Here is a 71,590-nt window from a genome sequence, read left to right as displayed (position 1 = left end):
AAATCTTTTACACTTGAAATATTGGTAAAATATTTTACATTTGCACTCTTAATCCTCCCAATACACACATCTGCCTCTTTCTCCCTCTCATGCTCTCTCAATTTTGCACCCACAAACCTAGTCCACCATTAATCCTTCTCTCCCACCCACCACTGGCTCCACCTTCTTCAACATTACTTATCACCGGCTCAACCCTTCGTTGGTGCCGCCCATCACCGACTCCACTTGAGTTTCTGTTTTTTGTTTTTGTTATTCTTAATTGTTGTTATCAGCTCCACCGATTCTTGGCCACCTATACCGTCGTTGGCTCATCCATAGGTTCTTAGTTTTGGGGGTTCTTTTTCCTTTTTATTGTCGTGTGGTTTACAGATTTGAGTTTTTGGATGGTTTATGGGTCATGGGTGGCTGGGTTTGTGAGTGGTGGTGGATGGCTGGGATGGTTTGTGGGTTATCGTGGTGGCTAGGTTGAGGGTTGCGATGGGTAGCTGAAATAGTTTATGGGTTATGGTGGATAGCTGAAATGGTTTATGGGTTGTGGTGGTGGCTATATTGTGGTGGCTATGTTGTGGGTTGTGGTGGTGGTTATGTTGTGGTTGTAGTTGAGTTGTGGTGGTGGTTGTGTTGTGGGTTTGAGTGGTTAGTGGATGTGGGTTTAAGTGGTCAATGGAGAGTTGTGGTGATGGCTGTGTTGTGGGTTTAAGTGGTCAGTGGAGTAGTGGTGGTTGAGATTGTGCCAATATGGTGGTGGTTGCCTGGATTTGATTGATCGCGAGATTATGATTTTTTTTTTTTTTTTTTTTTTTTTTTTTTACCATGAAATAAATACATGCAACTAATTTCTTGCCATTTATATAGACAACCAAACACAGTAAAATGAAAATATTTTCAATAACATTTGAAAATATTTTACATCAAAACAAACGGAGCGTTAATTCAATTGATTTCATATATTTTCACGTAAATCAAATTATGAGAGAGAGAGAGAGAGAGATTGTATTTATAATCAAACCTCAGATTTGTAGTTGTCCCCTTTAAGATAGATGATAGATTCCCTTCTCTTTTAACACTTCCTTAATTAGACCTATTACTACTTGTTACTCTCAAGGTCCGATTTGGCCATTTTTGAAACCTTAAAAACTCATAATTACTATATTACACAAAATGTTGGAGAGAGAGAAACTATATTTATAATCAAACCTCAGACTTGTAGTTGTCCCCCTTAAGATAGATGATAGATCCCCTTCTCTTTTAACACTTCCTTAGACTTTTACTACTTGTTACTCTTGATGCCTGATTTTGGCCATTTTTGAAACCTTAAAAACCCATATTAAGTAGGTTGTTTTGATATTACACAAAATGTTGGAGGTAAAGATTCTTTTAAACATTATATAGGGATTGTGATAAAAAAAAAAAAAAAAAAAAAAAGTGCGCACAATGTGTTTTAAACACTGTAAGATTACGTTGAAAATAAAAACTTTTGAAGTTATTTTTAACGGAGAAAATGGGCATTTGCCCCTAATTTACAAATTATGCAACAAAATACCCATGTTTTGAAATTATTTAGTAAAATGCCTTTATTTTTTAAACTCGATTTTAACAAAATTAAGTTACAGGTGAAACTTGACATTAGCAATGTTGAGTTCTATGCATATTTTGCTCAACATTGCTAATATCAAATTCCACTTAAAAATATACATATAACTCGATTTTAAAGATATTAAGTTTTACACATAACTCAATTTTGTTAAAATCAAATTTAAAAAACATGGGTATTTTGTTAAATAGTTTCAAAATATAAGCATTTTATTACATAATTTATAAATTAAAGGCAAATGCCAATATTTCCCGTATTTTTAGTGTATTTGGGAATTGCCTGTAATAAACTATCTCCTGTGCTCACTCCAATCCACTTTTCAACTTTAATAAACAATGTGTTTTACTGTTTTTTAACAAAATTTTTAATTTTAGAGGACACAACCCACTTTCAAATCAAAATTTTTTCTCTTTCGTTACCAAAACGTTGCGTTCAAGAAGAAGGAAGTTAAACAACGGAACGGAGCGCCATGTAACGAAAAACAAAAACATCGAAACTGGTTTTTGAATAATAATAATATTTGGGTGATGGAGATAGAGTCGCCGGAGTGCCCGGTGTGCCTCCAGAACTACGACGGCGACACCGTAATCCCCCGCGTACTCGCTTGTGGTCACACCGCCTGCGAAGCCTGCCTCCTAAACCTTCCCCAACGGTATTCTCACACCATTCGCTGCCCAGAATGTAACCAACTTGTCAACTACCCTTCACAAGGCCCCACCGCTCTCCCCAAAAACATCGACCTCCTCCGCCTCACCGGAAATTCCCATAAACCCGATAAAACTCCTCCGAATTACGACCCTTGCCATTCCCAAGCCCACCATTTCTTGCCTCAGTTCTGGTCTCACGAGTTCTTCTCTCTCTGGAAACGATGGGTTCTACCCAACGATGCTGTTTTGATTGAAGGAGAAGGAGAGGAAGCTGAGATGATTCGTGTTGGCTTGTATGAGAACCAAAGGGTGAGTGTTTTACGCCTTGTTTCTTTACATGATGATGATGATGATGATGATTCTGTGTTTCGTTATAGCTATGTTGTGAAGGTTATGAATTGTTTGAGTGGGATGAGAGAGGAGGAGAGAGAGGAACTGGGTTTGATTCTGAGAGCTCAGAAGAAGTTTGTGTGTGAAGTTTTTGGCTTGTGGGGTGATTTGGAAGGTGGGTTTTTGAGTTTAGTGTGTGAGAGGCAGAATGGGAGTTTGTTGGAGAAATTTGGTGATTTGGGAGATAGGTTTTTTGGTGAAGATGAAGAGGGTTTGAGTAAAGATGGGATTTCTGGTTTTGCGATGATCGGTGCGGGAATTTGTGAGGCTGTGATTGCTTTGCATTTTGAAGGATTGGTTATTGGGTGTTTCGATCTTTCGTGCTTTAGTTTTGATGATTTTGGTCGTGTTTGTGTTGATTTGAGTGCGGTATTGGTGGCTGGAAGGAAGCTTCGAAAGCATGTTGTGGAAGCTGTTTCTGGTAAGTTAAGCATTGATGACAATGAGATGGGAGTGATTTTCAGTGGTTTATTGAAAAATGAGGCTCTTTTGAGCCCTCAGCTTTTGCTTGAGTTGTTGCAGAAAGAGGGGATTGCTGTGGAATGTGGAAGTTCAAGATGTTCGGTTGATTGTAGCTCGGATGTTTGGTCATTAGCTTGTGTGCTAATGAGGCTTCTTATTGGAAAAACATTCACTGAGGAGACTTTGGAAATATGTGAAGAAAAAGGTTCTGATTATTCTACTTTGTATACGGGTTGGGCGGAGAAAGTTCGTTCTTTGTTGGAAACTAACTTGGGTTCAGAATATGCTTCATTGAGTCAGATTCTCTGCAAATGTTTGAATTTTGATCAGGGAAGTCGCCCGCTTGCAACTGATGTGTGGAGATGCATAAGGGAGTTGTTAATCAAACCTAAGTTTGATATCACAGGTGGTTTTGAGCGGGAAATTAAGGAGAATAACACATATCATTGCTTGATTTTTGGGAAGCTGTGTCAGTTGCCCACCGAAAGTGCAGAAATACAGGAAGAAGATGGTGGAGCAGATTTTGATCAAGTTGATAAGAGGGTTGACAAAAGCTTTGTTGAAGGCCTCTCTGAGGGAGTGATCAAATGTAAAGATCTTCAGGGCCATCTTGATTGTATTACAGAATTAGCAGTTGGAGGTATGATTCCAAATATGGTGTGATGTCAATAATTGTTTACTATACTAAATAATAATCCATGCATGGCCATTTGGTTATTCGGGTGTAAGACTGTCAAAATGCTGAAACTTGAAGATTAAGATGTCTACTAATGAGAATTGTTTAAACCTTACCATGATCCAGCTCTCTTTGATTGGGCACAAATGAACAGCTTGTAACTTGTAAGTTGGCCAATGAGCTATAGCTCAACTGGCACTTCCTCCTCCCATCATAATTGCATGGAGGTTAGGTTGTGGGTTCAAGACCCACTGAGTGGGTGTAGAATTTATCAATAATATAATTGAAAAACAAAACAAAACTGAGGCTTGTAAGTTGGAGATTATGCTCTGTTCTTTATTAATTATTATGTATTCAGAGCTTTGAAACTTCTATGGTATTCACTGTCACATGGCTTCGTATGCAAGCTGTGAGATTGGTTTTTGAGCATAATCAGAATATTCTTCTTTTAACCCATATAAATATTCCTATTAAAGTGTAGAAATTCTGATTTGCAGTTTGCAAAACTTTTATGCTCCCCAAGATGAAGGAACATGATTAAAATAAAATGTTGTTACCCCACAGTCCATGGGGTAACAATCGACCGGGGACCACACATTAGAAATGGAGGTCACTAGTTCAAGTCTCCTCTTGTTCCTCCCCTTATATAAAAAATATAATAAGTTTTTGGGGAGCTTTGGTTCTTTTAGCTTATGAGTATGTTGCTTTCAAATGCCAATTAGCTCTAGGTCAAATGGCACTTCCTCTTCCAATAAGAATGGTTGGAGGGTAACGTCATGAGTTGAAAACCCATTGGCTGAGTGCGTAACTTTTCTTATTAGGAAGATACACTAGGATCCTTTCTTGGGGGATTTCACCTGCAAATGCAGAGCTTATGGTTGACTGATATTGCTCATCATTGTTTAGTTATTGCAATGGGTTTTGAACCCATGATCTCACCCTCCACCTTAATCTTATAAGGGAAGGAAGTGGCAATTAAACTAGAACTCATTGGCTATTGGGTGTGTGTAACTTACATTTTTTTAAATTTTTTTAAAAGGCATATTGCTTTCAAATGACAGCGTTTCTTTTTTCTTGTAGGGGGTTTCCTGTTTAGCTCCTCATTTGATAAAACTGTTCAAGTTTGGTCATTGCAGGTACACACTCTAAAGTCACAATTTATTGGAGTCATTTGTTTTACAACTAGTTCAATTAGTAAGGAGTTAAGTAATTTAATGCCTACAAAATATGAAGAGGAATATGTTAAGCAATTCAATTTTTCACAAGTCTTTTGCTTCCATCATTGCTGATGATAATTTCAAACTGATGAAGTGCACCAATCTGAGTAGTTTCAACTTACATCTTCTATTGAGCAAATTTTTTGAAATGCCTTAGACATGCACAATTTCACATCCCGCTGTGTAGTTGATTCAGTTAGTATAACTCTATAAAAGAAAAGTTTTAAGAAAATGATGTATAAAAGTTATGCATGAAGCATGCACACCTTAATTGTTATGTTTGTATACTTGCATGCTGTGATATATTCATGCACACACAAGTGTATTGATAGGCATATTGCCTCTCCAGAATGTAAGAGGGAGTTGCTATCTGGGATATCAGAACAGAACAGTGTAGCTTTTAGAACCAGCCAATGGCGTTTAGGCCAAATGGCACTTCACTTCCAACCCCTCTCCCTCCCCATAGGTACGGGATGGTGGATGAGGGTATGGGAGTGAATTCCCTTGGATGAGTGAGTATTTACCTAGCAAAAAATGTGACTTTTATAACCATTCTTTCCTGGATAGTTTTTTGTAGTACCAGAATGGGCCTGAACCTGGCCAAAAGCCTTAATACATCAGTGTTGATTGCTTTTTTATCTATAATTTGAAAGATTGCTTGAACATTTCAGTGAGATCCTTTTGCAGTGAGTTGCAATTGTTGTCATTAGCTTTTTGGAAACCTTGTATAATAGCAGGATTACATGTAGTAAAGATTGATAAAGATTGCTTGTAGTAATGATAATTTATTCTGTATTGTTCTGCATTCTTAACAATCATCCCTGAAATGTATTAGTAAGCCTTGTTGTGTGTACCTGTTTGCTGTCATCTATAGTATGCATATTGTTCCACTACAGCATTTGTAATTTTGCATTAGCATGATTAGAACACTGAAGATAGATAGAAACTGATTGTATGATGTCATAAAGTTTCCTTGAAGATAATCTGAAGGTCTAGCGATTTACTCTCATTTTATTTATTTAGTTTGCTTATTTTTGGGATCATGTGGTTTCTCTGATAATCCTTTCCAATTAGTTTCTTTGGTGCTTATATCATGCAGGACTTCTCTCACGCACACACTTTTAGAGGTCATGAGCATAGAGTCACGGCTCTAGTTTATGTGGATGAAGAACAGCTGTGCATAAGTGGTGATAATAGTGGTGGCATATTTGTTTGGGCCATTAGGGTCCCTTTTGGGCAAGATCCTATAAAGAAATGGTATGAAGAGAAAGATTGGCGCTATAGTGGTATCCATGCCCTGACTATTTCAGGAAATGGCTATCTCTATACGGGCAGTGGAGACAAATCAATAAAAGCATGGTCATTGAAGGTAATTGCTATTATTATCACAGTGATGTTATTTTTTCTCACATATTTTCCAATTTTATGGATGATACATAGACTAGATTTTTTTCCCAGGATGGGGCACTTTATTGCACAATGAATGGACATAAATCAGTAGTTTCCACTCTAGCAGTATGTGATGGGGTTCTTTACAGCGGCAGCTGGGATGGAACTATTCGATTATGGAGTCTTAATGACCATAGTGCATTGGCGGTTTTGGGGGAGGACATGCCTGGAAATGTGACATCTGTCTTGTCCCTTACTGCTGATGGGGATATGCTCATTGCATCTTTTGAAAATGGATGTATCAAGGTATTATATTCTTTTATCTTGCTTGAGCTTGGTTCAATTAGTCAAGGGGTTTTGACACCACTTAGATATGAAATGATAAGATACTCTCAAGTTAGTGATATTAATAGCCTGCCAAACTATATTTTTTTTTAAAAAGGCCAAAAATAATTTTGTCATGTTAGGTTGAGCATTTACCATAATGTGAATGCAAGAGCAGAATTCCTTCCATTTATCAACATCCTGAGCCTTATTATTTATACTATATATATATTGAAACTGCTTTGCACACATTCAAAAGAAGGCAGCCTCATTTAAATGCTATAAGGTGTTCAAAATCATAGCTGAACAGCGAGACAAAGTAGAAGCTTTCTTCTTTGAACTGCCCAAACAGAAATGAACAGACAGCAACTTCCTAGAACCTAAAATATAAGAAGCGTTTTGTTCATTTGGTCATGCTTAACATTCCATGCACGTTTAAGTTTCAAAGCCAATTAGGATTGCCCGTTTGTTATTGTTTTTTATGATGGACTTCATTTTAAGTAACCATATACTTTTCCCACTTCTTTCAGGTCTGGAGGAATGACGTGTTAATGAAATCCATGAAATTGCATCAAGGTGCCATTTTTACTACTGGTATGGAGGGTAAATGGCTATTTACTGGAGGTTGGGACAAAATTCTCAAAGTACAGGTACACATGCAAAATATGGTATTTGTTTGTGTGTGAACAATGAGAATTAGGAAATTTTCATGTTAGCCCATTTGAAAGTTCATGCTGTATTGCTTAGTGGCTTCTGGAATGTCTTTTCAGCTCTGAGACTAATTTAAACTTCGATGAATGGATGACCCATTGTTCAGTTGATGTTTTTTCCCCTCAATTTGAGTTGTTTCCCACTTTTTATTGACTCGTTAACTGAGCTTTTGACTTGTAGGAGTTGATAGATGACGAGTTCCAAATAGATGTCACACCAACTGGATCAATCCCTTGTGGTTCTGTCGTAACAGCATTGTTGTGTTGGCAAGGAAAGCTTATAGTTGGCTATGCTGATAGGTCTATCAAGGTATGATTCTCAGTATGCTATATAAATTGATGAGAGATTCACATCATAGGCTTCCTTTCAATCTTGGTGTGGGTGATGCTATGACGTTTGTGTGAAAATGAACCCTAATCTTCTGTTGTCATTAAGCACTTCTTGTTATGGTTGAAATCACTTCCACTTGAAACTCTTTCCTCGTTTGATAAAGATACATCATATATCTGAAACTGATTTTATATACCTTCCTATTTATATTTATTCATTTCATTTGCATGCATGCTTGTTTGCCCTATTTATATTTCTGGCAGCTCGGATCCCTACACACAAGGTATTGCTTACATAATCAATCTGAACCATCCATTTTATGGGTCCCATCTAGAAGATCTTGAATTGGGGAAGTTGGGTTGCTTTTATATGTGTATTTTTTCCTAGATGACTATACATACTAGGAATGAGTTTTTTAGAAAATGGTTAATATGTTACATTATCTGATCAAGCTCATGACATGACTGACCGGTTGAAGTTTGAACTCAACTATATACACTTTGAAGTTTTCTTATTCTTTTTTATTGCTTATGTCTGGTTTTTATTCTGCTAAAGTACAGTGGCTTTGATACAGCAGAAACAGAATCTTTCCATTTTGATTAATTATATGTTCAAAATGAAGTCTTTAGAAACTTCAACCTTCCGAAGAAAACAGGAGGGAGGGGGGATGAAGGTTTTACTAGATATGATAATAGAGATGAAAATGGCATACCTTGAGCATGTATTCTTAGTTCATAGCTTCATGGTAGGAAGCTGATTCATTCCACATCTAAGTTCTGATAGTTTAAGGGGAAAATAAATTAAAAAGAAAAATGTTTAAAGCTTTTTCATTCCAAGAACTTTTAGTTGATTGGTAAACATTCCAACAGCCATTCTATTGTCTTTTTACTTTTGTTTTTACTAGTATATATTAGATGCTGACTAATAATGACTTGATTGCACCAGGTGTATTTTTATGGAAAGTGATCCTTGTGTCTCTTGGTGTGCTGCTGTTTCATTTCTTTTTATGTGGATCAAGTGCTTTGGAAGCTCCAGGCCTTAACTGCTTGTTGAATTGTGCGATGTCAAAGTAATGCTAAATTTGTGAATCCTTTCATATCACTTCAAACTTGGAAGAAGTTGCTGAAAGCTGACCGAGAGAACTGGTGTTTTTTTGGCATAATACCCTATGTTGAAATGCCACAAGCGAAATACATATTAAAAAAAAAAAAAAAAAAAAAAAACCTCATTTTGCAGATAGGATGTATAACATAAAAATAATTGTTCATACAACACAAAATTTATGTTGAATATAACACTATAGTGTAAATACTGATGTATGCTTAAAGACTGATACCAAACTAAATTGCAAATAAGATGATTGGATATCTTTGTACATTGAGGGTTTGTTTGGTTGGAGGGGTGAAAAAGTGAGAGGATAAAAAATGAGGAATAGACAGAAAAGTGAGAGAATAAAAAATATTTAGTGTAAATACTAATGTATGCTTAAAGGCTGATACCAAACTAAATTGCAAATAAGATGATTGGACATCTTTGTATATTGAGGGTCTGTTTGGTTGGAGGGGAGGAAAAGTGGAAAAATAGAAAATATTTTTGGTTTTCTCTTGTATGTTTTTGGTTGGGAGAATGGAAAAGTGGAGAGATGAAAAACTTATTTATTTGGCTGTGAAGAAAAATGATAGGATGAAAAATAAAGCTGGTATAAATTTACTTATATGCCCCTACTATATAATATAACAAAAATAAATTTTTTTTTTTTTGTAATCATTAAATTATTAAAAAAAAAAACCCACTGTTTTATTTGACAACACGTTGACAGAAACCAAAAAAAAAAAAAAAAAAGTTTTCTGTTGATTCAACAAACAAACAAAAGAAATAGAAAAAGGAAAAAAAAAAAAAACAATAGTAACAAAAACAAACAAACTGAAACAAATGACCTTGAAAAAGACAAAAAATGAAATAGCAAAAGAATTTTTTGTCCTTATCTTTTTATCTGGTTTCCTCTTTAGTTTTCTTCCCAATTTAGGAAGAAAAAATTTTGGTGGGTCCGAAGAGAAAACATCTGAACCCTACCAGTTTTCCACCCATAAATATTAAATACTCTCAACCAAACATGCTAAGAAATTTTTTTTCCTCCCTTGTTTTCTCTCTTTTTTTTTTTTTTTTTTCATCCTCCCTAAAATCAGGGGTGGCTTTAGGATTTTTGTCCAGGAGATCAATAGGATTAAATCAACGCATAAGTCCAATTTTTGTTTGAGGAAAATCATGTTCATGAAGTTGAAAAGTTTTTTTTTTTTTTTTTGTAAATAATATCTTCTTATTTCATCTCAATCATTAGGATGATAAAATGAAATCCTTTTTCGTTTCCCAGGGTCTAAAGGAAGATTGTTCACATTAACACAACCATGCTTAGAAGATAAATATTGAGTAGGAGATGAATTTTGAGTAAAAGATGAATCTTGGGTAGTAGATTAATCTTGTGGCTTACGGGGTTTCCTTATTACAAATTTGTCCATAGTACTAGCAAAAGAATAAAAAATAAACTATAAATTCATTTGACATATTTTTGCAATTCTTTAATTTGTTTACAATTCTTTAATTTATAAGTTTACAATTCTTTAAATGTTTTATATTTTTATTGTCCTTTAGTATTAATGTGCTGACCCACTCACATAGCCAATAACCACTCCCACTCACAAGTCACAAATTCGATCAAATAGTCAAAGTGCAAAAGACAAACTCAAAATATCAAAACAATACAAACACTATTATAGTAACAGTAAATAGTAAAGACACAGGAAAAAAGAAAAAAAAAGGTCAATTTGTCAAAGACTTAAAACTCAAAAAAAGAAAAAAAAAAAAAAAAAAAAAAAGAAAAAAGAAGAAGGTAAATTCCACAAACCTACCCTGAGGTTTGGCATAATACCAATCAAGTCCAAAGGATTTAAAAACTGACCAGTTCAGTCCTTAAACCCAAATGGCTTATAACGTCGTTACCTATTTTTAATTCTATTCCAAAACTCTCATCTTTCTCTCATCTGTCTCCTTCAGTCTCTTTCCTCTTTTTCTCCAACTCTTAGAGCTTTCCCAGTAAACAAACAACAACAAGCAGAAGAAATTGTAGAACACGTTCCCAGTAAAAAAATAATAATAATAATAAAAAATAAAAATAAAACCTTGAATGGAACCAACAATCAAAACAAATTTTCATTTAATGAGAGTGAAACACAACAAATCAGTTCATTTTGAATATTTAAATCCAAATCAACGAACCTGCCGTCAAGAACCATACCAAAAATCAACGTCAACAAAAAATCAAAAACCAATCTCAGCTTCAAATCCAAAACCAAACCCAACAAATCAAAACCCCCAAAAAAAAATCTTCGCAAATTCACAAAAATGTCAAACCCCAGCACAAGCAACTCACTCTTTTGATTCATGATCTCATCCACTTGCATGCAATTGCAACTCTCTAGCCTCTGCTTTCAGTGAGTGACCCGTCAAGTGTGAAGGTTGGAAATGTCTAGATCATGACTTGGTTGAGACCATGGCGGTGCGTGTGTTTGACTGTAACTGTGGAGGATGAATCAACATGAGAAATTCTAGAGGCGACAGCCACACGCCTCCGCAGATCCAAACCAAAAAACCCGCAAAATATTCAAACTAAAATGCACAAAATTCCAAAGCCAATCCACAAAAAAAAACCCAAATCTTCCAACACAGATCTAACCAAAACTCACAAACCACCGCAACTCCACCACTGCAGCGCACCACAAAGACAAAGAGAGGTTAGAGAAAGGGACGAGGAAGCCATATGAAGAGAAGAGAAAGAAGAGCTCTGGGACAAAGAGAGATTTAGAGAGGTCTGACATAGAGAGAGTAAAACAAGCCCTTCCTCCCTTTTACATTGATCATAAAAACCCTTCCTCCCTATTACTGGGATCGAGTTCTTCAATTTCTTCTTCTAATATGAGTTAGAGAAAAAGAGAAGAAAGACTAAAGGAGACAGGTGAGAGAAAGAGGAGAGTTTTGGAATAGAATTAAAAATAGGTAACGGCGTTATAAGCCGTTTGGGTTTAAGGACTGAAGTGGTCAGTTTTTAAATCCTTTGGACTTGATTGGTATTATGCCAAACCTCAGGGAATTTACCCAAAAAAAAAAAAAAAAATCAAATCAAATCACTATAACACCCCCCCCCCTCCCACACACACAGATTGTCAGAGACTCAAAACTCAACAAAAAAATCAAAACACTATAACCACACCCCCCCCCCCCCCCCACACACACACACACAGAGTCAAAGACTCAAAAATCAACAAAAATTTCAAAAGACTATAACCCCACATGCACACACGGTGATTCAATGAAAGAGTATATCAAAAAACTATAAACACACATTCTCACAGTGAAAGAAAGAGAGAAAGAGAGAGCTGAAAAACCAAATCAAGCAGTAGCAGATCAAGTGGCAGTAGATTAAGTGATGGCAACAGAAAATTAGGGACAGTCCAGGCAACGGCAGATCTTGCGGCCACCCAGTGGCAGATTGTTTGTGTGTGAAGCAGAGCTGGCCTTTTTCCTTTGGGTTTGGAGAGTGAAGAAGGATGGTGGGAGATTCTGGAGGCTACACAGCAGCAGATTCTTAGGTTTTATTTGGCCATTTTTTATATGGGTCGTGTTAACGAATGTTCTTAGGGTAATGATTAACAATTTATTTTAGAAAATTTTTGACACCACTTTTATGAAAAATAGAAAAAGTTGTCAAAATATCAATTGCTTCTTTTTTTCTTTTCCCATAAAAACTTTCTTTAAATGAATTATTAATCATTGCCCTTATGGCATCCATTAGCATTTCCCTTTTTGTATTTATGATTTTTCAAAATTTGATTTATGGGCTTTTTATTTTGAGATTAAAGACCAAAAATTTTATGTTGAACTTCTTTTTTTTTTTCAAAGTTTAAGCTAGGCTTTAAAAAAAAGGGGTCAGGTTCAAGATGAGGGTGTGCAAATTTGTGTTGCCGGGTTCAAAATAAATTTTTTTTAAAAATATTATATATAAAAGAAATTTCAGGTCAGGGGTTCATTTGAACCCCCTGACTACAACGTAGCGCCTCTGCCTAAAATCTACCTAACCAAACACACCCTGAATGTAGTTTTCTAACCTTCGGAAAATGCCAGGCTTAGAAATACTCAAAAGTCACAAAGGTTCCAGCTCCTCATTAATATTTAATACATTGAAGATAAAAGTCGATCATGGTTGATTTTGCTGTACAATAAAGTTTAGAGACACAAAAAATTTGACATTGTTGATGTGGAGATTGTTAGTAATAGGTAAAAAAGTGATGTCAGTGATGAGTGAGAACCAGTCAAAGCTTGCCAACTTAACAAATAAACAAGTGTGAAAAAAAATTGTCAAATTTTTTGTGTATGTAGTATTACTATTTTTTGTACGCTTACCCAACAAAATAGGTCAGCAATTCAAAGTCCTATTTTTGATAGGAGTAGGACCATCAAATACTTCACTAAGGGTAAGGATTGGGTCCAATGTTCATTGCACTGGACTCATTTAGATGATAACACATAAATCAACCATCCAGATGATGACACGTGTTTTATGTGTCATCATTTAGATGTATCTGGTGCAACAAACGCTGGATGCAATCCAAGTCCCTTGAAGGGTAAGGATTGAAAGCAAGACATACCTAATTGGAACTTGGAAGTTGCATTTTTGTTAAAAGTCTTTTCTTAATACTTTCAAGTGGTCACTAAGCTCCAGTTCCAATTTCCCATTTCCTTCATTCGTCAAAAAAAAAGTTTGGTAGTTGATCCACCTGTAAGCCATGGAGAAGTATGCTTGAGCTTGGTTCCATTAGCCAAGGGTTTTTGACACCACTTAGATATGAAATGATAAGATACTCTCAAGTTAGTAATATTAATACTCTCAGGACACTCACTAAACTGTGCAATCAATACACTCTCTTAAGGGAGGGTGGGGCAAGTTATATTACATACAACACACGTAGATGTAATTTCTTTAAAAAAAAAAAAACACACACACACACACACAGATGTAGGAGCTCCTAATTCATTCCTCTACGCCATAGCCCGCCATACAAGAGAGAGAGAGAGAGAGAGAGAGAGAGTTGAATAAGAGGAGAAAGAAAGATAGCAAAATGTATTTTTGACATATATTTGCCAAGTGTAATAAAAATGGGAAAGAATGAGAGAGTTTTAAATAGGAGAACAACCTTCAGAGCACTCATATCAAAGAAGCTAAATATTTTAGCTTTTAGCTCCTCAAAAATCTACTTTATTTATTTTAACACCTTACTTTACAAAACAGGCACTATCAATAGTTTTATTTTAGCATTCATCACATTAAAATAATATAATCATCACAATAAAATATAATATCTGTTGAGGGTCATTTGTGAGAATCCAAGTAGGAAGAAGGAAGCCCAACGACAAGGGCAGCAAAGAATTGGCAAACAGATGGCAAAACCATTAGGCCCAAGCGGCAGGGATAATGGATCACAGGCCCATGAAATAAATAGATGAGCCTTGAAGAGGCAAGTGGGCTTAAAGAAGCCTGGAAAGAGAGAAATAGCATAACTATGGACAGTATATGATGTAGAAAAGTAAGAAAGGGCCACCCCAGGCCCAAAGTAATGTAAACAAAGAAAGTAAGGGGTTAATGGCAAGCTCATGAACCCCAAGGATGAGAATAAGGTAATTGGGCCAGGGAAGCCCAATGAAGTTAGTAAAAGCTAATGGGAATGCAGAGTTAGTAAAAGGGCCAAGGAAGCCCAAAGAAAGCAAGTGGGCCAAGGATGCCCAAAGGGACACAGGAGCCCATAAGTATGAAAACCATTGACCATACCAAGCCACTGGGGGAAAGAGTAAACGGCTGGCCTAGAGAGGCCCAGCAGGATTGAGTCATTACAGCAGGAGTGATAGAGTAATATGGCAAGAAATGAGGGTAATCAAGAAATGGGCCGAAAGAAATGTAAAGCCTAGCATCAAATAAAGCCCAGCTCCTCAGGGGAGCGGGAAATCAAAAAGCAGCTCACATAAAAGGTCAAAAGGAACGGGCGGCAGACTATGCAGGCAAGCCTCCAGCCTACGGCAGGCAAATGACCAGCAGGCCGATTTTGGACACACATGGAAGGGAGGCACGCGCAAGGCCCAGGCACCACCAGCCTGTACCCAACCAATACACGACATGTTGAGGTCGTGGGTCAGAGATTCAGAGGGCATGGTTTGGTGGTAGGGAGAGGGGAAAAATCTATTTTTGAGGTTCCGGCTCAGGTTCTTTCGGGGAAGTGTCCTGCTGGGATGACATACTACCCAAAAGAAGCAAGCTGAGTTGGAACCACTAGGTGCATACCATGAGGGATAGGGAGAGAGAAAGAACCCAGACCGTAGCAGGAAAGGGTGCCACGGTAGACAAACAAACAAAATACCCTTCTTTGTCTAGTGATGAGGGGGTGACACACAGACGGACCAGTGGTGGTCGGCCAGTACACCCAGACCAGATAAAGGAGGTTAAGGGTAAAACAGTAAAATCCGGTCACGGCAGGCACTATAAAAAGAGAACCTTGTCGTGAACAAAAAACGGAGCAACAACGAGAACCATAACTAAGAAATAGGAATTCGAAAAGAGAGACCAGAAAATTGAAAAGAAACGAGTGGGAGGGAAAGAAAGAAAACAACCAGAAAGAAAATAAAGTGAGAATTAGAACGGCAGGCATGCACCGGTAGATTGATTCCCTCTCTCCTTCACGAAATCCTGCTCTCTATTAAGACCAAAAGGGGCCTCTGTGCATCAACCATTCAGGTCTGTTTCCCTCAGGTTAGTTAATCTCCATAGTAGGACTTTTCCTAAGAGATTAATTGCATTGAGAAGGAACGTTCTTTCCTCTCTGGTTTTGCTCCTTCGGACCGGATTTAAGTCGATTTCTTCATCTTCTGATTAACCCATACATATTACTATTTGCTTCCTTTTATTCTGTTCTTTTCTTTCTGTAAAAATAATAATTATTACTGTGATTGTGTTTGGGGATCATTTGGTCATTTCCCACTAAGTAGCCAGATATATATATATATATATATATATATTTATTATTATTTCTGTCTGCCACAACTTGTCTGAAACAGTTCTGCCTACCGCAAGCATGTTCCTGGCAAACCAAGCATAGTTTGCGCACAAACCGGACCAAATTGAGTTGCAGTTGGACCAGTCCCAACTCCCTTATCCAGAAAACTTGGGCCTAGTGCAGCAGGAAGCAACCCAACACTACTAGCACAGCCCACCACTTTACAATATCCAACACAATAAACATCAACCACATCCACCACAACCCCATCCACAACCACAGCCACCACCACCTTCAACCATAACACCTAACCATCACAATCCCTCCAAATTGCAACCCACCAAACCCCAAAAAAAAAAAAAAAACCACCCAAAACCACCATCACCACCACCCACATGGGCACAACCCCTAGAAATCAAAACCCCAACCACCCAAAATCAAATTTCAAACCCACCAAAACCTACTATGAGACCCACGAGATGAGCCACTTATGAACCACGAAGTCGACCCACAACATTGACCCATGACTACAACTTGTGCCACCACCATCACAAAGATGCTAGAGTGAAAAAGAAAGGCAAGATAAGAGGATGAGAAGAAGAGGGAGATGAGAGTAAAAAAAAAATAAAGAAGAAGAGAAGAAAGGGTGAGAGATAGTAACAGAGACGGTGAAGAGAAAAAGAAAGAAAGAGGAGTGACAGAAATGGTGAAAGAAAGAGAAAAAATATTTTAAAGGAAATATAAGATGTGGGGGCCAGTTAGTCAGGAGGTACTATTAAGGCTATACGAATTGGGCCTATGGCCCAATCCGAGGACATTAACTAATCCGAGAATGGCCAAATGAGGTTATAATGGGAATGGTATAAAGAGAAAAATAACGATAGGACGAGATAAGTCCAACGAACGTCCGAGGAGAAAAGCCATCTCGAGAACGAGGATCCGAGATCAGTAAGAGTGCCATATCACCCTAGACTTTTTTCAAAATTACATCACAATTAGGAGTTGGACGTTGGACAAGGGGTAAGAAAAGGGAGGCAACAAATATCTTCAAAAAGCTGTTACCTCCACATTAAATGCCTCCCAACTAACTCTCTGGCCGCATTAATGTGGAGGTGATACCTAAACAGTGACCAAGCAACCTTACAACTACTATTTGATGGTTCTGAGAGGTGTTGGATGAGACAAGAAGGAACTCCTAGAATCCAACCTACACGTGTATGGTAGGGATAACACCAAGACTGTAATATATAGCACGGGAAGGTAACCTAAAAGGGCGATTGAGAAAAAATCATAAAATCTAGGCAATAACATCGTGGGTTCTTTTATGGTCCATCTTTTAGAATAGAACTAGTTCTTTCACCCACGTTCTATAAATTCATTATTTGGGCTTGTTGGGCTTAAACCCAATCCCATACTGGGTCTAATTCAAATACTGTCCTTACATAAGAGAAAATGATATAAAATATTATTATTTTTTATAAGTTTGGAGCTACAATAAAGTGTCATATTCGACACTTTATTGTAGCTTGGTTGCTTAAAATTATAGCAATAGCATCATTTATGTAGCCTTATTTTGTGGCGTGGGTTGTCAAAAAATAACAATTTGGTAATAAAAGAGCTTTTTTTTTTTTTTTGTTGGAAAAAAGCAATGTAAGAGCTTTGATGTGTGAATGCTCTAACAAAAAATAATTCTTTATATAACACAATATATGTTGAAGGATTGGGATCTGGAATGCAATTGCACCGTGCAATTCACCTAATCCCTCCACAATTTTTTTTAATACTTTCTTTACTTATTTTTTATATTAAATGGTTGAGATTTAAAGTTACTTTTTGTAATTTTAATTCTCATTAATTTTTCTCAACCATCCATATCAATCGCATTTAGTGCAATACTTTTTTTTTTTTTTTCTAAATTGTAGTTCTTTTTAATTTTTACAATTGATTGTCCCTTTCAGAAATACTCAAAAGCCAAAAGGGTCCAGCTCCTAATTATCAACGCATTGAAGATGTAAGTCAGCTAGCGTTGATTTTGGCGCACACCAACCTATAAAACAAGATGGGTCCGTGAATCAAAGTCAAATAATTGCCCAAAGTAAGCCACGCCCTTTTTTTGGGGAGCAAGCAAGTAAGCCATACCTAACCAATGTAAACACTATGTTGAAAGTAGTATTTTCCTTGCACGTCTTTACCTTCTAGGTGGCCAGTGACCACAGATATCCAGTTCCAATTCCCATTTCCTTCGTTCATCCCAAAAAAAAAAAGTTTCCTTTCCCGTTGAATGTCTCTGCTTCACATATTGACTCTGCCCTGAATTTCACTCCTCTCGACCCAAAAAAAAAAAAAAACAAAAAGGTTTCATTTAGAGTGGAGATTTGCTGCTGCGCCTCTTTGTTGTCTCCTTGGCACCTCTTTTTACCAATATCATTGAACAGACACCTTGTAGTCATTCGTCAAGCCAGGTATACACTACTGTACTGACTCTTCCCTTATCTCACTTGGTTTCCAAAATTCCAATAGTTTGTCTCTCTTTTTGTTTTTGGGTTTCTTTTTTGGGAGGGGTAGTTTGTCTTCTAAAACTTATGGTACTAAGATTTGATTGTGTGTATAAAGTGTTAGGGACTTTTGTGTTTGGGTGAAGAATTTGGAAAATTCACAGAAATTCACAAATGATAGGGATTTACTTTACATCCCTTTTATTTAAAATCCTATCATTTATCATTTCTTGGTTTGGATATAAAATATATGCACAAAGAAATTCCGACCATCCCCTCTATTTTGGTCCTACTTCCACCTATCCCTTACTGATAGAAACCAAATTTTAGTACTTTTTTTTTTTTTTTCCTGCAAAAAAGAACCAAAGATATTAAGCTCTTTCAGGCTTTTAGCCAAATAAAATTGCTCATAAGATTGCAGCCACAAACAAGATCACCATCTTGAGGTCTTCAATAGAAAGACTACTGCAGTAATTTCTTTAGTTAACTCCCGTAGCCATCTTTTTAATTGAAATCTAGGTATAAATAACTTTTTAGGTAATCCTGGAACATGAAGAACGATGCTTCATCTTCTCACATTTATAGTGAGGTCTAATCATTAAATTCATGATGGAATTCACCATCAATGTGAGAAAGGGGAACACCATTTCTCCGTCCTCCGAGACAATCTAGGAATTTTTCGTAAATAATACTAGTAAGACTTTTGTTAATGAATGAGTTAAGGGCATTGGTTAAAGGGTATTTAATTCTTTATTAAATAATATTCTTTAACCATCCTTAAAGTTTTCCATTATTATACTCACTTCGCTTTTAGTTTGGAATTAGACATTTACTTACCATAAAATGAAAAATATTTACATTGATCTTCTCTTGATGAATGAAAAAAGACTTTAAAAGATAAAGGATTTGGATTTGACCAAATCTATCAAGAATATTAAATCTTTAAAATCCTTGGATTTGAAATGAAAAAAGACTTTAAAAGATAAAGGATTTGGATTTGACCAAATCTATCAAGAATATTAAATCTTTAAAATCCTTGGATTTGAAATGAAAAAAGACTTTAAAAGATAAAGGATTTTGATTTGACCAAATCTATCAAGAATATTAAATCTTTAAAATCCTTGGATTTGAAATGATATCTAAAATCAAGATATTTAAACCTACTGATTTAAAATCCAACTTCAAGTTTCCAAACACAATTTGAGATTTCCCAAAGAATTTACCCAAACAAAGCATTTGATAAATTCCCCCTCTCAAATTCAGATGCTTCCCCCAATCTTGACTCCAAATTCTTTATCCAAACACACGATTAGATTTTATTGAAATAACATTTCTTTAAATGTCCTTAGTAGGGGTGTATAGGGAACTCGTCAACTTGCCAAAACCGACCCGATTCAACCCAAGGTTAGTTTTTAAGGGTTGGTGGGTTGGTTTATGATTTTTTTATTTTTTATTTATTTTTTTACAGTGGGTCGGGTTGGTTTCGAGTCATAAGATTCACAAATCTCCCTAACTTGACCTGACCTACCTATATTTAATATATATTCAAAATAAAAAAATATTATATAATTTTGTTATTTACTTTTTTGCCCCTCTTCCTAAATAAAACTTAAACCGTAAGTTCTCCTCCCATAGTTTGTATTTGTTTGGTGTTATGATCATGATTATTTGGTTATAAATTTGTTCTTATTTGTGGTGGTGTTGTTCTGATGCTTAATTTAATAATAATAATAATGATAATAATAATAATAATTAAAAAAAATGTCCAACCCATGAGTCCAACCCAACCCAACCTAATCCACGCGGATTGGGTTGGGTTGGGTTGGGTTAGACCGCTGTGAAGTGTTGGGATTGGGTTGGGTTGGGTTGGGTTGGGTTTGACTGCTGTGAAGTGTTGGGTTGAGTTGGATTTTTTTTTTAACCCACCATGGTAGGTTGGGTTGAAAAAACTCCTTAACCTGACCCAAGCACACCCCTAGTCCTTAGCAAGTGGGTGGCCATAGCCCCAAAAACATAAAAATTAATGTGATTACCTAACTCATATATATGGTTAGTAATCCTATTCAAATACAAAATAAAAAAAAAAATATATATATATATATAATTTTTACCGAAAAAAAAAATCTCTTATAAGTAGGGCTGTCCAGTCAACCGCTGGACCCAACCCACCTATCCCTGTCGACCAAACCCGACCCGCCACCGATTTAACCGACTTCTACGACAGTCGGCGATGGATTGCTTCCTCCAAAACCCGACTTAGACGGGTCGGACGTCAGTTCTCCTACTTCAAAATCCGAGAAACAAGAACCGATCGACCCACAAATACTTTGGTGTTATTTGATAAATTCGGCAAGTTTTGAGATGTTTTTGACTAGATCTTGGCTAGATTCGGTGAGATCTCGCTAGATCTAGCCGAGATCTTGGCTAGATCTAGTCGAGATCTTGGCTAGTTCCGGTGAAATCTCACTGGATCTAGCCGAGATCTTAGCTAAATCCGGCTAGATATCACCAGATCTAGTCAAGATCTTGCTGAAAATGGCCTAGATCTCGCCAGATCCGGCGGGATCTTAAAGGATTTTGGCTGATTTTCATTGTTTTCTCCCCGGAGTTTCTCTAGTTTCCAGATCTCGACTCCGACCGATCTGACTGCCATTCGTTGATGTTCCAACCCGTCCAAACTGATCATCCTCTCAGCTTGCAGCGGGTTGAGAGTTTGTCCACCAGATTTGGTCGGGTCGGATGTGAGTTGAGCCCAAACTCGATCCGACCTGACCCATGGACATGCCTACTTATCAAGGGCGGCTCAAGGCCTAGGGCCTCCAATTTTTAGAAGATTTCACCCTAAATGGCCCCGATTTGTTATAGAAGGGCCAAAATTGTAGAATAATGTTAGACACAATATATATGAGTTAGGAAATGGAAGTTAATGGAAGGACTAATAATATTCATTTTTTAAACTTGAAGGATGAATTGTGCGCTTTCAAAACTTAAAGGACTAAAAACGCTCGGTAGATAAACTTCAAGGACCAACAATATAGTTTCGCTTAAAACTAACAAATTGATGTGACAGTGTGTGTAATTGGCGGAATTCAATTATCTAATAAATGAATGCTTGAAATGTGTTTCAGTGATTGGTGACATATCTATTTGTAAGGTCTTTTTTTTTTTTTTTCTTTTTTTGGGAGAAACATCAATTTGTAAGTTATATGTAGTAAAAGTTGTTATATATCTACTCTCTAGTAAAAATTGTACTACCTCTAGTATCATTCTTACTCACATACGAAGAAACATTAAATCTAGGAAAAAAAAATGTTTCATTCTAGTCCAAACTTTAGGAAAATCCGTAGTAATTGAAATTATGTGCACTAAATTTCGATATATAGGCCAAATCAGAGGGGTAATGTTTCTTTCATTCTACCCCTCTCCCTTTTGCATTCTAGATTTTATTTTTTCAAGGAAAAAGAAATCATATATCAATACTACTTGTTTGACTCTGTGCCCCATCAGCACTTAACGTACATATTTTTGAGTTCACTAAAAAAACCGTACATTTAGAAAATCAGAATTTGGAGGATATTATATTGACAGCAAATTCAAATATGGGGACTAAAATGCATTCTTCTGTCATAATTTATTTTTATTTTGTACATGGACAAAATATTTGATGTCCCTATCGGTATATATCATGCAGGGACTTGACAATGGAAATGTTAGGCTCAATTCTTGAACTTGGAAAAATGATAACGGTTCCTATTAGGGAATTTTACAATCATAATAGAGAATTTGATGAAAATCTGAAGAATCTCAAGAGGAAACGGAAAGAATTAGAATGTGGGAGGTTGGACATAGAATCAAGATTGGGGGCAGAACTTTTTCCAGGAAAGAGACCAAAGCAAGTTGTTCAACTTTGGCTCCAAAATGTAGAAACAATTGATGAGGAAATGGAAGCAATTGAACAAGAAGCTAGCACAAGGAAGTATTTTCGTGTGCACATAGGAAAACTTGCTTGCAAGAAGATACAAGAAGTGGAGGAATTGATTGATCAAAGAGGCAGGTTTGTTGATAGTTTGGTAGTTGATCCACCTGTAAGCCGTGGAGCTGTATTGCCAACTACAACATTAGTGGGAGAGAGTACAGCCAAAAGAACAATGGAAAAGATTTGGGAACACTTATTAGGTGAAGATATTAGAAAGATCGGTGTTTATGGTATGGGAGGAATTGGTAAAACGACTGTCATGAAACAAATCAATAATTTTCTGTTAAAAGAAACGGACAAGTTCAATTACATCATTTGGGTTACCGTGTCAAAGGCATTCAATGTTATCAACCTACAAAATGAAATTGCATGCAAGTTGAATTTAGATCTTTCAAAGTTCGAGGATGAAACAACAAGGGCAGGAGAGTTAAAATTAGAATTGGAAAATAGGGATAGGTATGTCTTAATCCTAGATGATATGTGGGAAGCATTTCGTCTTGAAGATGTAGGGATCCCAGAACCTACTTCAGCAAATGGATGCAAATTAGTGTTGACAACTCGAGATGTTGAAGTTTGTAACAAAATGAGTTGTGAGAAAATTAAAATGGAGCTTCTTTCAAAAGAAGAGTCATGGAATTTGTTTTTGGATACAGTGGGTCGTGATATTTTAAATACTCCCAATTTTGAAGCAATTGTGAAAGAGGTTGTTAAAGAATGTAACGATTTGCCTCTTGCAATCATTACGATAGCAGGAAGTTTAAAAAATGTTGTTCATGCTTCAGAGTGGAGGAATGCATTGGAAGAGTTGAGGACATCAATAAAGGGGCCTAATAATATAGATAGTGCAATATTTGAGAGGCTTCGATTTAGTTATAAACGCTTAAAAGATGAGAAACTTCAACATTGTCTTTTGTATTGTGCACTATACCCAGAAGACTACAAGATTGATAGATACGAGTTGATACAACATTTGATTGATGAGGGAGTAATACCAAGAATGAAGAGCAGGCAAGTAGAGATTGATAAGGGTCATACCATGTTGAATAAACTTATAAATGCTTGCCTGTTAGAAGGTGGGTCCTACAATATCTTTTCTAATAATGTGTATTTTGTGAAGATGCATGATCTAATAAGAGACATGGCCCTCCAGATTGCTGGTCCTAAGTTCATTGTCGAAGCTCGGAAGGGATTACAAGATTTTCCAGATGAAGAAAAATGGGGAAAAGATCTTGTAAAGGTTTCTTTGATGGACAACTATATATCAAAAGTTCCTTATATATCACAAAGGTGTCCTAAACTTTCAACCTTGCTGCTACAAAATAATTTCTTTTTGAGAAGTATCCCAGATTCTTTTTTTGTGCATTTTCATGAACTTAATGTTCTTGATTTATCTGAAACTAGCATTGTGTCTTTGCCGAATTCAGTTTCTGATTTGGAGAATCTTGCTGCATTAAGGCTTAAGTGGTGTAAAAATTTAAAGCACGTGCCTTCATTAGCAAAACTTACAGCATTAAGGAGGTTGGATCTTACAGGATCAGGAATTGAAGAAATACCTCATGGTTTGGAAATGTTGGTCAATTTGAGATTTCTTTGTCTTGATGATGCACGCTATCTAAAGAAGTTTCCACCAGGGATTTTACCCAAAATGTCTCAACTCCAGTACCTCAAATTTGATTGGTTCTCAAAAACTTTAAAAGTGAATGGAGAGGAGGTTGTAAGCTTGAAGAAATTAGAGCATTTTGAAGGCCAATTTTATGGCGTAAATGACTTCAATACATATGTAAGATCCTTGGAGGGGGGAGGACCAAGCCATTATGCATTGTTCGTGGGAGAAGTAAGGACAGGTGACCTTTTTGGAAAATGGATGGTCGAGGGAAAAACTGTAATCTTAAACGATTGCAATATAAGTCTGCTCCCGACAGACATTCAAACTCTAAGAATTAATAAATGTCACAATTTAAGAAGTTCATGCAATGCTCCATCTTTGAAATACGCAAGAGAACTGAAGTCTATTTATATTTGGGAATGTGAAGAAATAAATGACATTCTTTCTTATTCTTACATCTTTCCTCTTCAGAGCCTCGAGGTTGTAGAACTTCAACATTTGAATAACTTACAAGTACTGTTTAAGGAAGAGAGAGTTGTATCAATACCGGCTGTCCAACCCGGGACCTTTTCCCGTCTCAAAATATTTACATTATCTGAATGTCCAAATATAAAGAAGCTCTTCACGTCTGCGCTGCTGCTAAACCTTGGCAACTTGGAAGAGATTAGTGTTGCATGCTGTGAGCAGTTAGAGGAAATAGTTGCTGCAGCATCTGATGGAGTTGAAGAAAAAGCAAAAGAAATAGAGGAAGGAGTGGACATATCCATATTCCCCCGATTGAGGAAATTGTTATTATGGTTTCTACCAGAACTGAAGACCATCTGCAGTAGCAATAATGTAATAGCTGGTGATTATCTGGAAGAAATTTCGATAAAAAAGTGTCCGAAGCTTAAGAGATTACCTCTTTCAATGCGCCTTATTAATGGACAGCTATCTCCTCTCCCTTCTTTAAGATACATTGAAACAGAGGAAGAATGGTGGGAATTGCTGGAATGGGACCATCGTGATATGAAGAATGTCCTTAAACCCTTCTGTCAACCGTCAGTTATGTTAAAGAATATCCAAATGGGTATGAATCTTTCTTCACCTTTTTCTTTTTAGCTTCCTTGAATTATTCTTCCTATAAAATTGATTTTACAATAGGTTTGTTTTCGATGTTTTGGTTTGATAAGCCAAAGCTGCCTCATGAAATGATTTTGTGGCTGATCCCTTGTTCCTTTGGTTTAATTGCTTATTATTTGACTTTGTGTTGTGTTATCAACTTGTGTTCCTTCTTAACTTGGGATGCTCTTTATTTTCAGAGATTAGTTCTGAAAGCTGCTGTCGATTTTTGCCAGAAATTTGAGGTGGATGTGGCAGAAGCACTTGGAATACATTGCACTGTTACCACTGCAGTATAGGAAGGTTTCGAGCCTCTCAGGAATTCAAACTCTTTAGCCTTAATGGGAGATAGCAACTACTCTGCAGGATATTTCGGTTTTGATGATGTAATTTTTGATTGGGTGCCTAGGAATGCTAATGAATCAGAGCCCATGTTCTAGTTCAGTGGGTGACAAAGAACTCCTTTGTCTTTGTGGATGTTACATCTATCTGAGTGTTTTCCGTTCTGAGCCGTGGCAACCTTTTAAGCATTGGAGTTTCGGAAACTACAGAAGAAAAAGAAAAAGAAAAAACATTTTAAATACAATTCACTTTGGGCTGAGTTTTTTTTTTTTTTTTTTTTTTGTATATATATATATATATTTTTTTTTTTTCACTTCTTATTATTTATCAGTACAACAAAAAAACTCAATAAAAAGTAACATTTCATACCCAAATCTAAAAAAATGGAGAAAAAAGTACCGGCGCTAGTTCTGACAATCTGATGGTGGCAGATTTTTCTTTCTCTATGTTCTTGCAGTTTCGATGGTCTAAATTTGGCCAGGAACGGACTGTGGTCTACCTCTGTATAGCAATTTGTTTTTCTTCTTCTTTATCTCTGTATTGCGAGTGTTTTTTTTTTTTTTTTTGGGAGTATTGCAAGCCTTTTAATTATATTTTAACCGGTTTGTTTTCTTTTTATATTGAGAAACTATTAAATGGTGTTTTAACTTTGTGAAATGTATAATTTATTACTTTTTAATGGTAAACATGGCTGAAAGTTAGATAAGCATTTTTTTCCTATGTGGCAACATGACTTTTAACAGTAGGAAAATACTTTTGCTATTATATATAGATATTAGATTAGCCTATTACAACATTTAAGAGTAACTAATCAATAAGATGGTATCTTATGAGACAATTTTGAGAGACAAACTTCTCATAACATTTGAAATCCACACATTTTGGGAGAGGCAGATCTAAAAAGATACTATTTTAGTTCAAAAAATGAGTGTGTAATGTATGTATAACATGATGTGTAGCAAACTATCATTTTCTTAATTAAAGAGTTTTATAACTTAATTGATACTTGCATCCAAATGAATGTCCTCGCAATGTAAATATCCAATTATTAAAAATAGGTAATTATAGGTATACATTACACTATTAATGTAAATCATACATTGTAGACTATATATATATATATATAATATTATGGCTAAGTTATTCTTAAGGCCTCATAATATCCACGAGATTATGGGTTCAAAATTTTTGCCGTCTACCTCAAGGAAATTCTCCTTGTAATAACCTGGGTATGATTAAAATCTTACCTTACAAATACAAATGTAAACTATAAGAATTTTCCTTAAAAAAAAAGAAAAAAAAAAAAGAGTAACTGCCTTCTCCGTTAGCTTTCTCTATGAATCACACGCGACGTGAGTTGTACTCTGTATAGTAATGCAGTCTGTAGTCCATGGTGAACTGATGCTATTATTACAGGTGTTTTTGGATATCACTTATTTTATTGAAACTTAAAATTTATTATTGAAAATACGGTAGATAAAGGTAAAAGTTAGTTGAAATAGTATAGTAGGACTTATAAATAATACCAAAAAGTGTAACGAAGCCCATAAATAATAGCAAAATTAAACTAAATAGTAAAATAATTTTAATTTTTAATTGCTACCCAAACGCAACCTACGTTAGCTTTTTACCAAATATTCTTAAACCCTTCCCAAAGAAAAGAGAAAAAACACACATGCTTTCAACAAAAAGTACTACTACTACTACTACTCAAATACACTCCCAATACCAAACCCACATATACAAAAACTCGTACATGCAAAAAGCAAAGCACCCATAGATGAACACTGGCTTTTAAGCTTATTAGCCCCATCGAAGCACACCCACAAGGAAGAACAACATTCCACACCACATCCACATGGCCACTGTGCCTGCTTTCCTAAACCCATCTTTCCTCTCTCCAAAACCAAAACCTCCCCAACCAACCACCACTTTTTCTCTTACCAAACCCTTTCTCACTCTACCTCCTCCACCTTCTTCTTCTTCATTTCGGCTGCAACGATGTCGTATGGCACCCAAACCGACCTCTGCAGTATTAAAGGTTGCATTTTTTTTAATGCCCACCATCTGTTTGACAAAATGTTTACGTGTGCAATTACATTACTTTTTGTTTTTTTAGGATCATTTGGGTCGTGTTACTAAGACTTGGAGTGATTTTACGAGCTTAAATCACTGGGTTGTGCTTGACTATTACCGTCTAGTGAACTCTGTGAATGCTCTTGAGCCGAAGATTCAGAGTCTCTCTGATGAACAGGTTTCTGGGTTCGAGTTCTTTTTCTCTTTGCTGCAGTTTTAATTTTGGGAGAGTGCATTTTTTGTATAAGTGTTTTTGTTTGTGTTTGCTTTTATAGCTGACTGCGAAAACTGTGGAGTTTCGTCGCCGGTTAAGTGAAGGGGAGACGCTTGCCGATATTCAAGCTGGTTGAACTTGAACTATCCGTTTTTCTGTTTCAATTTCAAATGTTTAGAACCTTGGATAATGCTTTTGATAATTTTGTAATGTTAACGTTTGTTTGATTGTGATCTTTGCAGAGGCATTTGCTGTTGTTCGTGAAGCGGCGAGGAGGAAACTTGGAATGCGCCATTTTGATGTCCAGGTATCGCTCTTGTTAGTCTTGTTTACACATATGCATACACAAATTTTACTGCTGCTTATTCACTTATACAAAATTGAGCTCATTACATGTTGCGAATGTCGATAATAGATTATTGGTGGAGCAGTGCTTCATGATGGGTCTATTGCTGAGATGAAAACGGGGGAGGGAAAGACATTGGTGTCCACACTAGCAGCGTATCTTAATGCCCTGACTGGTGAGGGTGTTCATGGTATGTGGTCTCTCATAACTGGTTCACTACATGGTTTTAGTTTCTGTGACAAATGAGAAAATTTTATGGGAAATTACTACATTGGTCAATAGAGCATAGTTTTAGAATTAGTTGATACTAGGCTCCTGAACAGCTATCATATGTAATTTGTAAGAAAATTTTGGGAGAGGAGAATCTATGAGAAATACTTGAAGGCCCAAATATATAGATCATTGTTAAGGTTGAGAAAGCCAAGAACATGTATGAGGGAGTTCATGATTTTCTGAAAAATGTAAGAGCATACTAATTAGAATAATATCATATGAAAGGATACGACCTCCTATGACATAAGAGGTGCTTTGTGTCATTTTCTATAGGTACTAAACTTCTTCGTAGTTTGTTTAAATTCTATTTGTTAAAGTCTTGTATAAAATGATTTATTTTGCACATTGAGCTCTATCGAAAATAACACCTCCTACCCCTGTAAGAGCAAGGTGGAGGGCATGATTGTGGGTTCAAAACTCACTGGGCACATAACTTACCAATTAAAAAAACACAATACTGTGGGTACTTCAAGGCTTTAGTAGGATTGGAGGTGCATTGGGTCCTTTTTTTACTTAATTTTGATGAATTTGTTTGTTGTCTATATGCCGTATTAATCCTGTTGTTCTTTCTCCCTGTCTCTACAGTGGTAACTGTTAATGATTATTTAGCTCAACGTGATGCTGAATGGATGGGTCGTGTTCATCGTTTCTTAGGTCTTTCTGTGGGTCTAATTCAGGTAATTGCCTGTGAATCCAGCCAAAAAAAAAAAAAAAATAGAAGAAAGAAAGAAAAGATAATTGCCTGAGTAACTGTAAATTTTCAAGTACAGGGCTAAGCTTGGCTAGTAGCCTAGTACCTGGGTCCTTCTGATGTAATGTTGGGGACATAAGGGCTGGGCCTCCTGACTTCCAGTAAATTTATTTTGTATACAATGAAGATAGGTGTAAATCACCACTCAACACACACATCTATCCTGCAGCTTAACAGAGATTTGATCTTTGGTTGCTTGTGTATATAGAGGGGTATGACAGCCGAAGAGCGAAGATCCAACTATCGATGTGATATAACATACACCAACAATTCGGTAAGTAGTTTCCTCTTTTGTGTAGTACAGTACATTGATGCTTGTACTTATCTAAAAAAAAGTAGTACATTGATGCTTGATGCTGGTATTTTTTGCCTTTTTGCAGTTATTTAAAATTGTCTTCATGCATTTGAATAATGACTTTTATGTGCTTTATTTATTTATTTATATTTTGTTACTGCTTTTTTTGTTGTTCTAAATGTCATCAGGAACTTGGTTTTGACTATCTGCGCGATAATCTTGCTGGAAATAGTGGACAACTTGTGATGAGATGGTATTTTTCATAAAATTAATTGAAGTTCATCTTTATTCATGTTATTGGACTCTTAGCAATATTTTTCTTTGGAACAGGCCAAAGCCATTTCATTTTGCGATAGTTGATGAAGTTGACTCAGTCCTTATAGATGAAGGAAGAAATCCTTTGTTAATCAGTGGGGAGGTGATGTCCTATATTTTTAGTGTTGGTTATTTAAAAATAAGAAATGACAGTAGTCAAATTTGTAGCATTATCTTGTTAACAGAATATCCTTCCTTTTCTGTATTTCAGGCTAGTAAAGATGCCGCACGATATCCAGTTGCTGCTAAAATAGCTGAGCTGCTTGTGCAGGGCCTTGTGAGTCCAGTCTTTTGCTTTCTTGTTTGGTTAAGTGACAAATTAGAGCAGTTCAGAAGACTCTTGTAATTTGGATTCATCATGTTTTAAGTAAAATAAACCGCTCTCTAAAACAATTCTGTTGACAGCATTACAATGTGGAGCTTAAAGATAATTCAGTGGAGTTAACTGAGGAAGGGATTGCACTTGCTGAGACCGCTCTTGAAACAAATGACTTATGGGATGAAAATGATCCTTGGGCTAGGTCAGTATCTCTTGCTTATGTTGTCAATGTGATTATTACTGGTTGTGACAAAGTTTGTGTAGACCATCAACATTAACTCCTGTTTATGTTCTCTTGTATCTTTCGCTATTATTCGCTTTTTAGCTTGTTCTTTCAAGTAACTACAAACCAACCTTTTTCTTTCCCTGGGAAGTTTCAACAACTCTTATTTTCTTTGGTTCACAATCCTCCGGTGATTGAAGTGAATATTGAGTTGTTTGAACTTACTGGTTATTTTGTTCAATTTAAAATCAGCAATATTGAGTTGTTTTGATTCAACTTACAACTTACTAGTTAGTACTGAATCATCACAGGTTTGTGATGAATGCTTTGAAAGCTAAAGAGTTCTATCGGCGAGATGTTCAATACATTGTTAGAGATGGGAAGGCTCTCATAATCAATGAGGTATTACTTATATGTATTTGTGCATTTTAATTCTTTAAGATTGTTCCTTTATCAGATAATTAGCTTCTCTTCTTTTGTTCTGATTTGTATTTTTATATTTGTGCTTATGTATTTTGAGATATGGTTATTGTAACTGTTATACAATAAAAGTTCATGCATGTTATGCCCAAATAATGCTGGCTTTTGCTATGGCAAGTATTGATTTAGTGAGTTTCTATGTCAATAGTAAGAAAATTACAAAGCAGAGCACATATCAAAAGATTACAAAGAAGAGTGATTAAAGAATCCCAATCCACTTAACTGAAATCTGCGTACTCTGTGCTCATCCCAGCAATTTGAAAGATAAAAATTTTTATTGATATTTTTTCTCACCAATTTCCTTAGACTTACATTAGCGATATGTAAATCTATGATATTTTTATCGTCTACAATCAGCTAATCATATTTATGAATAATATATATATATATATATATATTTTTGGATAAGTAATATATTAAAATCAAATCCGCTGGGGACTGAACCCATATTTTATGAGTAAGTAGATGGAAAATATCTGAAATTGGATAATAAGGACAGCAAATTAGTTAGGCTTAAGCATCAATGAATGCCTAAGGGCTCCCCTAGTTTTGAGGAAAATGAGAAGGAAATTAATTAGAGTTGAAGTTGAGAAATATCTTGTAGAGCAAAGAGATCATGTATATACCAGAAACAAAATGTGCACGTGGTTTATTTTTTTACTTAGAAAACAAAATACATGCACATGTTTTTAATTTTTCCAAATCAAAGGAACACTTGACCTTTGGAAGTTGTTCCAGATGCAACGATTTAAGTATATGTTATGCACAAAATGAGGGTTCTTGTATGAGGACACTGACAGATACCATTCAATTGGGGTATAGTTCAAGTTCTGGACTTGCTTGAGGAAAATGATTCATAGTGGTGTTTCCAATGGAGACGTCCGAGATTCAAATTCTAAAAAATCCCCAAAAAAAAAAAAAAAGGACCTGGAAGCAGTTTTAGACAATACCATGGAGATAGAGAAACTGTGTAATTTTAAACAAAGGGAGCTCATACTTCTTATAGCATGATGTTTATTACCATATCAGTTCATTTTAAGGGGAAGGAATTTTGGGTGGATGGCAGACTAGATAACCATGTCCAGAGGTTCCAAAACCTTCTTTTATAACAGGCATGATTAGGTGCTGTTTCTCAATAAATTGTGTTTTATGCTCTTCAATTCAAATTTTGTTGTTACATTAACTAGGAGTTATACTAAGTATACCTATGAAAAATAAGAGTTGCGCTAGTTGTAACTTAAGCCTATTTTATTACACACACATCTTTTGTGGGATTAAATCATGTTGTTTTGAAAGATGCTTATTGTTAATGGATTGGACATTAAAAAAAAAAAATGCAGCTGACAGGCAGAGTTGAAGAGAAAAGGAGATGGTCTGAGGGGATTCATCAGGCTGTAGAGGCTAAAGAAGGTCTGAAGATTCAGGTATCTTGATGTTTAACGTTAGGTTATGAAGTTTGTTCTGCTCATTTTTATGATTGCGTTGAACTTATCTGATTCAAAGTGTCAATTTTTACACTTGTTAGGCTGATTCAGTTATTGTGGCACAAATCACATATCAATCACTCTTTAAGCTTTACCCAAAGCTGTCAGGGATGACTGGGACTGCAAAAACGGAGGTATGGATGTTAATATGGATTTTGACATTGTAATTAACTATATTTTGAATTTAATGCTTTGCTAATTTTTTGCAATGCATTTCTCACAAAAAGAGTTATTATTGCAGGAAAAAGAGTTTTTGAAAATGTTCCAGATACCAGTTATTGAAGTGCCCACCAATCTTCCAAATATTCGTAAAGATTTACCCATCCAAGCTTTTGCTGTAGGGCATTTGATATTTATTCTTGATTTTGTTTCAGGTTTTCTTTATTTCAACTTGACTAATGACTTGGGTTGCGTTATTTTAGACTGCTCGTGGAAAATGGGATCATGTTCGTCAAGAAGTTGCATACATGTTTAGACTGGGTCGTCCTGTTTTAGTTGGAACGACTAGGTAAATCTCTGGTTTGCTTGTCAATATACCTGTTTTAACAATCTTGCACTATGCTTTGTCTGTGACTAATTTAATCTGCCTCTATTTTACATCCTAATGTTTGTTAGTTCATAACTTGACTTCTTACAGTATGTTGGATGTTTCTTGCTGTTACACTTATTTGTGCAAGGACCTAAACTTTGTAGAAATCTGGCTCTTCTATGCATAATGGCGATGAAATATTGATGATAAAAAAAAATTGTCACAGCAATAAGAGTATCCATATCCTCATGAAGCCCTTCCACCGGTACCAAGTAGGCTAAGGTTAATATTCCTATGGTTCTATGAAGTTTAATCTTGAAATGGCTTGTTTTGAATAATAAATTAATCATTAGAAAGAAAATTGCATGGGCAGATCCTTCCTTGATAGTAATATATGGAGGAAGGAAAAGCAAAGCATTCCATGCCCTATTTTGATGTGGTAACTTGTTTTGGAATATGAATGCATACCTTTCAGATTATGATTTACAAAGGGATGAACATGACTTTGTCATTTATTGTAATTTAATGCTATTAGTTATTTCCTTTAGGCCCATCAAGTTAAGTTAGTGATTTATTTATTTTTGCGTTGGTGCCATTTGATGTCAATCACCTTGGTTTAGTTTGTATACTGAAATATCTTACCTTATATGCATCCAACTAGTAATATTATCTTTTGAAGGTTTCAGAGGCAGCTGATTTATGACTAAGAGCTCTTATTTTCTTGGTGCAGTGTGGAGAATTCTGAACATTTGTCTGATCTGCTGAGGGAATGGAATATACCCCACAATGTCCTGAATGCACGGCCCAAGGTTTGTTAATATTTTACTCATTTTGACCTTACCGTTGAATGCACAATTTGTCTCTTGCTCATTGGATGGCCTTTTGTTTTTTTTTTTTAATTAATTAAATCAGTATGCTGGTAAGGAGGCTGAGATTGTTGCCCAGGCAGGGCAAAAAAATGCCATAACCATTTCCACAAATATGGCTGGTAGAGGCACTGATATAATACTAGGAGGAAATCCAAAGGTAGGTGTTCTTGTTAGATTACTTATAGACGTCCAACTTTCAATTTAAAGAATATATCCTATCATGACTACTGGGTAAGTTAAGATGAACTGATAATGCATATGTATCTATATTTTTAGTTTGATTACTTTGATATTATCTTGTTTGGAGTATCACTTTGACAATGAGCAGGACTTCCTGTCGTTTCTGTTGTGATATGTAAGATGCTTGCAAAAGAAATTATAGAGGATCAGTTACTTTCGGCTTTAACACGAGAAGCTCCTAATGTTGAAGTTGATGGTGGGGAAATTTCAAAAAAGGTGATCCATTGTGGTCTCTAAGTGCTGCTAAACAATAAATTCTGTGTTTAATCAATCTTTTGGTATAGGTATTGTCAAAGATAAAGGTTGGATCATCATCATTGGCTCTGCTTGCCAAGGCAGCCCTAATGGGTTGGTGACCTCACATTTGAAATATTTTACTCCAAGCTCATTTTGGATGAATTTTCTATTATATTTTTCTTTGAAGTATGCGTATTTATAATTGATGTTTTCTGTTCATTTCTATGTGAATCACCCAGCTAAATATGTATGCAAAAGTGAGGGTAAGAGCTGGACATATCAAAAAGCAAAAACTTTGATCTTGGAAGCTGTGGAAATGAGTCAATCAATTAATTTGAAAGATATAGAAAAGCTTGTTGATGAAGAGTCTGAGATGTACCCTCTTGGCCCTACTATAGCACTAGCTTATCTGTCAGTTCTGAAGGATTGTGAAGTCCACTGTTCACGTGAGGGGTATGAGGTGAAAAAAATAGGGGGTCTTCATGTGATTGGCACATCCTTGCATGAATCACGAAGAATAGATAACCAGGTGAGCCCTTAGTTGCATGATGGTTTCAGTGAAAGCCAACATTTTAGATTCTAAGGCTACTCCCTTTGTACTTGGGTTGAGCCCCCCCATTGGGTAATTTTCATTGATTTATTCACTCATTTGAAAAAAAAAATATAAGTTTGTGGTTCCTTGTTATGTATTCCAATTTAGACATGGTTCTGATCCATAAATGGTGATGCTTTTAAATAGCTTCGTGGAAGAGCTGGAAGGCAAGGGGATCCTGGATCAACACGGTTTATGGTGAGGTAGTATACTGTTCAATGGTATTTGGTGTCTGTAAATAGTTATAACAAAGAAAAATGGAGTAGAAAGTTTTTAGCTATCTGTAAATCTAAATGGCTTTAGTCAGCTATTATAATATAGAACTCAAAATGATTTCTGCTTCTGCTCATTCCCTTTTCAGTGTACTGAACAACAGGTACTAAAAAAGGAAATAAATCCGCTCTGAATTGAAAGGGGTTCAGATTCTTAAATCCCATATGTTCAAAGCTATGCTAGTTATCAAGACTGATGCATTAAATCTGGACTAATTAAGTTTGAGGGCCATATTATTCCTTATAGCCTTGATTCTTGGGTGATTCTGTGTGGACTTATAATTTATCTCTCCTTTCATTTTGGAACTAATAAGCATGTCTGGTTGAATAGGCTGTGGTTAGAAAAACTGCAATTGGTTTCTTGCAGCCAAAATAATTGGACACTTGTGTGGTTACGTTAGGCTTGGATATGTGTTGTTCAACTTTTATTCTTTTTATTTGTCCTTTTCCTTTTTGAGCAGAAGGGGAAGGTGGGCTGGGTGGATGTTTTGGGAATGTAATTCTCTCTCTAAATTATACGCAGCACAAAAAGGGAGGAATAATGGAATATAAACATATATGCAATGTATATAGATATTTAAAATTAATTGTATCAAATATGATGAGTTTCAGAAGAGAAAACAAATGATAATTTTCAATGAATTTATAAACCAAAATGAAGAAGGTGAAACTTGTAAGATATTACTTAACAAAAGTTAAAATAGAAACTTGTAAGATCTATAGGGGCAGGATCAAATGCAGCTCTTGGTAGTCGGTACTGCATTTCCCATATATGCTCTAAGTTTTCTTATTCCTTTTAGTCAAGTCAAAGAATTTACCATTGTGAATATTATTTTGTTATGAATTAGTTATCTGTTCAGTCTGATTTGCTGAATGGAGTCAAATTATGAACTAAGAATAAGGAACCTTCATATGTTTATATGTTAAAGAAAGATAAGTTAGGTGTAGATGTTGAAGTGACCTAGTCATGTGGCCTGCTGGAAGATTGGAGATAATTAAATTATTGAAACTATGAGTTTCAAAGAGTGAACATTGACATTTCCATATAAGTTAAGTGGCTTTGATAAAACAAGGAGTGCTACACTAATCTATTATTATCTTTTATCTCATTTTTCATTTGGCTAAAAGTTAGTTTTGATGTGTTGAATCATGATATTGTTATTATGATCTTTCGGTAATTATGTGATTTTTAAAGTGTAATGTTTTTCAAGGAGTGGACTTCTAACACTTTAATTTATAACTTTGTCTTTGCTGTAGATTCCACATGGAACATCGAACCAAATAAATGAACTTTTTCAGATTTCTAATATTCTTATTTTTAGTAAGGTGCTTGTCTTAGCTGAAGTCTCATACTACATATTTATGTAACAGCTTGCAGGATGAGATGTTTCAAAAGTTTAATTTTGATACTGAATGGGCAGTGAGACTTATATCTAAGATTACAAATGATGAGGATGTACCAATTGAGGGTGAAACAATTGTAAAGCAGGTTATGGTCTAACTTTTCCATGATATCCTTTTCATCTACTCATTCTTGTATGCTTTTTTTCTTTTATTATTTGTTTATTCTTTTTTGTGTTTGATTAGAATCTTCCTTTTATTGCTAACATAGATTATCATAAACTTATAGCTCTTGGCATTGCAAATCAATGTGGAGAAGTACTTTTTTGGCATAAGAAAGAGCCTGGTTGAGTTTGATGAAGTATTAGAGGTATGCATGGAAGTGCCTTTTCTAAATTTTAGGTACAACCCTTTCTTATGAATTGCTTTTACACTGCAAAGGTCTTTGATATTTATTAGATTTAAATAAAACTTGTGCTAGTCATCTATCAGTAATTTGATTTTCTTATTTCAGGTGCAAAGAAAGCATGTCTATGACCTTAGGCAATTAATTTTAACGGGTGATAGTGAAAGTTGTTCCCAATACATTCTCCAGTGAGTGCCTTTTAGTTTTTAGTAATTCCATTTGTGCTACTCTGTCCTGTTAGATCACATTTTGAATGTTGAATTTTTATTTTTATTTATCATTATTTTTATGGTTTTCCCCCCTATAAAAACAATCTTATAGGTACATGCAGGCAGTTGTGGATGAAATTGTTTTTGGAAATGTTGATCCATTGAAGGTAGTTTGGATCTTGTCATAGGATGTTGTATATTGCTGTGCACTGATTCATTTAACTTATTGCCCTGTTTGTGTCTGATAGCATCCAAGGAGTTGGAGCTTGGGGAAGCTCTTGAAGGAATTCATCTCAATTGCTGGGAAGCTGTTGGATGGTGAGCTGATTTGTAACAATTACTCGGTCTTGGATTTCTTTGCACCATGTTTTTCAAAGGCAAAAATACCATTTTGGTTTCTACATTTTGGGGTCAATGTCAATTTCGTCTTACATTTTGGTAGCAGACAATTTGGTCCATGTTATTTTCAACTTGCAGTAATTTGGTCCTTACCGTCAACTCAGTAACGGAAATTGACTGCAAGTTGAAAATGATAGGGGCTAAATTGACTACTACTAAAATGTAGGGATCAAATTGATAGTGACCCCAAAATGTAAGGACCAAAAATGATATTTTGCCTTTTTAAAATTATCAAATTACAATGATGGTATGCTTTGTTAAAATATATCCTCAACAGATGGAATTTTTGAAGACTCATTTGCAGGGATCACTAAGGATGCATTGCTAAAATCCCTTGGACAACTACATGACTCTAGTTCAATTGATATTGACAGCTTTTACCTTCCAAACTTGCCAAAACCTTCAAATTCCTTTAGAGGAATACGCAGGAAGAGCTCTTCATTGAAACGTTGGCTTGCTATATGCTCTGATGATTTGACTGTGTGAGGGCTCTTAATAATCTGCTTATAATTGAAGATACACACACACACACACACACCAAATAAATAAATAAATTCTTGACTTGGACTCAGTATTATGTATAATGTAGGAATGGAAGGTATCGGGCTACTATTAATCTTCTTCGCAAGTACCTTGGAGATACTCTAATTGCTTCATATTTAAATGTCATAGAAGAATCAGGTTATGATGATGCATATGTCAAGGAAATTGAGGTATGATCCTTTCTCCTTATATGTTCTCTTTCTGATGGAATAAAAGCTCTGTTTCTTTTTGAAAATTGAACTATGCTAACAAGAGTTAATACTAATTCTTCCTTTGTATACTTCTCTGTACTAGGGTTGCCTCTTTTTGTGATTTTTATGAATTTGATTACTTACCCCAAAAAAAACAAAAAAGCATTGATAGTAATTTGACTTGTACATTATAAATTATAATTACTCAACCTAGTGGAGTTCTTGTTGTACAGCTATAGCATAATGAACTTTGGCCATTGTCTTCATACTTGCCCTCTTTTTTTGAAGGGGGCAAATACTCCTTTTAACCGCAAGAAATGATTTTCACATAATTTTATGACCTATTTATTGAGAGAATTAATCTTACGGAACATAAAGAAAAGAAACACCATATTGTTTAACACATTTTTGGTTACTTTATTTTAAATTGTTTGTGCTGCTCTCTCTCTCTCATCCGTTCAAAAATATTTTAGGTTGTAGTATATTTCATTAATGAGAATACAAAAAATTTAGCTAATCAACATAATTTTTTTATTATCATTATTATTATTATTATTTTTTCTTATCAATTTAGAGCACTTTTGTTTCACATGAAAACAACAATAACTTTATATTACTAAGATATTTTTAAATTGAAAAGTTAATTCCACTAATTCTAATGTGAATTTACTGATACGGGAAGCGCTAAGAACATTTAATTTTTGGAAGTCTATTATATCTTTATTGGTAAATTAGATATATATATATATATATATATATTTTATGCCTTTTTAGTTAATTAGGTTCATTTATTTATTTTCCTGTTCTTTAATTTCAGTGTTGGTTTTTTCTTGCTTTTGTTTTGGTATTATAGCAAAACTCGATTTGTGATTTTCACCCATAACTGTCGGTCACAGCCAAAACCGTAACAATTAGAAAATCCAGCTGCCGTTGATTCCTAATCATCCCTGAAACCTCCACACCATTGATAGCCATTCCAGCTACTGTTGTCATTTCCAAAGCAGCCCTACCCCTCAACTGCTAACAAAAATAAAAAAAAAGTTTAAAGCCCTGCCACCATCCAAAGTCCTGATCTTGCCACTAACAAACACATTTGATCCCACAGCCCAAGACCCACCCATAAAAAATAACCCTTATCACTGGTATACCCTTATCCCATTGTTGTCATTGCGCTAGGAAGTTGACTCAGTCGCCACAAGCATGTCGTATTACCATGATTGCCTTGACCCAGATTGACCTTCCATGAACATTGATCCTCCCTTGTTGCATTGACACTGGCAATTTCCACAAGTCTAAGTCTGCGAGTCACGTTGCTTGTTGCCACTGGTGCTATGCTGCCTCCATTATTACTGCTTTTGATTGCAGCTGATTGTGAAGAGCTTGTTGGGTCAATGCAGTCCTTTTGGTGTCATAGTCTGTTTTATAGAATTTGATATTTCCAGGTTTCCAAAAAAAAAAAAAAAAGTGATAAAGCTAGAACAATAGTGGTACATGTGGGTCAGCCCATTAGCCCACACATTAGCATATCAAGGCCTGCAACACACCAGCCCAAAATACATATTCAAGACCAAATCAGGACTAGCTTAGTTAGCAGCCCAAACCTAGTCTAGGTTCTTTCTACAATATATTGTTGAAACTTTATTCTTCTAGTGAACCATGGTAATATTGAAAGCGCCTACTTTTGATGCTCTTCAAGACCCATGGGATTTCACGAATTGGTAACCTGAGATGCACTAATTCTTTGAACAAGTATGGTCATCATATAGCAAGAAAGATAGGTTTTCCAAGATAAAACTCATTAGTAGAGTTCTGGATTACTGGAACAATCTTGAGAACCTTCAATTTAGATTGTGCAAGCTAGCCATTATTGATTGGGAAGAAATGAAAGAAAAGCTTGGAGAGGAATACCTTTTGAAAGAAATATCTATTCCAATCTCAACAAGATGATATATATATATATATATATATATATTGTGGTTAATGTAGGTAGCCTTTCTAAAGAAGAGCATTTGGACTTGCCTCTAGCTAGTAAAACTTCTGGACAATTGACCCCACCTGCCAAACTAGTTTCCGAGTAATCTAGGGGCTAAGCAATTTATGCTCATACTCAAAAATAGTTTTAGCGTTTGTGAAGTTTCCAGTCTTTAAGACCACTCCACACAACTTGCGATGGAGCTAGCTTTAGCAAATCTAGCAAAAATCATTTAGGACTTATTTGCAAAGTTTTCACAAGTTAATACCTCGACTTGGGGCATTGGAAACATCCAAAGATGATAGTTCACAATGAAATTACTGCTTCCCACACTTGAGACAAAGTTGGTAATGACTAATGAGATCTTACGTTGAGTACCACTGGAACCTAGTGTTGAAAGAGAAGTGCAAGTGCCAAAAGATATTGCTTCAATGTGGGTGGAGCAAGATCATAATGTAGAGTCTACAAGGTAAGTTGAAATGTCTTAACCATGTATAGTAGATTTAATTCAACATAATGAAGAGTCAAATATGTTGCTTACTGCTGAAAAGAAAGATTTCCCATTACTTGATGAGGAGAAAGTTCACCAAGAGAACAATAAATCAAAGAGTGCACACATTGCGAATGTATTTGTTATCAAGTGGAGGAGTTCAATACAATGGTGCTTTTTATGGCTCAAGATAAGGTTGTATTATTTACGACATTGATTCACTGCTAGGCCAGCTGAGGTCTTTGTTGCCAATCTAGGCACCAATTGATTTTGTAACTCCAAATGAATTTAACGATGAGGTGGAACAAAGGTTTTTTTTTTGTTCATAGGGCTGACAAAAGTTATTCAAGTGTTGTGCAAGTGTCTGTTTGATGGGTCTCGTGTGTGGGGTCTTACAAATAGTAACTCTCTTCTAGATTTCACAAAATCGCTTAATTTTTGTGCATAATTCTTTAAGGTTACGGTGTGCTCATCATCATGAGCATTAGTTAATCTTTTCCATTAATAAAATACCATTGCTCATCAAAAAAAGAAAAAAAAAAAACCTCCAATCAAGAGAGAATAATGCAGGAAGCACTAAGAAATTTTATTCCAATTTAGTAGTCAATTGGTGTGCTTGTCTCAATAGTTACTAACAAACAAAACACTAGCAAAGAGATGCCCATGTTTTTTCACTTTTTTGTCCAAACCCATTGAGATATGAATATGGGGAACTATTGTTTTCCAATTAGTAGTTAAGTGGTTTAGTTCATGCAATGACTTCTGGAATGCCTGGAAAGGGGAAAATAAAAGATAATATAATTTTCCATTCGGGATCTGTTTACCCTTGGAAATGCTGCTGATTGTTTCTTTTGATTGCTTCAAGAAGTTTTACCCTTTTTTTTTCATTTCCTAATTTTCTTTCATTTTGAATTACAGAGGGCAGTTCTTGTTAAGACTCTAGATTGTTTTTGGAGGGATCATCTAATAAACATGAACAGACTTAGCTCAGCGGTAACATATATGCACCTGTTAATCTGGATCTCATTGAATTTCTTGTACACAAAAGCTTACATAAATTTTCTGTCAGGTGAATATAAGGAGTTTTGGGCACAGGAATCCTCTTGAAGAATACAAAATTGATGGGTGTCGATTTTTCATCTCAATGCTCAGCGCAACTAGAAGGCTAACTGTAGAAACCCTCTTGCAATATTGGTCATCCCCAATGGAGTCCCAAGAATTATTTTTATAGGAAAGTAGAATACTTCTCACGCTGTATGTATATGCATTCTGCTTATGTTTAAGTTTATTTTCTTTTTCAAATAGCAATTATTGTAAGATGTTGTGAACTCAATGTCTCTGTTAGGATTTGTCCCAAAATACTGTCAGCTGGATTCCTTATTATAAGAACTGAAGGATGCTAACTCTTTTCGTTTTCTTTCTCTCTGTGAAATGGATCCTATTAGGTCGGCAGGATGATGTTCTTCTAGTGATGGTGTAACTTGGCAGGATAATATAAGGAGGTCAGATGATGTTCTTCTCTGTGGTAACTTTTGCATCGGATTGGTAAATGCTCATCTACAAGATACATCATATGCATCTTGCTCGTTCTTGTCTGTCTTCCAAACTATGTTCAAACCCAGTTTCATCATACATTTCAGGGATTTTGCAGCACCAGGATATTGGGTAATAAAGTTTATTGTTATTTTATTTTATTTTGGGTATATAGATTGAAGGCAATTGTGGTGATTTTTTATTTATTTATTTTTAAATTTTTGGAATGACAGGAGTATAAAGCCATAAAGGAGTTCACGATAGTTTTGATCTACATGGCCAAAATAATTAAAAAAAAAAAAAAAAAAAAATTCAAAGAAACAGGGTTTCCATAATGGTGTTGCTGAAAAGGGGTCCGGCTCCCCTCCCGTTTGAAACCCTCCCGTTTTCTCCATTTTTTATTTCGATGAATGACACGTGGCAAAGAAGTAATCTAACGATTAGAAGAACACCAACACAATCTCTCTATTTTTCTAATCTTCTTTCCCTCACCTCTCCTCTTCTCTCTGCAAATTACCGCATCACCTGAGCGTGAGAGACCCATCAATGGAAGCTTTATTCAACACAAGATTCCAAAGGAAATCAAATCCAGCAAATCAGATCCCATACCTCTCTTCTCTAGATCTTTTACCCAGAAAGACAAGAATTAAAAAAAGAAAAAACACAACTCAAGAATTAGAAAAACGCTAACTCAATTTTTCTCATCTTAATTTCATTCTTTGGCTGTCCTCTTCTCTCTACAACATTACCGCCGTCACTGGGCAACTGTAAACGCAATCCACACTGCAAGCTATGATTCAAAACCAGATTTCAAAGCAAATCAAACTATGGCTTGTCGGTGTGGATGGGTCCGCAGTTGGAGATAAGAGGCGTCAAAATCCTAATTGGGATTGTTTTCCGTTGGAGGTTGGGCATAGTGCTTCTGCTATGTAGTAATATTCCCTCTTTTACGATCCATATTATGTCTATATGACTCAAAATAAATTGATAATGGTATTGTCTTCGGATTTTTATATTGCTATATTTAACAATGATTTTCGCAGCAGTTTTTTTTTTATTTATTATTTATTATTTTTATTTTTTTTACTGGGTAAAGATCTAGAGAAGAGAGGTACTGGATTTGTTTTGCTGGATTTGATTTCCTTTGGAATCCTGTGTTGATAAAGCTTCCATTGATGGGTCTCTCATGCTCAGGTGATGACGGTAATTTGCAGAGAGGAGGAGAGGTGAGGGAAAGAAGATTAGAAAAATAGAGAGATTGTGTTGGCGTTTTTCTAATCGTTAGATTACTTCTTTGCCACGTGTCATTCATCAAAATAAAAAATGGAGAAAACGGGAGGGTTTCAAACGGGAGGGGAGCCGAACCCGCTGAAAAGAGGTTTCATAAGCAGCTGTGCATGACTGGCTCCAAATTGAGCCAACAAATCATTGACATAATTTTTTTGTGAGACATTACTTTTCCTATGCAATTATGTTTTTAGCCAAAAACTTGTCAATTTTTTTCATACTTATATTTCTTTTTTCAGCTGTAAAATAACACATGCCAGACCTCAACATACTGTTTGTACATTTTCTAGTGTAATACTACAGCATTGACTTTGTCAAACTTTTCTCACGCAGGTTTACTGCCCTTGATGTCTGCCATAGTTTTTCTTGCATATACACACGCACAGGCTTTTATCCTTTTACAATTTTGTAAAACTTTCAACATGCATTTATGCCTTGGAGTTTGAGATAAGCTTCAACTAATTGCCTATCCAAAAATTGTTGTGTTTATTGACTATAAGTGAATGTTCAGAACCAAACACCCAACCCTAAAGAAAAGGTTAAAATAAGAAGAAATATACAAAATAAAAAGGATGGTTTATAACTCAAACAAAGATTGAACTGAAATAAAGAGAAAAACAAAGTGGAGGTGCATCTTATGTTATACTAGGGTTCAACATCTAATCAACTTAGCAATTGAAAAACATTCAAAATTTCAAATGTCTCCATCTTGTTGCTCTAATTCTTTTACCGGTCCCTTGAACCATTTTCTTGCATCCAAGAACCACCAACTCATTATCGGTGTCAACGCTACAGCGAGGGCTATTGATGTGTAATTGAAAGTTGTCCATTGGAGGGGGTAGGTTGTTGGCAATAAGAAGGTTGAGCAGGTATAACATATACACACGAAGGCAACCAAGCATATTGGCTTACTTTACCCAAATAGAAAGGTCCTGGTTTGAAATGTTCCTCTGCCATGACTAGCCTGGCGAAAATTGGGATAGCATAGCTTCCCACCCATCCAATTATACTTAAGGAAACGATAGCATTGTAAACTACGTCAAGTTTCAAGATGGGCAGACCAAGCATAATGCTGATAGCTGCACAGAGCCACACAGCCTTTGCTGGAACCTTGCGCTTTGGGTGAACTCTGTCTCTTCTCCATATTGATGAAAATGGGATTCCTCCATCCCTCGATAGAGCATAAACCTAGGAAGAATAGAAGAAGCCAAAGTAGTTTATTTCCATTCCTTGATTGAAACATGTTAAGACATTAAAAAAAAAAAGAAAAAAGAAAAAAAAAAGGGAACTATGAACTCTTCGGATTGCCTTAATGACTTCAAGATGAGCTGTGGAAAAATTGGGTAAGTTAGTGACTTATGAAGCAATACCATAGAATTTGGCTAACTAGATCTGAGTCAAGCTTTTGTATAGTGCTCCGATGCATTAAACATAAGAGTGACATGTTCTTTTTTTAACATGTGATATGTTTGTGTAATTTCTAGATTCTAGTACTCTAGAATACGGTCATTTTGAACACATGTCATGTTTGTGTCACGTTCAATTCTCTGTAGTAAGCCAAACTCAATAAAACCTATCTAGCCTCTAATAGAGAGATATACTTACTACTCTGGCAGCACTAGTATTAACTGAAAGTCCACAAAAGAAGAATGACAACCAGATGATACATAGAAACACAATAGCTCCAGCCGGATTATTAATAAACCTCCCATGGAAAGCATCATAAAGAATCTGTGCTGGTACAAATGCACCGGCTGTCTCATTGTTCACATCAAACAAATAGTTAAAATCCTGCATTGAAATTACAACCTCAAGTCATCTTCAAGTTATCTTTGCTAAAGTACATTAAAAAAAAAAAAGAAAAAAAGGAAGAAATGGAGCCAACTACTAGAAACATACATGACTGCAGAAGGTAAGAGCTAAATAATAAGCCCATCCAAATATGGAGACGATCCCAATACTAGAAAGAATAGCAATAGAACCAGTTCTATCTGCCTTTTTTGTTTCCTCTGTTAGCTGAGCTGCAGTGTCATATCCTAATAGATTGTAGCTGCTTAGAAGTATTGGTAGTATAACTGCATAAGGTTTGCTATGTATTCCAGTTGCCTCAGGAGATGTCTCAAAATGAGTGAACACATAAGAAACTGGTTTTGTTGGTTGTGCCACTATAGGATGCATTATAATCAACACCAAAACACCTCATACCTATATTATAATACCAGTAACATATAAGTTGAAAGAAATCCATAAGGAATTTGTAAGAAAATCATGAAATATTTATAGCACTTGTTGATACAATCTATCATGTTATATATATATATATATACACACAAGTTAAGTTGCATTTGGTATTTCATTAAATTACGTTGTTTTTTTTATAAAAGAAATAAGTAAAACTATGCATAAATATCAAGAAAACACATACAATCATAATGAATTTGTGCATTCAATAATGAATTATTAACGTGTATATTTTCTATTTGAAAAATGTGAATTACAGTTTATAATTGAATATTTATTATTCCTTAATCTATATAGTTAGGACACTTGAATGACTCGTAATACTTGCCAAAAGTATTGCCAGCCAAATAGATGTTGACCTGTTTGGTAAAATGTTTAAATTCATGATTTTTGGATCAGTAAACGTGATCTTCTGTGCTTACGCAATGGACCTCCTGTGTGGCAATTCCAAATCGCAACAAAACGTAATAGGAAACCACCACCTTTTCAAATTAGAGAATTTTAAAAAATTGAACCAAACTCACCCTAATTAAAAAAAAAAAAAAAAAAAGTGCTTGCAAAGAGGGTATTTGAAAAACATAATATTACTACATAGCACACCAACCACCATCTGGAAATCAAGTCAAGGAATGCTATTAGGTTCAACGCGAATGTGTTGATTATCGCCCATATGATGATTAGGCCCATATATATATATATATATAGCCAAAAATACGGTTCGTGGTGCAAAGTAGCCTCCACCCTTGTTTGTACCAGTGGACAAAAGAATGATAATTTGTAATGCTTGCGCTGCTGAGTAGGCCGGAAACAAGGACACATTAAAAATTAAAATTGGAAAAAGAAATAGGGAATATGTCGTTACACACAAACTGTCACCCCCAAAAAAACAACTAAAATCGTGATTTTAAAGTATTCCATTACTACTTTTGTATAATCTATATATAAAATAATAGGTGAAACAGAGAGAGTGTGAAATTGAATTCCAAATTAGAACTCTAATTTTGTGCCATGTGTCTAGAATCTGAAATTGAAGTTGAATTTTGCATCATGTGGCTAAATGTATGTGGGCTCATTCTCATTAAAACCAATTCTATGTATCGGGTCAAGTGAGTTACTGTGCTAATTAAGTTTTTTCTTGATTTTGTAGTCAAACGTGAAAACCACGGTGATAAGAACTTGGTTTGGGTACATTGCATAATTTCCAAAAAGATAGCAAAGCCAGAGTTTGCATCTTTGTTATAAATTGCTTACAAAGTTTGCATCTTTACATTTGCACTGAGTTTCGGATTAAAGTTCTTTCTTCTTGGTTCTGACATTGAGTTTTGTTTACTATTCACTTACAAAGTTTGCATCTTTACATTTGTTATAAATTGCTAATATGTGATTAGATGCACATTATGCCTAAAATTCACTATCCTTATATTTGGCTTTTTGTTTAGGTTTGGCACCTATAAAATGAAGAAAGCACTGCTGTGGACCGATGAATGATACTTTTTGCAGGCTGCAAAGGAACTTAGTGATCAATGGAATCTCACGCGAATTGGAGAGGACCCGGCTGTAGATGTCTGGATGGTAGATGTGAGTCACTATGTTTTTAAAATGTTCAGTGAAGGTAAATGTTATGAACAATGTAAATTTTATGGAGAGAGATTTATTATTCTATATTTATGCAAGTTTGGTCGCCTTCTTGGAGTAGATCACTCCACCCTGTCTTTCTATTGGAATTTTTTATTCAGATTGTTACAATTTAATTCGAATTTTTATTTGAATTTTCCTATTGTTGTTACTATCATATATTATCATTCCAATTGTTCAATTAGAATCTGAAATTGGAGTCCAATTTTACTATACACGTGTACAATCTAATTATTTTTAATTTTGCTGTCATGTGCAGAAGCCAATGAGATGAAATTAATAACACATTAAACACTCATGCTTTGGGAATCGGTAGTACCAATCTAAATCCATTGGACCTACTTCGTGATAATACAACTATGAAGGATGTATAAAAACACGCACAAACCCCTCTCTCTATAAAAAGAGATTGGAGAGAATTTCTTTTATCAGCCATGGAACTTCAGAGGTTTTTTCTTCACACAAATGCCCATCATGTTACAAAATGACCCATCGTAAAACTACAAAATGAGTACAACTCTGAGGGTTTTTTTTTCTTTTTAATTTTAAATTTTTTAAGCTGCGAAAATTTCAATCACCAATAGAGATTGAAGATTCAAAAGCATGAATCGATCTTTTGGATAAACAATGTCACCAAGGTTCATCTTTCTGTGTAAAATATATATACTGCTAAGTTTTGTTAATGAAATTTTCTGGTTAATAATATGAATTTAGACTTAACTGAGCCTTTTAAACATGAATAAACTCATGATTAATAATATATCCATTCCCGTGCGGTAGCACGGGGCTATATACTAGTTTATATAATAAAATCAGAATGCAGCAGCTCACTAGGGGAATATGTTGAAAGGATGTTGTGAAATTGACCTAAGCACCAGTTTCAGAAATAATTCCGATGGTCTCAAGCCAAGCACAACACTACCAGTGGCGGTTCTAAGAATTTTTCTCAGGGTGTTCCTTAAGAAGGATAAATTACACAATCTAATAAAAAGAGAAATTATTAATTATTGTTGTTTAGTTGTTTCATTAATTTGTTTGTCTTTTATAAACTATAATTTGTTATATTATTGTTTTATTGATTATAAAATTATTAATTGTTGTTTAGCCTAACATAATTTAATTTGTTTGTCTTTTATAATGTATTGGTTAATTAAATTATTAATTATTTTTTATTAGTTGCTTCCCCCAATTAATTATTGGTTGATTAAATTATTGTTTATTAGTTGCACTAGCACACACCACATGTGTATTTACTTCCCCCAAATCAAATATCCCACCCCGGCCCCATGCTCCCATCTACCCCCCACTTAACAGACAAGTCCCATGGCCCCCAATCACAAGAGCCAATTAGATAAATTCACAATTACAAATCACAATACACTAAAAGACAATTAATTGTATCTCACCAACACCAACACCAACAGTCACTAACACTAACAGATAAAGCCAAAAACATGGGCAAATATTAATAAAGTGATAAGGTAAAGCTAAGCAATTAGATAAAGTCTCAAAGATAGAGAAAGACTCTCATTTGCTTTCAATCTTCAGATAAAGAGAGAGACAGAGAGTCTAAGAGAGAAACCCATACCCATTAACCCATTAACCCGTATATGTAAGAGACTAAAGAGAGAAAAAGATGAAATACCTTGAGGTTGAGGGAGCAGGGAGGCCTGAGGCTGAACTGAGGGGTGGCGCCGTCGGGCAGCACGTCGAGGCGTGACAGATCTCCAATCCAATTGGACCGATCTCCAATCTCCGATGCCCGATGTGCTCTTGAGCTCGAGTTTGAGGCCCGATCACTGATGACTGATGTGCTCTAGAGCTCGCGCTGTCCGTTGGTTGTTGTCGTTGATGGCTGATGAGGTTTCTTTTCTTTAGGTTAGGTTTTTTATTTTAGTTTTTGCTTTACTTGATGAATCAGACGTGTATTGGGTTTTGGTTTTTTTGTTTGTTTATTTATTGTTGTTGTTGTTGTTGGTTTTTTTTTTTTATTATTATTATTTTTTATTTTTATGAGAATCTGTGGGTTTGCTACCATTTGTAATCTGTTGGGTTTGTATCTGTAATCCATGGGTTTGCTACCATCTATAATTTGTTCATTTTGATGTTCGGATTTTTTTTTCCTTGGTGGGCTTGCTTTGTTACAATTTTTTTTTTTTTTTAAAGATTTTAGTTCAATTTTTTTTTGGGCTTTTTTTTTGCTTGAAAGTAGAACAAATAATTTATTTATTTTTTATTTGAGGGTGTTCCTAATTTTTTTAAGGGTAAACAAATAAATTTTTTTAAATTAGTATATATAATTTTTTTTTCAAGTCAGGGTGTTCCTGGGAACACCCTGGACTGAACGTGGCGCTGCCACTGTTAGCTTGCCGATAACAATGCTTGGTTTGAATTTGCTAGAAACGTGACACCAGCTGCTTGCAATCATCTAGTATAGGAGATATAATGTTGTTAACATAGTTAGAGTTTCCTAGGACTTCTACCACCACTTTAGCATCCAATTCAACAATAAGGCATGGTATATTCAATGAATAGCACAAATTAAGCCCATCCCTTAAGCCTCAAAGTTCAGCTGCAAAGCTGCTTCTATGTTCATCTCTAACAACACCACCATAGCCTACTTGTCCAGAACTACCCATAAAAGAAGCATCAATGTTTAATTTCTTCCATCCCATCCCTAGCCTCTCCCATTTGATGCTTCTAACCACAACTCGAATTGGGTTCCTAGGAGAAGATACATAACACAAGAACTCCATAACTTGGTTAACAACCTCATTGGACAAGTTAGGATTTTGGCTTTTCCTCTTGAATATAAACATATTTCTACTCTTCCATAAATTCCACACTGCTATTGGGAAGATAACATTCCATGGAGGATTCCCTTGAATGCAGCTTTTCCTATCTTTACAATTGATTTGATCCATTCTAGCAAATTGCTTGTCCAAAAGACTCAGTCAGTCCTCTGAACTCCTTGCTGCCTCCAAACTTCTTTGACCTTATGGCAGTCCCTAAAGGCATGTAATATTGATTCCGAATTTTTTTGACATATTGGGCATTATTCCTCTTCAACCACTCCTCTTCTCGCAAGGCAAACCTTAACCCCTATGCTTTCATGATCACACATCCACAAGAAAGTCTTGATACGGGGCAAGGTGTTCAGCTTCCAAATCCACCCATAATCACGAGCAACCATATTAGTTTCTGTTCCCATGGCAATTGAATAAGCACTCCTTAAATTAAAAGTGCCCCTCAGATTGCCCATCCAAGAAATTCTATCCCTTCCTTTACTAGTGAAAGGTGTAAGTATGGCCTGTATCATTGATTTTATATCCAAGGGTAAATCAAAAGGAATTTGGCTCCAATTCCAACCCGTATCTGTTAGGACATCCTTGATTTCCAAGTGAGTTGCATCTTGAGTTAATGGCCCTTGAATCAAATGTCGAAGAGGGCCTTTGCTCAACCAATTGCCCCTCCAAAAGCTAATATTGCTATCTTTGCTAATCATCATCAAACTACCTTTATTAAAAGTCTCCCTACCTCTTTTTATGGCTGTCCAAAACTAGGAGCATGGCAATTTGTCCGAGTTGCTAGCATTGAGCCTTCTATTATTGTGGTACTTTTGCCAAAGGACTTAAGCCCACAAAGCTTCTTTTTCCATGTGCAAACACCAATTAAGCTTAGCAAGGAGGGCTGTATTTCTACCTTTTGTTGTTTGCAACCCAAGCCCTCCTTTCTCTTTAGTTCTTATTACTTTTTGCCACCCCACCCAATGAATTTTTTTGGCGGTCTCCGTGGTTCTCCATAGGAAATTTCTATTAACCCGATCAATCCCATCCAATATTCTTCCTGGTAACTTAGTGCACTACATAACATAGGATGGTATTGCCACCGGAGAAGCTAGAATAAGAATGGTATGACTAGCAAAAGAAAGCATATTCGCCTTTTATCCTGCTAATTTTTGCTTGACCCTATCCAAAATGAAATTATACTCATGAGAGGAGGATCTCGGATGCTTGATAGGAATCCCAAGGTACTTACCAAGTGAAGGGGTGGAGGTAAAACCAAGGATATCACTTAATGACTCCCTAGTATCCCTATCCACATTGGACGAGAAATAAACTCTTGATTTTAGACTCACTAATTGTTTGCCTAGACATGCTACAAAACTCATCCAAAACATCTCTAATGGTGGAGTAGTTGGTACCATAAGCTCTTGCAAACAATACCAAATCATCCGCAAAAAACAAGTGTGAGAAGGCCGGTCCACTACCAGATGCCTTAACGGGTTGCCAAAGCTTAGCATTGCATTTTTCCACAACAAGTCGACCCAAGTACTCCATACATAAAATAAACAAATATGGAGATAAGGGATCTCCTTGCCTTATCCCTCTAGAGGGGTATATTAGCTCCAAGGCTTCACCATTAAACAAGATGGATGTAGATATGGTGGAGATGCTACTCATAATGATATCAATCAAGTCAGCTGGTAGATTTTCTCTAATGAGTACATCCCTTATGAAACTCCGCTCAAGCTTGTCATATGCCTTCTCTATATCGATCTTCAAAGCCATATATCCCACTTTCCCTTTTTTCTTGCTCAGAGAATGAATAATTTCTTACACCATGATTGCATTATCAACTCTTTTCCTTCCAAGGACAAAAGCTGTTTGAAGGGGTGAAATAAGCTTGTCCAAGTAAGCCTTAATCGAGCAAGAATGATTTTAGTTATAATTTTGTACATGGTGTTGCATAGACTAATCGGTCTATAATTGGCTAGAGTTTTCGGGCCTTGGATTTTTGGAATGAGTGCAATGTGGGTTTTGTTGAGATACTCTGGAATTTTTCTCTCAATGAACACCTTTTTCATCACATTTACCATCGTGCCGCCCACAATCAACCAAAACCTATGGAAAAAATGGACATGCAAACCATCCGGACCCTGCGCTTTAAATGCTTTCAAAGAACACAATGCAGCTTTTATTTCATCCTCCGAAGCAGCCACACCAATGCTTTTTTTCTCTTGTTTAGAAAGACTAACCTACCATTGGGAAACATATGGTGCAGCTTGGGTAACAATAGAAAAGGAAGGGGTGTATACTCCCTTAAACCCACTTCTAATGTATTCCTAGATAGCACTTTCCTCAAAAATCCACTCACCAACTGAATCCTTGATCGCCAAAATCTGGTTTCTTTTCTTTCTCACCAAAGTAGAAACATGGTAAAAAACAGTGTTTCTATCACCTTGCACCAACCAATTGACCCCAGATTTTAAAGCTCATATCTCCTCCTCTTGATTAAGCACTACCTCTGAGCAACTCATTTTCAAGATTAATGAGAAATGATGAAGGCCTTGTAGCTAAGGCTCTCTGAATACCATTAAGCCTTGCCATGATATTCTTCTTCCTATTAAAAACATTCCCAAATTGCATCTTGTTCCACCTTGTAGCCTCATTAGTGAATTTACTAATAGCATCCACTAGTACCTCAGATTGACTTTAAGCTCGTGACACAATGTTAGGAAAGGATGGGTCTGACAACCAACAAGTTTGGAACTTAAAAGGCCTTCTTCTCCCTCCACCACCTCTTGGCTGCATCTCCAATAAAACAGGACAATGGTCTGAGTGGCACCTAGTAAGGTGCACCACTTTTGCTTCTGGATTCAAAAGACACCAGCTGGGGTTCACAAAAAACCTATCTATCCTTTCTTGTTTTAGGGCATGTAGGTCCCTTCTATTGGTCCAAGTGAACTGGGTTTTTGCCGTTACCCACGCTGGGTCCGACAGTGGCAGATCGCCCTCCCTTGCACTTACTTCCGTTAGTGGAAAAATCCATTTCCATGCCTTTTTGAGCTCCACGTTGAACCATCCCAAGACTCGAGTCAGATTTGATTTGATTTCGGCGAGCACAACCTCCGGAATCTAGACTACCACTCCCTTGAAATTGATAGCCCACCTCTGATTGCTGCATGGTTGTGAACTGAAACTTAGGAGTAATTCCCGATTGCTATCTTTCATTGTTGCTTCAGCTTGCACTTGCCTCATGGGAAGTCTGCTCATGGGAGATGATAGACAATTGAAAAGTGTCGGTGTTAGCTTCTCCAATGGTGCTTACAGAATTAACTTGGGAAGCCCTTAGACGTGCAAGGAATTTCTTGCCCTTGACAAAAGCCTTATGACTAGGCTTGGGCTTACTTGAATCCATATCACACCGGGCACTAACATATTCTAATCCTTTCAATTTTGGGCTGCTCTCAAACCCGCCCTAGGCTCGCTGATTGGGCTCGTTCACAATGTGTTGAATGATATTGTCTATAACAGGTCCATTGATAATTCCTTGTGGTGATAACTTTCGCTTAGTCTCTTTAGCAGATTCATTGTTGGCTTCAGTTTGTCGTGGCATAGTGCTTATCCTCAAAGTCGACTCACTCCTCTTTTGTAGCTGTTGTGGTTGGCCACTACCTTGTGCCATAGAGACACCTCCACTCCTTTGACTCTTTGTCCCATTCTTCTTGCGTGACCCACGGACCATATCTCCCATCCGTACCTTTCTCCTGCTCATTGACAAGCATGCTCTCAGTGGGCCCCTATTTAGGTTTGTCTTTATCCGTTACACATTCATTGCATGAGTCAAACTCCCGCTCCCCTATTGCCATCGTCTCCGCTTTCTTTGGTGACAAATCATGACGGACAACATGTGGGCAGTGATCCTGTTTATGCCTCATCCTCCCACATACAAAGCACAACTTTTGAATTCCTTTATAGCAAACAAGTTGTTCGAACTTTCCTATCAAAATAGCCGTGACTAGTGGTTTGTTCACATCGACTTAAACATAGAACCTAGCAAAATGCCCTCTCGTTTCAGAAGTCATGTGAGTATCCACCCTTAAAACATTACCTATCATCTTGCCGATTTGATGTAGGGCTTTTGCATTATAATATTCAATCAGCAACTCATTAAGCCTTATCCAGACAGCAATGGATGAGATATTTGCCATCGCTGGGCGAAAATTTGGTTCCAAGGCCTAATGGACAGAAAATGCTTGCTGATTAACCAAGGTCCCCTCTTTAAGATAGTTTCAAAATCTTCTCTCAAGGAAAACCGCGTGAGGAAAAATTCGTGCCCTAAATCCACGAAGTCTAATCTCCCCGCTGGCTTCCACAAAGACAGAAGTCTATTATGAAGGTAGTTAAACCCAACAGACCGACCATACACCTTCACAATGAGAGCTTTAGCCCATGGTTTGCGAATCCGTTGCTTGAGGTCCTTGGAGAATCTCACTGCTAGTAAACCTTCATGGAGAGCTTCTACCTCATCATCCAACTCATACTCATGTTCCATACGGTCTTCGAAGCTAAAAGCTTGTGTATAGGCTCCTGGTATCTCGCCTACTAGCTTGTCTTTGAACGAAACTGCATGGTTCTAGGGGCTATAACCTTGGCTCGGTGTCGATGGAGTGGACTCTTGTCCTTCTTGAAAGCCTGTATGGCTAACGTTTTTAACTTTCTTTTTACTACGTGCTAATTCCTCCCGTTCTTCTCTAGAGAGGGAGAGAGAGCGTTCCACAGAGAGAGAGAGAGAGAGAGAGAGAGAGAGAGAGAGAGAGAGAGAGAGCGTTCCATCTGGTATTTCACTATGCTTAGGCATATATACATGCATAAAAATACACTTCGCAAAGTAGCCTCCACCCTTGTTTGTACCGGTGGACAAAAGAATGATCATTTGTAATGCTTGCGCTCTTGAATACGCCTGAAACAAGTATTATATGTTGTGTATTACCACTTAGAGCATTCACATTGAGAATGGTATATGCCATATGTTGGTAGTATTTAGCATCTAAGTCCTAAAACCCCCCAACAGCCGGTCTTGTAAAATCTGACTATTGTAAAAAATTTGCAATTGTGCTGTAGTACGATTCTAAATGTAGAATCGCACTCTAGCTTAATTGTAACATAAAAAAAAAAAAATTATTCTTTTTCTCTCTCAACTGTCTCCCACCTCTCTCTCTCTCTCTCTCTCTCTCTCTCTCACTCAGATTTCTCCCTCTCCTTTTGCTCTCTCTTAGATTTCTCCCTCTCCCTTTGCTCTCTCTTAGTGATTTCTCCCTCTCCTTTGCTCTCCCTCAGGCCATCGTTGGCCACCATCGCCTAGCAACACCAAGCCCAAGCCGCGTCTCACCCAGCGACGCCCAAGCCTAGGCCGCCGTTGGCCACTGTCTCACTCGACATGGTTTGATGGGTCTTTCACGGCGATTGGCGTGGCATGGAGGTTCATTGATGGGTTGTTCGTGGAGGATAGTGACTAGTGGTTAATCTTTCCAACCCTAAACTCTTAGCCTCTCTCTTCGATCTAGTGCCAAAATTCCTCTAGACTGTGCAATGCTCACGGACCAGGTGGAGGTTGATCTCGCCGTGGCTGTGGTGGTGAGTACTATATGCTGTGTTTGGTGGTGTTAAATCTTGTGGTGGTGGTGGGACTTGCATTGGTGGGTATTTGTTGTGTTTGTGGGTGAAGATCGAGTGGGTTTATGGTGGAATCATGGCAGATCGGTGGTGGGTTTCTTTGGGGGCATGGGTTATTTTGGCGTGGGTTTCTCTGACGGCGTGGTTTAGGTGGGTTATGGTGTGGAGATTGTTTTCTAGTGTGGTGGAAATCGGCGTGGAGCTGTGGTGGCTGTGGAAAATTAGCATGGAGTTGTGTGTGTGACTCTGTTGTTGGCTCCAATGGTGGCTCTGTTAGTGGTTTTGCTTTTGGTTTGATGATCCAGTGGTGGTGCTGAGATATATGGGGGGTGGTAGTGTGTTCATTGTGTTGTTATGATTGTTTGGCAGTTGTTTGGTGGGGAGAGAGAAATAGTAAAAAAAAAAGAATTATTTAAATAATTTATTTTATTGTATAATTTATATTATTTTAATGTGTTGTATTATAAAATAAAAGTTGGGATGCTGGGAGTATTGTAAAATTGTATGGTATAATTGATAAAGTAGCTTTTTGAGATAATAAAATAGAATATGATGGCATTTCCTGTTGTGAATGCTCTTAGCATTGCAAGTTTATTATTATTTTTTGTAGTCCATTACTACTTTTTGTATAATTTATGTAATAACTTCAGAATGCAGTGTAGTAGTTCACTGGGGGAATATGTTGAAAGGATGTTGCAAAATTTACTTGAGCGGCAATTCCAGAAATAATTCCAATGGTCTCGAGCCAAGCACAACACCATAATGCAGATCAGTGGTGATGCCACGTTGGTCCCAGGGTGTTCCCAAGACCACCCTGAACTGAAAAAAAAAAAAAAAAATTATATATAATACTTAAACATTTTTTATTTGTTTATCCTTAAAAAAATTTTAGGAACACCCTAAAAATATATATATATATATATATATATTTTATTTGTTCTACTTTCAAGCAAAAAAAAATATTTGAACTAAAATCTGAAAATATATATATATATATATTGTAACAGAGCAAGTGGCAAGCCCACGGATTCTCCAAAAAAAAAAAAAATGGACGGCAAGCCCACGACAAGTCCAACAAATGGTAGCAAACCCAGTAACCCACGGATTCTCAAAAAAAAAAAAAAAAAAAAAAACCTAACCTAATATACTAAAATCAGATCGGGCCTCAAACACTTCACAGATGCAAACACTTTACAGATGCAAGTCATGCAACAACCACGGATGACAACAACCAACGGAATGGACGGAGGAGATCGCCCACCAGATGGAGCCTCAAACTCGATCTCCCATTCAAACGGACGGAAGCTACATCTCGATGTGCTGCCCGATCGGTCTTCCTCGCCTCGCCACTGTGCCCGACGGCGCTGCCCATTAGCCTCAGGCCTCCCTACTCCCTCAACCTCAAGGTATTTCATCTCAGTCTCAGTCTCTCTCTTCATCTCAGTCTCTCTCTTTCTCTCTCAGTCTCAGTCTCTCTCTCTTCATCTCAATCTCTCTTTATGAGTAATATTTACCCTGTTTTTGGCTTTATGCCTTTATCCGGTGTTGGTGTTTTTTTTTTAAAATTTTTTTTTGAGAATATCCGGTGTTGGTGTTGGTGTAACCCAGTAACTGTGTAAGGTGTTGGTGTTGGTGAGATTATTAATTGTCTTTTAGTGTTGGTATTGGTGTCTGTTGGTGAGATACAATAAATTGGCTTTATCTGATTGGTTCTAGTCTTGTGATTGGGGGCCATGGGACATTGGGCTTTGTTTGTTGAATTGGAGGGTAGATGGGGGTATGGGGCTGGGGTAGTGCAAGTGTGCTGTGTGCTAGTGCTAGTGAAGTGTGCAACTAATAATTAATAAATATGGCTATGTGCTATGTGCTAGTTGATTAGTTCAACTAATGGTCATAAAATATGTAACAAATCACTATTTTTTAGACTTGGACTTAAGCTATACGGCCTATATATTTTTGTGCTGCAAAATTTATTGACTTTTTTTTTTTGTTAAGTAATAGTGTGATATTCCAAGTAGGGAAGTATCAAACAACCATAGTAATTAGATGAACTAATTAATTTTGTTTGTTTGGGATATTAATTAACCAAGAATTAATTGGAGAAAGCAACTAATAAATAATAAATAATAATTTAATTAATCAATACTTTATATAAGACAAACAAATTAAATTATGTTAGGTTAAACAACAATTAATAATTTTATAATTAATAAAACAACAATATAACAAATTATAGTATATAAAAGACAAAAAAATTAATGAAATAACTAAACAACAATACATTTGGGAAAAATTCCTGGAGCCGCCACTGGGAAAAATTATGCTTCTTAAGAAACACTTTGGGAAAAATTCCTAGAGTCGCTACTGATGCAGATGGCCCCCACCTAGGCCTAGCCAAATGGGCAGCCCGGAAATAAAGGGAGCCTGTAGTCTGTTCAATGATTCCATGGCCAAGATCAGCAAAAAGTTTGGCAAATTTGAAATTCAGAAAAAGAAAAAATATCTTAGACATAGTAAGAACAAAAGATTAAACAAGTAACAGTTGTAAACATGATAGTAAACATTGGTAAAGAGTAATGATATGTGGGTTTGGAATGCAACTGAAGCATCGCCCAAACAACCTGTGTGTGTGTGTGTGTGAGGAGTAATCAAGAGGAAATAAAATAGTTACAAACAAGAAACATACTGGGAAGGAGGAGCATATCTCAGCCAAGGCTAGACCAACAAACCAGGTGAAGAACGAGACTACCACCCATCCCCAAATTAAGCTTGCAGGACCAACATAAAGTAGGCTTGGGCCATATAGTGGTGTTCCAGAGAAAACTGCCATGAATGACAATGTTATTGCCAGCGTCTTGAATACAGTCTGAAGAAACCCAAGGGAAAAAAAAAAAAGAAAAAGAAAGAAAGCATGAATTAAAATTGTTAGATTCTTTACGAGACCTGACATACACTGATACAAGTATGAAATATGCTTCAAACTAAAGTAACATATATGATTTGAAGACTTGAAAGTTGCGAGAAAGTGAGGAAAATATATATGTGAGTTTTGAGATATGGAAGGTTTCAGACATACCATGTCTCTTCTCATCTCTTGCATATATCCAAGCTCATTGAGACGCTTCTCTCCAGAATCCATTTGCAAAGTTTGCTGAGTGGTTTCTAATTTCCATTAAATCGATACAAAAACATCAAAACTTACCGTTCTAAGCGTCTTAGTAACTCGCCCCCAGGTTGCCAGTCGCCCCCTCCTTGGCTGGCTGCTGCTTCTTCTGTCATCTTTTTCGGTTTCCCTCCTTTTCTCTTGTTTTGTTGTCCCCACCAGAATGGTTTTGAAAACTGAAAAGTTTGAATAGATTTTTAAAACACTACAAAATTTTGTCTTTTACCTCCACTCATACCTCAATTAGTGTAATGTTTCTGAGGTTGGGGCCGGCTCCCCTCCCGCTCTAATTTCTCCTGTTGTCTCCCATCTGAGGTTGGGGCCGGCTCCCCTCCCGCTCTAATTTCTCCTGTTGTCTCCCATTTTTACACAAATGAGAGACACATGGCTAACAACAAATCCAAGGCTTAAAAATAAGCCACGTCTAACATTATACCCTCTCATTCTTTCTCAACCCTTTTTAGCAGCTCCCTAGAAAAACTGCCGTCCACATGCCACCATAATGCCTTTCTCCAACAAGATCAAAACTTGATCGGAGTCGTGGGGACACATGAAGCCAGCTATTATCAAGCATTTTTCATTGGGTGGTGACCAATTAAACAACACCAAATCAAAATTAAAATTTAAAATAGGGGTTATACTATTAAAGTTCCATTTTTTTTTTTCTGGGTTTGTATAACCTGTAACAAAAATTGATCTTTCAAAATGATCTTTGATGGTTTCTGATGAACGCAAGGAAATCAATAAGGCTGAATGTTTCGAGCGTTGATCTATGTTGCTTTGGAGTATCCTGAAAAGATGAACACAATGTCAAAGGAGACCGGGGAAGACCAGCCAAGAATCCTCCGATGGTAAAGTCAGTATTCTCAGAATTCCAAGTTGTATGGACAAAATAATGTCTGAATGAATTACCTTCTCGAAGAAGAACACTTATATACTGCTTGCCAGAGGCAGTTACCTTCTCCTACCGTTGTAGAGTTCGGAGGATTCGGAGTTAACTTCCTTAACCACCAAGGTAGTTACGTTTTTAGGGTCTGACTTTCATAACTGTTGATTGGGGGAATGGTTTGTAGCCTGATAGGAAAACAGGAACAACCACAACATGTTCAGGATGAGTGAAGCTCGTCCAACTAATGTTGTGGACAGTCAAGCTTACCCATGATGAACAAACCATATGTCTTCATCCTTACCTTGGGACGAGCCATATGTCATCATCATGTCCTTGGGACGAGCCATATGTCATTATCATGTCCTTGGGACAAGCCATATGGACGAGCTTAGGAGTTGGCGTTTTTTGTAACACCATCAATTGCCCCCTCGTCCACATTGATCGTCTAAAGGATGTGTAGTCACATGGATCGTCTAAAGGATTTGTGTACTTAATGTCTACAGCTGTACGTGCCACGTGTCATAATTTTACTAATGTCCAGTCTCGTCGATTTATTTTTTCGAGGGGTAAGCCATGTGTCATATCCTGGTTGGCCGTGTCGTTTCGAATACCCAAGTCAGATGTCTATAAATTGTGGAATTCCTCCTCTACCCTTTACATTTCTGAAATTTTTCTTCGTCTAGAGCCTCGTCTAGAAGTCTCTCCGCATCCATAGTCCTCTCTCGTCTAGAGCCAGGTATTCTCTTCCTTCTCGTCTTTAGGTATTTGGTTTCCAAAAAATGTTTGAAACTGTTATTTCCTCGTCTAACGATAGTACAGAGAAAGCTATAGACAAGTATTATGATACAACCAGCAATAGTGGTTCAAGTAACAGTAGTCATAGTAGTGAGGAGAGTTCTACGGACGAGGAGTATACCTCTGGTGTCCCTGGGCTTCCTTTAGAAGTTATCCAAGAACAACTTAGGAAAGCCTCTGGTTCCCAAGTTGGCACTTCATCCAATGTCCCTCCATCTAGTCCTTTGGACGAAGAGGAGACCGTTTATAGTTGTGCTATAGGTATTCATTCCAAAACAAGTAAGCAAAGGCTTAACAATCTTAGGGCATGGTACCAGATCTCGGATGAGCTTAACCCTAGGTTGCCCATCCGTGGAGAGTGGTGCTGCAATCCCCGTTTTGGGGTAGGCGTCTATGAGGCTTATTTCTTGGGGGGTTTTAGGTTACCATTGAATGCATTTGCTAGAGAGTTATTGGTTAGGTTAGGTTTAGGTATATGTCAATTCAACCCTAATGCGTGGAGATTAGTTATTTCTATGCAAATTTTGTGGGGTGAAGTATTTGGAAGGGACCGTCCTCTTACTGTGGACGAGTTCCTTTTTTGTTACAAACCTTTAGAGATAAATCAATCCCTTGGTTTTTACCAATTCACAGCTAGGGGTAAAGATTGTAGATTAATCAAGTCTCTGGCCTCGTCTGACAGAAATTGGAAGACAGAGTTTATCTTTGTCTTCGGTTTTTGGGCAGGAACCCTGTGGACATTGGCAGGGACCCTTTTGCCCCTTACTCTGGGGACTTAAGGAACCTTCGAAAGGTACGTCCCTTCCTTTTTTCATTTTTTTTTTCTTTCCACCGTGATCGCATCCATAGAGTTCGTCTTTTCGCCGATAGGGATTTTCGTTCTTTAGTTACCCTACGACGTCTTGCCAAATGGGGACTTGGTCTTGAACCATCAAACGAAGCTATTGCTCACGAAGTCACAGTATGAAGAAGTAAGTTTCTACCTAATGTCATTTTGAACACTTACCTTATTTCCTGATCTACTTATAATTCATCACTTATTGTCCTTATTTTTCACTTTTAGGAGTGTCAACAATGAAAGAAAATAAGGGAAAAGAAATTGTAAATGAAGAAGATCGTCCTGAGACCCAGTCTCAAGTTCGTCCATTGGCTAGGGACAAAAAGAGATTTGTGTCCAAAAATCTAGATTTGGAAAATCTCCCCAACCGACGAGGCAAAAAGGCCAAGCATGGGTCGTCCCAAACAGTCAAGCCCAACATTCCCTCGTCTCAACAACCTGTCAAAATTTATGACGTGGACTCGTCCACTCCAATTGAGACCACTCCGTCCAAGTCTCCTCCGCCCAAGACGACTGTGCCTACCACATCCCAGCCTTCTCAACGGGTCCCTTCAAATATCATTGAAAATGAAGACTTGGCTTGGGAGCGTTTTCAGAAAGCTATTTTAGACAAGGACATAAATACTTGCTATGACATGTCCTTGAAGGATTTTGAACACTCTGGTGTTCACGATCTTTTTAAGGTAAGTAATCACATTTTTTCCTCATCTTTGCTAAAAAATATACACATATATATATATATATATTTTTTTTTTCATCTAACTTTTTTTTTTTTTTTAGGCTATGTCAAAATTTATTGTAGCATCCAGGTAGGCTACAGGATTGGACAAGACGAGGGTCTTGTTAGAGACGAGGATTCAGGAGGTGAAAGAAGAATCCAAGAAATGGGCTGGGGTGGCTGCCAAGGCTAAGGAGAAGACAACAGAGCTCCAGAACTTGATTGAGGAGTTGAAAACTGATGCAGTGGAAAAAAAATACTTGTCTTGACCATCTTCAGAAAAAGAACAACGAGCTGAGTACTCTTCTGTCCAAGGCTAAAGAGGATGCAGTGACTGAATTCAAGGCGTCCAAGCAATACACTGATCTTTTGGACGCCAATTATGCAGCAAGTTTTGAGGATTTCAGAATGGATGCTATGGAAAACTTCCCAGAAGTGGACTTTAGCTCCATTAAGCTTAACCTAGCTGCTGCCACTAGCTCTCTTCTTCAAACTAGCTCCGAGGACGTCAATGTGGAAGACGATGCCACCACTCAGCCACCGCAAGACGACCCCAATGCTAATGCCCCTTCTTCTTAAAGACGAGACTTTTACATTTAGGCGATCCTTGTATTTCTTTTTCCTTTCTTTTGGTTCTTGTTTGGTCCTTGGTTTTGGGACCTTTTTATGTAACCAAAATACATTTGCCTCGTCCATGGTTTTAGGACGGGGTCTTAAACAATCATTTCGGTTTGCTTGACTTAACAAGAGTTTTTGGACATAGGTTGTCCACCCTTTAGTTAATGAATGAAAGTTTATTTTCTATCATTGTGTGGACGAATGTTGTTATCTATATTAACTCCTGCTTTGGCTCGTCCATGGTGAAATTATATATATACATATATATATAAATATATATATATATATATTTATATATATTTTTTATTTTTTTAATGTAACTCGTCTTTGTGGATGGTAGTATTTTTCCTTTAGCTTCATTCGTCCTAAGACTTGCAAGCTAGTTTTACATTCTATCCACAATTTCTTTTGCCTAACTTTTCACTCGTCCAAAGATTGGATTGTTTTAGTTGGCTTTTTATTCTCGTCCTTAATTTGGACGAATATGCTTTATAAGGCTTTCCCTCGTTCATGACTTGGATGAGTATGCCTAAGCTTTTCCTTGTTTTACTCAGGAAAACTTATAGACGTTACATCTCTGCGTCCAGAGAATTTATTCGTCTTGAACTTTTAGCCCCCTTGTGGGTTAGCTTGAACAAAAATAGTATGGAGATTTGGAATTCACACAACATTTTGTACATAACATAAATATTGTTCACAGATAAGGCACATACTTACAAGCTAATGCCTTTTTAGGGAATTTAATAAGTACAAACTCCATAACTTCGTCCATAACCACAACATAAATAATAAAGTAGTAGCATTAAACATAAGCAGCATCAAACATAAGTAGAACGTAAGTAGACAAACAAGCTCCAAGCTCGTCCATAGTAATACTCGTCCAGGCTATCACTTTTACTGATAGCACCTCCTCAGGTGCTCTACATTTCAAGGATGCTCCAATTTTCTCCCGTCCAGGGCCTCCAAGTAGTAGGATCCTTGCCTTTTATAGTTGATAACTCTGTAGGGTCCTTCCCAATTAGGCCCTAGTTTCCCATGAGCCGGGTTCTTGGTTGCCAAAGAAACCTTTTTCAGGACGAGATCTCCTATGTTGAATCACCTCGGCTTCACCATTGCATCATACTGCCTAGCCATTAGGTTTTTGTACCTTGCCGTCCTATGTTCTACATCCGTCCTCACCTCGTCTATTAGATCGAGGTTTAAACGAAGTTGCCCCTCGTTATCCTTATCCTGATACATCGTCACTCTGTGGTTGGCCATGTGCACTTCTGCAGCTATGACTGCTTCGCTTCCATAGGCTAACTTGAAAGGAGTTTCCCTCGTAGGGGTTCTCACCATCATCCTGTACGCCCATAGAACACTTGGTAACTCATCTAGCCATACTCTTGTACGCCCATAGAACACTTGGTAACTCATTTGGCCATACTCTCTTTGCCCCCTCAAGCTGAGTCTTGATGATTTTCAACAAGGATTTGTTTACAACTTCCGCCTGACTGTTTGCTTGTGGATGGGCAAGCGAGGAACAATGATTTTGAATTCCGAAGTGTTCACAAAAGTCCCTGAAAAGTGTATTGTCAAATTGTCATCCGTTGTCAGACACTAATACTCTGGATACCCCAAATCTGCACACAATGTTTTTCCAGAAAAAGTTCTTGACATTTTGTTGTGTGATATTTGTTAGGAGTTCTGCCTTTACTCGAGCCCTCATTGTGAAAAAGGCCATGGGGCCATCATAGGAGTGAGATACTCTGATGGTTGTCTAGGGACGTTACTAAATCGTTGGCATTGATCACAAGCCCTGACATATGCCTTGGCATCAGCTTGCATGTTTGGCCAGTAGTAGCCTGCACGGACGACCTTGTGGACAAGTGATCTAGCTCTTGAATGGTTGCCACATGCTCCTAAATGAATCTCCCTCAATACATAGTTGGCTTCGTCTAGAGCTAAACACCTCAGAAAAGGTTGTGAAAAACCCCTTTTATATAGTACCTCGTTCATGAGGATGTATCTGGCTGAACTAACTTTGAGCTTCATGGCCTCGTCTTTTCCTTCTGGAAGCTTTCCGTCCTTCAAGTATGACACTATTGGAGTCATCCAATTCTCTTCACCCTCTATTTGATGCACCTCTGGAAAGTCTATGCCGGGCAGGTATTGAATTTCATCAAATTGTCCATTACTTCACTTGCTAAGGCTTCTTTTGCTAAAGTATCTGCTTCCATATTTTCTTCTCTTGGGATCTGAATGAAATCAGCTTCCTTAAACCTCTTTACATGGCATACCACCTTATTAAGGTACTTCTTTATTTGTTCTTCTTTGGCTTCACATGTTCCATTTACTTAGCCTATGACTAGTTGAGAATCTCCCAGGACGAGTATCGATTCGCTTCTACTGATTTAGCCAACTCCAATCCTTTAAGAAGGGTTTCGTACTCAGCTTCATTGTTGGTTGTTTGGTATTGTAGACGAACCTTGTGCTTTAATTTATCTCCCTTTGGGGATAGTAAAACAACTCCTATTCCTCCTGCATTCTGTGTTGATGAGCTGTCCACATGGACGACCCATTTCTTTCATTCTCCACCCTGATTAAGTTCTCATAACTTAGAGTAAACTCTGCAATGAAATCTGCCAGGGCTTGAGCTTTTATTGCATGCCTTGGTTGATATCTGATGTCAAATTCACTAAGCTCAGCAACCCATTGGATCAGTCGTCCTGCAGCTTCTAGCTTGTTCATTACTTTCTTGAGCGGATGATCGGTCATGACATTGATGACCTGAGCTTGGAAGTAATGCCTAAGCTTCCTGGAGGCCGTTATCAATGCAAAAGCTAGCTTCTCTATTAGCGGATATCGTCCTTCCGCTCCCCTTAGTGCTCTACTTGTGTAGTATACGGGCTTTTGCACTCTTCTTTCTTCCCTTATCAATGCTGAACTAACGGCATGTGGAGTGACTGCTAAGTACAAATACAACTCCTCCCCCAGCACGGATGGACTTAGTAAAGGAGCCGTAGTGAGGTAGATTTTCAAGTCTTGGAAAGCTTTTTGACACTCGTCCGTCCATTCAAATGCCTTTTTAAGTACCTTAAAAAACAACAAACATTTATTAGTAGCTTTAGAGACAAACCTATTAAGGGCAACAACTCATCTGGTAAGAAACTGGACTTCTTTGATATTTCGCGGACGTTCCATGTTTAGTATCGCCTGGATCTTGTCTGGATTTGCTTCAATCCCCCTATGCGAAACCATAAACCCCCAGAATTTCCCGAATGATACTCTGAAAGCACATTTACTGGGGTTCAACCTCATGTTATACTGTCTAAGTATGTCAAACGTTTCCTATAGGTCGTCCAGGTGCTTTTCCTCGTCTTGACTTTTCACCAACATGTCATCTACGTAAACTTCTACATTCCGCCCAATTTGTGGATGAAGCATGTGGTTAACCAACCTCTGATATGTTGCCCCGGTGTTCTTCAAACCGAAGGGCATCACCTTATAACAGAATAAGCCTTAACTCGTGACAAAGGATGTCTTTTCTTAATTTGCGTCATCCATCCTTATCTGATTGTATCTGGAGAAAGCATCTATAAAGCTAAGTAGCTTGTGTCCCGTAGTAAAATCTACCAATTGGTCGATGCGAGGCAACAGGTAGCTGTCCTTGGGGCAGGCCTTGTTCAAATCGGTGAAGTCTACTCACATTCACCACTTACCGTTTGCCTTCTTGACCATTACTACATTGGCCAACTAGTCTGGATAATAAACTTCTCGAATGAACTTCGCTATGATCAACTTCTACACCTCTTCTTTAAGATCATTGTCTCTTTCAGAAGCAAGCACCCTTTTCTTCTGTCGTATAGGCTTAGAGGAAGGATACACATTTAGACGGTGGGTAATGACACTAGGGTCTATACCCGGCATGTCCTCATGACTCCAAGCAAATACATCAATGTTTTTCCTCAGAAAATGGACGAGGTCCTTCTTAACCTTCTCTTCTAAATCTGCTCCAACCCTAGTGCACCTCTTAGGGTTTTTCTCGTCCAAAGAAATATCTTCCAACACTTTAATGGGTTTAGCCACCATTTTCTTTTCTTCAATATTCATCGTCTGAACTTGCCCGTCCATGGCCAATATGGCCAGATAGCATTCTCTTGCTGCTAGCTAATCTCCATGCACTTGTCCTATCCCATGCTCCGTTGGAAATTTGATTGACAGGTAATAAGTAGACGTAACTGCTTTCAAACTATTTAAAGTTGGTCTTCCAATTATGGCATTGTAGGAGGATGAACAATCTACCACCAAGAAATTCACGTCCCTGGCTACCTGTTGTGGGTATGCCCCCACCACAACAGGTAATGTGACAGTGCCTACAGGCTGCACTTTCATTCCACTGAATCCTACTAAGGGTGAGTTTACTGGATGAAGTTGGTCTCGTCCGAGCCTCATTTGCTAAAAGGCAAGGTAATATAGAATATCTGCTGAACTTCTGTTGTCTACCAACACCCTTTTAGTTGTATAATCGGCAATTAGCAAAGTAATAACAATGGCATCATCATGGGGGTGGTGAACTTTTTCAGCGTCCGCGTCCGTGAATGTGATTGCTTGCTCGTTTGTGGTCGTCATCCTTGGAGATCGTCCAGAGAGTTGAACATTCTGCACTACTTTCAGATGCGTCTTTTTGGACTTGGACGACTGACCGGCTGAGCTTCCTCCTATAATAACTCTAATCTCTCCAAGCGGGGGGCGCGACGTCTCTTCTACCTTCGCTTTCAAGTTCTCATCCTTATGCTCTCGTCTGAGGAAATTTCTTAACTTTCCTTGTCTTATAAGATTTTCAATCTACTGTTTTAAATCGTAACATTCGTCTGTGTCGTGCCCATGGTCTCTATGAAAGCGGCAATACTTGTTTCTATTACGCTTATTGGGATCTCCCTTCATTTTCTCTGGCCATTTCAAGGAAGGATCGTCCTTGATTTGCATAAGGACTTGTTCAAGTGGTGTGTTCAGTGGCGTGTATGGTTGACTCTGTGTTGAAGGACCAGCCCTTTTACCGTCCTGGTCCTTTTTATCTTCTGTCTGTCCCTTTTTTGGACGAGGGACTTGCTCAAAGTGGCGCATGGGGTTTGCTTCCATTCTTTCAACTCTCTTCCTCTTCTTGGCTATGATCACGTCTTCTGCATTCATAAAGTACTGGGTTGAATGGACGAGTTTAGCCATGGACTGGGGTTCCTTCTCATAAAGCTTGTGGATGAATAAATTAGAATTAATCTCGTTGTGAAAGGCTGTCAGCAGTAGCTTATCATCCATCTCATCCACCATCAAGGCTTCCCTGTTAAAGCGAATGATAAAGGATTGCAAGCTTTCATTCTCCCCCTGTTCTATGGTCAACAGGCTGGACGAAGAATGCTTGTGTCTCTGTCCCCCAATGAAGTTATTAACGAATAACTTGCTCAACTCTTCAAAAGAGCTTACCGAATTCGGGGGTATTTTATTGAACCATATTCGTGTCGGACCCTTAAGGGTAGTAGGGAAGGTTCTACACATAATTTCATCAGGTACCCCCTGAAGGTGCATTGTAGTCTTAAAAGTAGCAATGTGATGAAACGGGTCACGCGCTCCATCATATGAATCCAAGGAAGGCATCTTGAATTTTGGAGGCAAGGGATGACCATTGATGGAAGACGTGAAAGAGGAATCTGTACGGTGAACTAGATCCTCTACAAGATTTGTTCTTCTCATGTTCTCCCTTATTTCATCCATAACCTTCCTCATCTGGTCGATCTCTCTCTCCAAATGTGGCATTCTTCTTGATGTGGTGCCCCTTGATTAAGTTTCAGGTATGGCACTTCTTCCATCTCCCTGGCTCTGATCTTGTTCTTCCCTATATGTCTCATGCCGTTGCTTCCTAAGATGAATCTCTCTTGTCAATTCTTGGTTCTGGCGAGTTAACTCTGCCATAGCAGCTGCCATGGATTGCACATGAACAGAGGATGGTTGCATGGTAGGCGCAGATTGACGATCGCGATAGGGATGGCTAGAAGCATCCCTACTTTCTTGATGGCCTGGGCTGGTAGCCCTCGATCTAGTCCGAACCATTTCAGCCCTTTTTGTCAGAGAAAGAAATTGTAGAACTCAGAAAATCTAACAAAAACTACTCCCCACAGACGGTGCCAATTGATGAACGCAAGGAAATCAGTAAGGCTGAATGTTTCGAGCGTTGATCTATGTTGCTTTGGAGTATCCTGAAAAGATGAACACAATGTTAGAGGAGATCGGGGAAGACCGGCCAAGAATCCTCCGATGGTAAAGTCAGTATTCTTAGAATTCCAAGTTGTATGGACAAAATAATGTCTGAATGAATTACCTTCTCGTAGAAGAACACTTATATACTGCTTGCCAGAGGCAGTTACCTTCTCCTACCCTTGTAGAGTTCGGAGGATTCAGAGTTAACTTCCCTAACCCCTAAGGCAATTACGTTTTCAGGGTCTGACTTTCATAACTGTTGATTGGGGGAGTGGTTTGTAGCTTGACAGGAAAATAGGAACAGCCGCAACATGTTCAGGACGAGTGAAGCTCGTCCAACTGATGTTGTGGACGGTCAAGCTTACCCATGACGAACAAACCATATGTCTTCATCCTTACCTTGGGATGAGCCATATGTCATCATCATGACCTTGGGACGAGCCATATGTCATTATCATGTCCTTGGGATGAGCCATATGGACGAGCTTAGGAGTTGGTGTTTTTTGTAACACCATCAGTTTCCACTAGTACAGAATCATCAGCCACTCCAAACCCATCTCCAGCATGCTCAAAACTCTTTTAGGAGCTTCAACAATTTGATGGGGAACAGAACAATGAATTAGGTCTTTGAATTGGGTTTTATTAATTGTGATTCAAATGTGAAGAGAAAGGGGAATTAATTGGATAAATGAATAAACAAATTAATGAATAAAAGATTAGAACTTGTGAAAGAAACCATGAGTTGGATGAAGGAGTGGTTTCGGCAGAGCATATATCATGGCAGCTTTCAAGAAGGAGAGGAAGCTTTTAAAGCTTCCATGAATGATTCTTTCACAGCTCAATAAACAATTCCAATGAAGTCTCATCCATTAACAAAACAATGAAGATCTTCTTTACCGGCTTCAACTTAGTGGAGAGCAAGTTTTGGTGGAGTGTGGGAGGTGGCTTTTCTAAGGAATTAGGAAGCTGTTGAAAAGAGTTGGAGAGAGAGGGCATTATGTTAGACGTGGCTCATTTTTAAGCCTTGGATTTGTTGTTAGCCACGTGTCTTTCATTTGTGTAAAAATGGGAGACAACGGGAGAAATTAGAATAGGAGGGGAGCCGGCCCCTCTAAGGTTCATCTCCATGCGAGGAGGGCTATGTTACATATACTGATTAGGTTAGAGTTTATGCCCTAAAATCCAATTTAGTGGCATGTTATAAATAGTTAAACTGTTTAATTATATGTGACTATTTATAAATGAACTAATGAGACATTATCATAGTCCATGAGATATATGGTATGTGATTTATGTGATTTAGTTACAGAAGATATAAATCACAAGTTCCTTGTAAATTCAAAATATAGTTCATAGTCGGTGATGAAATTGGGCATTTCATCTATGAAGACTATAACGCATCAACTAAGATGGTTTGTCTTGATCATAGAAGTAGAGATTTCTAGCTGATGTGTTGATATGTCTTAAATGTGTAAGACATATTGAACTAGACCACTGTGAGATTAATTATTCAATTAACAACTGTCGTTTGAATAATTAATCTCACAACTTCTAATTTCATAGACTCTCAATCCTGAGAGGATAGTAAACCTGATCATGAAATGTAGGTTACTTTGATATATCAGGAGTGAGATCTAGTTTAATGGTCAAAACCTCAGTATGTTGAGTAACCACACGTAGTGTTGAGTGAACACATATTTTCAAAATGGAATCCATATTCTCTTTCTATAGAGACACGAAATATCCATTTGAGATAAGTTTAATGGAAATTGATTATTCAGGACTGACCACTTTAGTAAGAGTTACAAAAGTTTTTATTTATTGAAATTAGATTTCATAAATATGAATAACTAGAAGATTAAATTGGGTACTTAAGGAATAAAATAATTGTTTACAAAGTGACAGTTATTATGACTTTGTTCACTGTGGATATTTCATGGAAGGGTCAAATGATATTATATTAGAGTCTTGGGATATAATTTATTAATAAGGCCTAGAGTGCAATTCTATTTAAATAGTGGTACTTGTTATATAGTTAATGGTAACTTTGGGCTTGTCAAGAGTTGACTGATAAGTCTAAAATCCATTGGAGTTAGAGCCTTATTGGTCCCTTTGGTTCCATCACAAGTCACACACTTAAACCCAATTGGGTTGGCCCAAAAGGCTAACCCAATTAGATAATCAGTTTTTATTTAATAAGAGTTAATAAATAAAGTAACTACCAAGATAGTTAAAAATGTACGTATGATTAAAAGAAGAAAAAACAGTTTTTCTCTATAGGATCTTGTAAATACACTTTTCCAAAGGAAAATCAACATACACAAGAACTGATTGAGAGACCACTCATCTTGGGCACCATGTGAAATTGGGATGAAAATTGAAGGTATTTTCAAGTTTTGTTTTTGAATTTCACTGCATTAAGGTACGCTTTCTTTTCTTTGTTAAAAAATTCAAGGTTATATGTTATCTCTCATGAATGAAGTAGATCCTTATATTGCTTCTGCTGTGGGTTTTGTATAAGATGCAAAACCAGTTTTTCCATCACATTACACCAGATAATATTGCCACTAACCTTATTTACGAAGATATGGGCTGAAAAATCTTGTTAATAATCACCATGCTATCTTTGACCTTCCTACTATATTGACATTGCAGTACCCTAGTCAATGCCTCTGCTCAGAACGTAGGAATCCCCATATGCTCATTGGGGGTCTAAATGTCTAGCTATTTGACAAGGGGAAGGTGATGATACAGAACGGCCCAT

General features: G+C 37.0%; 3 protein-coding genes and 1 pseudogene across 10 annotated transcripts; 3 read left to right on the top strand and 1 right to left on the bottom strand.

Annotated features, from left to right (window-relative positions):
- Window positions 1-1,953: 1,953 nt before the first annotated feature.
- On the top strand, window positions 1,954-9,115 carry LOC115959945. 2 transcript variants are annotated; one of them, XM_031078627.1, is made up of 7 exons: window positions 1,962-3,733; window positions 4,850-4,905; window positions 6,086-6,355; window positions 6,445-6,681; window positions 7,230-7,349; window positions 7,591-7,719; window positions 8,686-9,115. In XM_031078627.1, exons 1-7 carry the CDS (start codon window positions 2,122-2,124, stop codon window positions 8,704-8,706), a joined length of 2,445 nt encoding a protein of 814 aa, XP_030934487.1. In that variant the 5' UTR covers window positions 1,962-2,121; the 3' UTR covers window positions 8,707-9,115. The 2 variants fall into 2 exon arrangements, with proteins under 2 accessions (XP_030934488.1, XP_030934487.1); XM_031078628.1 differs by lacking the exons at window positions 7,230-7,349; window positions 7,591-7,719; window positions 8,686-9,115 and having other exon boundaries at window positions 1,954-3,733; window positions 6,432-6,569.
- Window positions 9,116-17,934: 8,819 nt separating this feature from the next.
- On the top strand, window positions 17,935-25,520 carry LOC115959944 (probable disease resistance protein At4g27220). Of its 2 annotated transcripts, none has more exons than XM_031078626.1 (3): window positions 17,935-18,295; window positions 22,020-24,979; window positions 25,248-25,520. In XM_031078626.1, the coding sequence occupies exons 2-3, from the start codon at window positions 22,030-22,032 to the stop codon at window positions 25,253-25,255; spliced, it is 2,958 nt and encodes a 985-aa protein (XP_030934486.1). In that variant the 5' UTR covers window positions 17,935-18,295; window positions 22,020-22,029; the 3' UTR covers window positions 25,256-25,520. The 2 variants fall into 2 exon arrangements, with proteins under 2 accessions (XP_030934486.1, XP_030934485.1); XM_031078625.1 differs by having other exon boundaries at window positions 25,212-25,520.
- A 1,496-nt stretch (window positions 25,521-27,016) lies between these two features.
- On the top strand, window positions 27,017-43,546 carry LOC115959943 (protein translocase subunit SECA2, chloroplastic). Of its 6 annotated transcripts, none has more exons than XM_031078621.1 (34): window positions 27,019-27,394; window positions 27,473-27,607; window positions 27,705-27,774; window positions 27,886-27,950; window positions 28,059-28,179; window positions 28,848-28,939; window positions 29,222-29,287; window positions 29,497-29,561; window positions 29,639-29,726; window positions 29,835-29,900; window positions 30,029-30,144; window positions 30,477-30,567; window positions 31,986-32,069; window positions 32,171-32,263; window positions 32,371-32,466; window positions 32,552-32,637; window positions 33,389-33,467; window positions 33,571-33,684; window positions 33,888-33,983; window positions 34,052-34,115; window positions 34,244-34,533; window positions 34,744-34,799; window positions 36,240-36,357; window positions 36,499-36,579; window positions 36,724-36,803; window positions 36,937-36,991; window positions 37,073-37,142; window positions 37,528-37,705; window positions 37,813-37,936; window positions 41,338-41,412; window positions 41,489-41,673; window positions 41,865-42,084; window positions 42,186-42,305; window positions 43,331-43,546. In XM_031078621.1, the coding sequence occupies exons 1-31, from the start codon at window positions 27,212-27,214 to the stop codon at window positions 41,648-41,650; spliced, it is 3,159 nt and encodes a 1,052-aa protein (XP_030934481.1). In that variant the 5' UTR covers window positions 27,019-27,211; the 3' UTR covers window positions 41,651-41,673; window positions 41,865-42,084; window positions 42,186-42,305; window positions 43,331-43,546. The 6 variants fall into 6 exon arrangements, with proteins under 6 accessions (XP_030934482.1, XP_030934483.1, XP_030934484.1 ...); XM_031078619.1 differs by having other exon boundaries at window positions 37,516-37,705; XM_031078618.1 differs by having other exon boundaries at window positions 37,501-37,705.
- A 387-nt stretch (window positions 43,547-43,933) lies between these two features.
- Window positions 43,934-58,713, bottom strand: LOC115959942 (annotated as a pseudogene).
- Window positions 58,714-71,590: the final 12,877 nt, after the last annotated feature.

Source organism: Quercus lobata, chromosome 9 (genome assembly GCF_001633185.2).
Source record: "Quercus lobata isolate SW786 chromosome 9, ValleyOak3.0 Primary Assembly, whole genome shotgun sequence".
In the NCBI taxonomy this organism is placed as follows: Eukaryota; Viridiplantae; Streptophyta; class Magnoliopsida; order Fagales; family Fagaceae; genus Quercus; species Quercus lobata.
Note: the sequence above shows the minus strand (reverse complement) of the source record. Positions and strands in the feature narration are given on the sequence as shown.

Bases quoted from the DNA above. Each gene is read 5' to 3' on its own strand.
- LOC115959945 (XM_031078627.1), top strand. From the start codon at position 2,122: ATGGAGATAGAGTCGCCGGAGTGCCCGGTGTGCCTCCAGAACTACGAC. The intron at 3,734-4,849 runs GTATGATTCCAA...TTTTTCTTGTAG, and splicing joins TACAGAATTAGCAGTTGGAG to GGGGTTTCCTGTTTAGCTCC. The intron at 6,356-6,444 runs GTAATTGCTATT...TTTTTTTCCCAG, and splicing joins TAAAAGCATGGTCATTGAAG to GATGGGGCACTTTATTGCAC.
- LOC115959943 (XM_031078618.1), top strand. From the start codon at position 27,212: ATGGCCACTGTGCCTGCTTTCCTAAACCCATCTTTCCTCTCTCCAAAA. The intron at 27,775-27,885 runs GTTGAACTTGAA...TGATCTTTGCAG, and splicing joins GCTTGCCGATATTCAAGCTG to AGGCATTTGCTGTTGTTCGT. The intron at 30,568-31,985 runs GTATTACTTATA...AAAAAAATGCAG, and splicing joins AGGCTCTCATAATCAATGAG to CTGACAGGCAGAGTTGAAGA.
- LOC115959944 (XM_031078625.1), top strand. From the start codon at position 22,030: ATGGAAATGTTAGGCTCAATTCTTGAACTTGGAAAAATGATAACGGTT. The intron at 24,980-25,211 runs GTATGAATCTTT...CTTTATTTTCAG, and splicing joins GTTAAAGAATATCCAAATGG to AGATTAGTTCTGAAAGCTGC.